We start from the raw sequence: 69,757 nt of genomic DNA on the forward strand, positions 1-69,757 counted from the left end.
TAGACATAGCATTCTTACCTCCCAAAGTAGGAGCAGTAATCGGAATAGTTGGTGTCAAACCTGCTGCAACCTGTCCTCCACTGCTTTCATTGGTTTGAGACCAACGATTTTGAAATTTCCTAACACCAGAATTCAAAGAAACGCGTAATTCCGAAAAGTGAGAATCATATACTGTCGCCAATTGCATGGCCTGTTGTAGTGATTTGGGTTCGTGGATCTCGATTGCTCTCCTTACTTCAGCTGTCAATCCAGACACAAAGAAACATAATAACAATCCATCACTCAACCCTGAAGTCTGATTCATCAATTTCTCAAACTCATACAAATAATCCTTCATGGACCCATGCTGAGTTAATTTGGACAAAGCGCCTGTCAGATTGTTCTGTGGAGCTACCCCAAACCGTTGTCGCAGTTCGACGGTAAATTCAGACCATAACCTAATGGAACCACCTTTGTATTTCCATTGAAACCAAGAAGATGCAGAGCCCTCCATCCTCAAACCTGCCAATTGAACCTGCAACTCTGGTGGTACTCGTTGCAATTCAAAGAAAATCTCTGTCTTAAAGATCCAATTGTCTGGGTTCGTGCCATCGAACAAAGGAATTTCCATGCGCACAAACTTTAACAACGAACGTGGATCCATAACTCCTACTCCTTCGGAGGAACCGGATGCATGAGCCTTCCCTGCCACAGAGTGTATAGTCTCTGAATGAGACGTGTTCGATGATGTCTTCTCCTTCGCATGTAATGCTCCAATCCATTCATTCAATTGTTGCATCTGCGCGATCACCAATGCGATTTGACTTTGAGATTCATCAAATCGATGTTGTAAGGATGATACTTCCTAAGCCAGTTCTTGAATCTTCATGATTAAGAGCTCAAAGAATGAAAGCACCAGTGTTAGATCTCCCTAACTCAGAGAGAGCGAACTTTGGGAATGAATAAGAACAAAGAAACTATATTTTCATTGAATGCATGAATCAGTTTACAATTCTGGTATTTATTCAACACCTGTACCCTTCACTATCCTTGTATGCCACGTGTAATACAAATGTCATATTCTCCTATGCCTACTTACAACACATCCTCTCCTATATCTATTAATACCATATCTTCTAACAATAGAAGTCTCTCAGTTTAGAAGAAGGGACTCTTGTTCTACAGGTTCTGCTTGATGTGGACTCCCTTTCTCTAACAGAGAGTTTGCATAAAAGTATTTGGTCAGAACTGGAGATCATTTATGCTCAAGAAGAACTAAATTGGTACCAAAGATCTAGATGTGATTGGCTGGCTGTCACGTGTCAGCGATAGAAATATTAAATTCTATCATACTGATTCTATTCGTAAGTTTAGACCAATAAGCTTGTGCAATGTTATCTATAAAGCGATGACCAAGATTCTTGAGAATAGAATCAGACCTCATATGAATTCTTTGGTGATGCCAAATCAGTGTAGTTTCATAAGAGGAAGGCATGGCTCTGAGAACATTGTGATAGCTCAAGAAATCATGCATTCTAAGAAAACAGATGTTTCATGTAGGAGGATGAATAAAGCGTGCGTACCACAAAGGTATAATCTAAAACTTTTCTTTCTCCAATTCTCCTTCCGTCATTTTGAAACTTTGCACATTCGAGTTTCCTGCCATCAGTACGTGTTGTGTTGAATGCTTTGGCTCCCTCCTCTTGCTTGAGTGGTCTCTTTCTCTTTTTCTTTTTTCTTAAGCTCCTTCCATGTTTTTCTTTCCAAACCAACCGTCCCCTTACCCTTCTAACAGTTACACTATAAAAGCAGTTGTGGAACTGAGACCATATAAGCAGATGGACTAATCAGCTTAAATTTATTTGTTTGAAAATAATCTACTTAACAAGACAAAATCACCACATGGACAATGACCAATCTGCCACAATTTTTAAAATTATTTACTCCGGTTTCAAAAATGACCAATTCTTAAAACGCGTCATTTTAATATTCTATTGATATTCGAGTAATTAAAATGCCAAAATGTGGCATTTTAATTGTTGTCGCAATCACCACAGCTGCATTAAGTGTATATTTTGATGAAACTTTATATCCAAATGTGTGTGTCTCGGGAAAAATACACCTTAGCAAACCTAAAACGCCATTAATATATAGTGAACTGGGAATGACATGGAAGTCTTTTTTATTTTAAGCATAGAAGGAGTGACTCATCTTATAATTGCGGCATACGCAAAACCCAATTGTGGAAATTGACGTCAACTTCTTTACCTAACCATCTTTATTGCTTTCTTTCTCTTATTACCCCATTTAACGATTGAACTTGGACGAACCATGGGAAATGACTAGTCTGAATTGATTTGCTCTCTTCTACGAGCATATCTTAACTAACACGGTAGTTGATATTTTTTTAATAAAAGTAAACAAAAATTAGGAATTCTAGTAGCATTAATTATAAAAGAGTGAGTAAAATAAATATAATTAATGAATTACTTTCTTTCTTTTTTTCAATTTTAGTACGAGATTTACTACTATGGGAGATATTTTTTCTCATGTACGTTTCAGTACTGTCCTTGTTTATCAAAATATTTTTTCAATTAAAGTTATAAAAAATTAAAAACTATTTGATAATTATATAAAATTATTCTCAATTTTGAAGAGAGAAAGATGAAATGATTTGTTCATTATAAAAAAAAGCTCTTTTGTGATAAGATTTTTTATAAAATTATATTTGGCTAAACTTCTACAGTTTTGCTTATAAGGAGAATAGATGTTAAAAATAAGAGCACTTAAACATACACTTAATAAGAGGTTTCTTGTATCCCAAAATAAAAATAAAAATAAGAGGTTTCTAATTTTAGTTCGAGAAATAAAGAAAACAATTTTGGAAATTTATCAGAGGTTGAAATGAAATTGGTAAAAAAAAAAAGAATAAATAAAGTTATTTTTATGAATTTCATAAATAAAATTTATAAGCAATATAATTTTTTTAATTAAAATTATCAATGAAGTATCATAATGACAGGGGTTAAAAAATAAAATAATAATATTTAATATATCACAAATAAATATTTTATTTGTTAAAATATATGATTTAATAAATTATTCTTTCCATATCACATTTTATGTCGCAATGCAATTTGAAATGATTTTTATTTAAATGTTGTAAAAATAAATATAATTTAATTCTCTGTTTCTGTTACTGAACTTAGTATTGCATGCACAAGAGCACAAATGATTCTAGGAGATTAGTCTAGTGCGTTCTTGAAGCACATTCAATATATAATCCACTAGTCAAAATTGAGTTTCTACGTAGAAACGGATTAGGGTGCTAGAAACATAAATCGTAGAAACGAAACAAAATATAAAGTTTTTACTACTTAAGTTCAAGATACAAAATTATATATATATATATATATATATATATATATATATATATATATATATATATGCATGTGATCAGTTTAATACAATATAGGCAGGCCAACAAGTATCGGGCCTGATCACACACAATTGAAGAGAGAAGACTTTCGACTGGGTTATCTGCTTCTTTGGCTGATGATGGCTGTTTGGTAAGATATTGATATGGTTCTCCTTTGGCACGATGACTCTGACTGGGGGTACCTGCAATGACACTCCGACGCTCAAGTCAGTATCAAAGCTAGACTTATGTTGTATTCTTACTGAATTAGATGCTGGGTGTGTACCCTTTGTTTATATAGTAAATCAGATGCCGCCTTTGGTAGGCGATATGTCCTCTGATTGGCTATTTATGGGCTGCAAGTTTATCTGTTCTCAGCTGGTGCCTTTCTGGCTTTGCCTCTATGTGTCAAGCTACTTTTGTAGAGTGGTCGCATGCTGGAGCTGTCTTTTGGGTATTGGCTTAGGGCGTGGTGGTTTCTTCAAGGACTTCTTCCTTAACTCTGAAGTCATATCTTGGGCGGTTTAGGTGCAATGAGGCTAACGCAGCTTGTCCATATTCTTTATGCGCGATGGATATATCGCGCATTGTATGTGACCTATGTGTTCGGGCCTTGATTTTTGGGTTTTATCCTTCTGTGGGCTTATTGTATTTTATCCAGATCAGTTTCCCCCTAGCTCACAGCTTTGGTATTAAAAAGTTGTGAGATATATACATACTCTTCGCGCGGTGTGCCTTTGCCATGTTTTAGCGCGTTCAATTTGTATTGCGTATAACATGATGAAAGACCAACATTACCTCGCCGTTTTAAAATAGTTGATTAGATGTTAATTGTCAGGAGCATTAAATGCCACTGTAATTACGTGGGTGTCTTAATAACAAACGTGGGATGTTTTAAGTTTTAATCTGTTTACCTTCCCCCCCACGTGCCCCCTTTTTATCCGCTTCAATCAACACGTTTTAACCTTTTAGATTCTTTGCGGTGACTTTTCATATTTGTACTGAGCTACTTAGTTGGAGGGAAAATCACTTTAAGCACCAACCCCTGTCGCAAAGACCTTCTTCTCCAGTATTCCTATTCGGTTAGCTCTTGGTGTTGACACATCCTGCTTTTCTACTCCTCTTCCGAAGTATAAAGCTCAAGTATGCTTCTGCCTTTGTTTTTATTTTACTGTTCTGTTTCACTGTTGTTTGCTCCCTTCCTCAAGTTAGGGTATACCTGAAAATCACAAAATTGTAAATTTTATCAGAATGACTGAAAGGTCTGGCTCCACCAGTCCTCCACCAAGGTCATTCCCTAGGTCCAGATCTTTAGGGACTGGGGAATGGTGGCTAACAGGCAAGGGTGCTACAATCTGGGAGAAAGTTAAACTTGATAAAAGTTTTTCTTCCGCTCTACGATGTTACGAGATTGGATCCTTGTCTCGAAAACCTAATCGCGGGGCATCCAGAACTTTGTCACAACAAAATTCATCCCCTCTTCCAAACTTTGAAGAGAGAAGATGAAATGATTTGTTCATTTAAAAAAAAGCTCTTTTGTGATAATTTTTTTTATAAAATTATATTTAGCTAAACTTTTATAATTTTGCTTATAAGAAAAAAAAAGCTAAAAATAAGAGCACTTGCATTTAATAAGGGGTTTCTAATTTGCGTTCGAGAAATAAAGAAGATAATTTTGGAGAATTATCATCTCATGAGTTCACAGAGGTCGAAATGAAATTGGTTAAAAAATAAAAATAAATAAAGTTAATTTTAGGAATTTCATAAATAAAATTTATAAGCAATATAAAAATTTTGATTTAAAGTTATCAATGAAGTATCATAATGACCGGGGTTAAAAAATAAAAATAAAAATTATTAAATAAAAATATTTAATATATCACAAATAAATATTTTATTTGTTAAAATAGATGATTTAATGAATTATTCTTTCCATGTCAAATTTTTTATTTGCATTATTTTTTATTTAAATTTTGATAAAAATAAATATAATTTAATTCTCCGTTTTTGTTATTGAACTGAGTATTGCATGCACAATTCAATATATAATGGGTTGTATTTTACGGTGAAGTCCAAATTGACTTAAATCAACAATCATGTTCGTGAGGGTTCAAACATAGCAGCACTCTCAAATTGAGAAATATTTATCTAATGTTACTTGGATTTGGGAACCACTTTTTCCTCTCAATGTTCTTCTTCTTTATTTAGTTCAAGGATTTTCACATTTAAAATAGTGATAAACTTTTTAAGGAAATTATTTGTCTTAATTAAATTTAAATTCTTTTAGATTAACAGAAATAAAAAAATAGTCTAAAAATTTAAAAAGGAAAATAAAGAAAGGGTGCCTAAAATAATTTAACTGCGGCACTTCTTATTTTTTTATGATTTAAATGATGGGATAGGATATTGTGACACACAAATAATGTTACGCACAATGTTACGACCACATCTTAACCGTTGATTTTCGCCAATCAACGATTATCATTTTTCAAATCAAACTCATTAATTAATTATTAATTCGCAATAAATGATAACCGTTGATTGGCGGAAATCAACGGTTAAGATGTGGTCGTAACATTGTGCGTAACATTATTTGTGTGTCACAATATCGTATCCCATAAATGATTGAGTTAAATGATTAGTGTGAAGGATGACAGAAATCAATTATATAAACTTGACCAGCAATACCGAAATATTGGCTTCTTTCTTGCCATGTGATCTCTATAATGAAAGCAATCAACCAGCAAATAGTCCACTGATTAAGACTGAATTGAATATTAGTATGTGTGTGTATATATTTTCTATAAACTTATGCAAATGGAAACAAAGGGGGAAGAATAAGCCAAGATAGGCACAGCCAAAACGATGTCATGTGGCCCTTCTGTTACTTTTATCCAAACCCACTTGTTATTGAGTGGATTAACAGATTCCTTATCATTTTTTTGGGGGTCCTTCATCCATCGGACACTGCAGAGAGCATGTCTTAAAAAATTATTTTAATTTGAAAATTTTGATTAAGTAAATGTTATATTAATAATTTTATATTATTTTTTAAATATTTTTGGTCACATAAAAGTGTTGGAATTTGTATAGACAATCTATTGGTTATGAATAAGAAGTGGGTTAAGGAAAAAAAAAAGAGGAAAGTTGAATGGGTGCGTAGGTTTTAAGAAGTCCCACATTAGACAACTAGTAGGAGATAAGAGAGTTTATAAGCTCTCACCTCACACTCTTAAATTGTCCCTTGGGGGCACTACACTTTTGTGGAGGGGAGAGGAGCTAGGTGGCCTTTGGTCCATCACACGCGCGCTATCGACGGCCGGTTCGGTTGGGTTCATGTGTGAAATAAAAATAATTTTTTATTAATCACCATTCGCGGCTATTCTGCTGGAATTTTTCCTTCATCCAATTTGCATATTTATTTCCATTCTCCGTGTAATTCCTCTGGTATATTGTTGTGTTTCGTTCTGACTGTTGACTGGTAGTGCCACCATTCTTCAGACGCAATTCGTTCTATCCTGGGAGACAAGTGTCCATCAACATTCGGCATCAGTGAGGGGGCAAATTATCTTAAGGAGACACGTTCTGTGGGCTGGGATTTTCTACACTTTTTTGCATACATTGATCATTTTGTTCCATTATCTGACATCCTGTAAGTCTGTTCTAATTTTCTTATTGCATTGTGTTTAATATTTCTGATCATTAATCTCTTTTGTTCTTTACATAGGTTCAAACCTCTTAGTGATTTAATGTCACCCACTGTCTTCTAAATAACAATCTAAAGACAATTTGATGTTTTGAACCTGTGATCAGTATATTTTGTTTTCTGTTTTATATATTATTTTTTATTTACTGTGTGATTACTGTATTAATCTGTGTGATTAATTTTTGTTTCTGTTTGTGTAACAGAAATGGCAAGTGCAAGTACAAACTCTGCCAATCTTACTGCCTCTATTCCAATGTATGCTGACAAGCCTGAAAAACTCAATGGGAAAAATTTCAATCGTTGGCAACAGAAGATGCTGTTCTATTTGACAACACTGAGTTTGGAACATTTCCTCAAAGAAGATGCTCCTACGTTGGATAAGGGAGAACAACCTGACAAGGAAAAGGTTTCTGCCATTGATGCATGGAAGCATCCTGACTTCCTTTGCCGAAACTACATTCTCAATGGTCTAGACAACGCACTGTATAATATGTATAGTACCCTGAAGACCAGTAAGGAACTATGGGATAGTCTGGAAGAGAAGTATAAAACTGAGGATGCTACCTTAAAGAAATTCATAGTTAGCAGATTCTTGGACTTCAAGATGCAAGACTCCAAATCTACTGTGAGTCAAGTCGAAGAACTTTAAGTGATTGTGCATGAAATTCATGTAGAAGGAATGTCTCTTAGTGAGTCTTTCCAAGTTGCTGCTTTCATAGAAAAATTACCAAATTCCTAGAAACATTTCAAGAATTATCTCAAGCATAAGTGCAAGGAATTGTCACTTGAAGATCTGATTATGAGATTGAGGATAGAGGAAGATAATAAGATTTCTGATAAGAGGAATGGCAACAATCCTATGGTCTCTAAGGCTACTATTGTTGAAGAGGGATCAAAGTCAAAGAAGAGGAAATATTCTGAAGATGGAAATGCTAAGCAAGGAAAGGGCAAAAAGTTCAAAGGCAATTGTTACAACTGTGGGAATCCTGGCCACCGTGCAAGGGACTGTAAGAAGGAACAAAAGAAAGATCAGAGGAAGCCACAAAAATTCAATAAGAAGAAGAAGACCACCCAAGCCAACATGGTTAATATTGCTGATAAGGTTGAAGAACTGAATCTGGCAGCGGTGGTGATGGAGTGCAATCTGGTGGGAGACACTAAGGAATGGTGGGCGGACACTGGTGCCACTAGACATGTCTGTTCAAACAAGTGGATGTTCTCCTCCTATACTCCTACTAATAATGATAAGAAGCTTTATATGGGTAATTCATCTACTTCAAAAGTTGAAGGTGTGGGGAAAGTGGCTTTGAAGATGACATTTGGCAAGATAGTGACACTCAATGATGTGCTCCATGTGCCTGTTGTTCGCAATAACCTAGTTTCTGGATCTTTGTTGAGCAAGAATGGTTTTAAACTTGTATTTGTTTCTGATAAGTTTGTACTTACTAAGAATGATGTGTATGTAGGAAAGAGTTACCTTAGTGAGGGCCTTTTCAAACTAAATATGATGACTGTAAACAATTCCAATAATATTAATAATACTACTACTTCTGTTTACTTGCTTGATTCTTCTAATTTATGGCATAATAGATTAGGACACATTAATTTAAAATCAATTAAGAATTTAATTCATTTAGAATTACTACCTAAATTTGAATGTATAAATAAAAAGTGTCAAGTATGTGTTGAATCAAAATTTTTGAAATTACCTTTTAAATCGATGGAAAGATCAATCGAGTTGTTAGATTTAATACATACTGATATATGTGACATGAAATATGTACCATCTAGGGGTAATAAGAAATACTTTATTACTTTTATTGATGATTGCAGTAGATATTGTTATGTGTATTTACTTAATAGTAAAGATGAAGCTATTGTTGCTTTTAAGCAATATAATAGTGAAGTTGAAAATCAACTTAACAAGAAAATTAAAATAGTAAGGAGCGATCGTGGGGGAGAATACGATGGCCCCTTTGAGGAATTCTGCATAAAGTCTGGTATCATTCACCAGACATTCATCTTTAGGAATGACAATTGAACGATGCTTTGGAGTCTTGAAGAACAGATTTCCTATTTTGAAGCTAATGCCTCCATATAAACCTTCTAGGCAGCGACTCATAGTGATAGCATGTTGTGCTATTCATAATTATATATGCAGGTGGAATTTACACGATGATTTGTTTAGAATGTGGGAAGACATGAATCCTACTAAAACAGAGGCTATGAATGAGACTTCTAACCTTGAGGGAACGAGCTTGAATGATGATAACTTGTCAAGGTTATCTGATGAAGGTGCAGCGAAAACGACAGCATATCGTGATCATATTGCAAAATGGATGTGGTCACAATGTAACAATTCTGCAATGTAGTTTATCTTATTTGATTTGTTAAATAATAGATTTTACTTTTGGATAATCAATTTTCAAGTGACTCAATGTTTTTATGGACTTGTTATTAGTGCACTAAACCCTAACTCATTTTTGTAAGTGTTGCTTATTAAATATATTGGTCTTTGACTAGATTAACTTTGGTTTGTTACAATTATAATACATTGACTGATAGTAATTTATATAGTAATCTTGTGGAATATATCAAACTTAAAATGTTTGTTATGGTTTGCATTGATCTTAGAAAAGATTTGTAATATGATTTTTTTATCTTAAAAATACATATAAGTTTTTACATATAATAATAGAAATTATTTTAAAAAAATAGCAATCAAATGAGTTTTTTATTTTTTTTGTTCTAAACACATGTTCTTGGAACAAATTTACCAAGCGGGTTTTTTTATTCTTTAACTTTTAAAATTGTTTCCAAAACAAATTTATCAAAAGAATTTTTTCCTGTTTTTATTCTGAAAATCAATTCTTAAAAACTATTCTACTAAACAATTTTAAGAACAAAAAGACTAAAACACAATCAAACCTAGATATTTGCCTTCAAAAATAGAAACTTTTTATGTTAAAATAAAGAAACATCATGAAAATTAATACCAGACAAAGAAAAGTGCGAAATCCGTATAATATAGATTGACCTTGGCTAGGTCAGCGATAGCATTCAGATAATATATTCGAGTTAATAGAGACAATAAAACAAACCTATATTGGTTTGAAGATAAAACTCGAAAATATATCCGAGTTCATAAATAGAATAAGTCTATCTTGGTTCATAGATAGAACTTGAAAATATATCTGAGTTCATAAATAAAATAAACCTATTTTGGTTTGAAAAACTCGAAAATATATCCGAGTTAATAAAGTAAATAAGCCTAAAAATTTAGGCAAACAAAATGATATGATAAAAAGTCACCGCGAAATATTAAAATAAGATAAAAAAAGCAGGGGCTTAAATAATAAAGTCATCGCGAAAGAAGCAGAGCTCAAATATTAAAACATCACAACAATGTGAGTCGGATTCAAAAAAGTGAATTTCGTCAAAATGACTTTGATCAAGTCGAAATCTGTGAAAGCCACGGTATGCGCAGCCGGGTTAAAACAGAAGGCGATATCGCTAGGAGATTCTGGCAAACCAAGTGTGAAATAAATAAGGTTGCCGCATACAAAACCAGGCTAATATAATCACGGAGTTAGGCTAGTGAGCCAAGTCAAAGAGAATCAAAGGCAATGGCGAATGAAGTCAAAAATAATCAAAGGTCATAGCGAATGAAGTCAAAAATAATCAAAGGCCATGGCGAATGAAGCCGAGTTTAGATAAAAAGTTACGGCAAGAGAAGCTGGGCTAATTATAGTAAGGAGGAATTCAACTCTGCAAATGAAATATGCACAGAACCGGGAGCAAAACCCATCAATATCAGTGAAAAGGGGATCAAAAATCCTCAAATCAGCAAAAAAGACAAATTACAAAAGCAAGTCGGTATTCCGACATACAGATACTCAGATTAAAATAAAAAATATAATATGCGCTCTGGCAGCCTGGACACCCAGACTGCCGGACTGGGGGGTAAGTGCAGGAATGCAATCAAAATTGAAGGAGGAGAGTAGCAATTCTCATAAGTCAAGATCTCGGTAAGACAGTTAAAAAGACTGGTCAACTAGTCCGAGCTAGTACCTCGGCCAGAAAGGTTGAAGGAAGAATATTGAAATAGCATACTCGGTACTCGGCTAATGAAGCTCAGCACGAAAGAAAGAGCGAAATAAGAAAAAAAAATCAGGAACACGGATCGACAAGAATCCATGGATTCAAAACATGGATCAATGAATCAATAAGACCCCGACAAAGAGGTCAAAGGAAAAAAATTTCCATTTCTAATAAAGGCCTCAGTCACGAAAGTTTGACCAACAAGTTTGTAATTCAACATGCTTCGCTTCGAATACTCAAGCTATGGGATAGGGAAGCAAAGGAAAATGTCTGGGGTAAGAATTCAACATAACAAGATGGCTGAAGCCATACGTCACAGATCAAAGGCTAACAAGGCTCGGTCTAAGAACATGGCTGAATTCCAAACACGGAATAATAAAATATTCCCAAATGCGATCAAAAGCAATGCACAACGACCCAACTATACCTATCAGATAAAATAAAAGTTTAACATAATATACAGCCCGGACACCTAGACTATTGGGCTGGGGGCAACTATTATGAACCTGATAAAGGCCCAAGTAGGGCTAACGGCTAAGAGGAAATTAATGAAATATCCTTTAATTATACTAATCCTACTACAACAACAATGGATCAACAATTGGACCCCCAATACTCCTAAAAGGCCCAGAAGTCTACTCCTGCCAGGTAACTCATCTATAAATAAAGAGTTAAGCCAATAAGGTACACACTCTTGAAACCCTCTCTCTTTTAGCTGTCACTGTGCACATACCTCATGCCTTGACTATGTCGGTATATTATAGTACACAGTGATCCGCTGATTTCTAGGCTCATAAGTACCTGAGAGAAGGTAAACAAATGCAATATTAAAATACCAATCTCTGGTTGAACATCTCTGTCATGCAGACAAAACAGATTGTAAAGTGATGAGTTGTTATAGTTAACAAAAAACAACAGCATGATCATAGGATAGGAAGAGATAATGGGCTGATAGGATAAGGTTAAATTTGTATTTTAAAAATTTATATTATCTTTTAATTTCTGCTTTTTTCAAAAGCAACTAACTATTGGCTAAAAAAAAAGCATCATTTTAACTTTTATTTTAACTTTTGCTTTTTTAAAAAGTTGTTATCCACATATTTAAAATTTCTCAAAATGACTTTTTTTTTTTTAAAAAAAAAAAGCAATTTTTTTAAAAATAAAAGTTCATCCAAACGGACTCTTAATCTTTGTCGATTTATTCAAGACAAAGAATTGTTTTTTGGTAAAAACCAAAAAAATAAATAAATTATGGTTTCTTTTAACGTACGTGTATTCTGATATCCATATCTTCAATAGTATATTTACTTATTCTGATACCAAATTGGAACAAAATCAGATTAAATTGTATTAAATTTTCAATGTGATTATCCTTATCTTTGGACTTCTCCAATATTTCCATTGCAGCAAAAAGCTGAAAGTGAGTGGTTTCTTTGTCATCTCATTAGTGTTGACATTGGGAAAAAAAGGGGCAATGAAAAAACACCTCAAAACATCATTTGGCAATCACTGTAAATTATAATTCATGTGCCACTACCAATAATGCTATGGTCCACAGTCCATATCTGTGCAAAATTTGATCACTCCTTTTCAACCATATAAGAAAAGAGCACAAAAAGTCCAATACTAGTAGCACTAATTATAAAAGATTGAGTAAAATAAATATAATTAATGAATTACTTTTTTTTTTTTCAATTTTAGGACGAGATTTACTAATATGGGAGATATTTTTCCTCATGTACGTTTCAGTGTCCTTGTTTATAAAAATATTTTTTCCTCGCTTCTGGTTCATTCCAAATTTCCAATGGGTAATAAATGAGAGTTGTGTCTTTTTCTGGAGTAACGGAAATCCTTTCTTGATGATAACTTTTTAGTTATCGTGCAGTACACTTTGTTAAATTATAACACATTACTCATCTAAATGCATTTACATCTATTCTCTTCTAGCAATATTACTCTTATGCAATAAGAAATTTTTTTTATCTTACGTACATACATTGATACTTGTGCCAATTATTTTTATTTATTTTTTATTGGACCCCACTTTAAATTGAGTGTGTAGGAGATAACAAAATTTTATGTGACACGAGACTACAATTACCCATTCTCTTAATAACTTTTTCATTTGTAATGCTTAATTACTTTTCCATTCCTAATGCCACCTTTTTTCTCAGCCTATGCGTGACTCTTTGGCTAATCTGTTCTCATATTGTATGAGTGGAGAATTTGATTTGATTGGTTTTTATCTACTTTCATGCCAATTTGTGCATTTATAGTGGCTACACTAATAGCATTGATTACCCAGTTATTGATTAGGATAAATTTGGTATTTAAAAAGATTCGATTTGAAAATAGAGTAATATTTATTGTAAGAAAAATGAAATTTGAGTAAAAGTTAAGGAATTAGAATATTTTTTAATTAATTTATCCAATCATAGTAAATAATATAAGTATATAACTAACGATTTACTTAACGAGATTAAATATTATTGTGTCATCTCACTTAAATTGTCATTAGTTACGTCCACATCAATCACATAAATTAAATTATGTCATTGTATTTTACAATAATGTCATTGATAATGTATCAAAATATTTTTTTTTCAAAAAATAAAATGATTATATCATAAATTCATGACATAAAGTTTCGATAAATAAATTTTATGATAAAAAAACATTTAAATAGAGACAAAAGCAATTGAAGCGCGTGGGCCAGAAAAGGAACGCTAGAAAATATTGTGAAAACGCAGATAATAAAAGTCAAGGAATGGATTTTCCATTACGATCTTTCTTCGTCAGTTTTTTTCACATTGTTTGGTCACACAGAGACGAGTAGTTTAGTTAGAGAGAGAGAGAGAGAGAGAGAGAGGAAAGAGCGTGAAAAGACCAATTTGACCTTGGATCTTCATCTTCCTCTCTCTCGCTTCGCTTCGCTTCTGCTAACTCCTTCTCCGATTCGTTTTTCTGGTGAAGCTGTAACCATGAACGAGAAGGCCAACGTTACGAAGGAGCTTAACGCCAAGCACAAGAAGGTTTCTCCTCTTTTATTTTTGTTGATTTGAACATTCATGTACTCGCAATTTACCTCGGATCAATAATCGTTGATTGTCAGATTTTAATCCATCACTGTCCGCTATTTGTACATCAATGTTAGGATTAATCAATCAGGATATTGTGTGTTTTGGTAGTTTGGATCCTTTATCTGATGATGTACACACTTAGTTTCGCATATTTCTTTTTGTAGATGAGTAGGTGCTATTTGCATGCTTAGTGAAACACTGTGGAGCTATTGGAAGCTTTGCTAATTGGATTTTTGGAAATCTCTGTCGTTATTTTCCAGAATAGTCTAAACTTTTTGTGTGTGTGTGTGTGTGTGTGTTTTTAGTTGTTTGTTTCGGTAATTGTGAATTTATAATCTTAAGGAGGATATAATCCATGATGAAGAGAAAGGAAAAGACATTGTGCGGATCTTATTCGGTTTTTATAAAATTATGGTTTAGTATTCATTTATATTTTGAGCAAAATAAATAAATAAATAATTGAAGACTTAATTTGTATCTCATATGTGAACAAGGATCAAGTTCAGTTGATTGGGGAGGAGTTTTCCTTGCAGTCACAAGTGTCTGAATTCTTGATGTATGTTTATGAGTAATGTATATTTGAGATCCTTCATTTTTTCAAGATATGAACTTTAATTTGGGTTCTGGCCTTCGATGAATGTGTTTGTGTTCCAAACTTGTCACATTTTCTGTTTTCCTTTTCTTTTTTGATTACATCTTTTCTTTCTTTACTCTAACTATGCAGATACTGGAAGGACTTCTTAAATTACCAGAGAATAGGGAATGTGCTGACTGCAAAGCTAAGTATGTATCTGACTGGATCTGAATGATCCGATCTGGATGTCATGTCAGTAGTAAATCAAGCAAAGAGATACTAATTGGTTCATGAAATGTGGATTGTCTATGTACATCCATACATACATACAAATACATATATATACTACATATATACACACACATATAGTATATATATAGAGGTAGGTTATTCTTACACAAGTGTAAGAATAAGAAGTCTTACACTCACTTTTGGCCATTGATTCACTTGTATCCAATAACCCGCATAACTAAAAATGAGCTGTTACATAGATGTGTGTGTATATATATATATATATATATATATATATATATGATTTAGTGTTTCTCCTGTCATAGGATATAAAGTTATTTCCTGCAATCCCAAAATGATGTCATTTTGGGGGAAAAATGCATGATATTTTGGGAAAATCCATATTCCAAGAGAGAAGCAAAATTTCCAAAATGCCCTATATTTTTTTCTCCCAAACCCCAAAACAATGTTGTTTGGAGTTGCAAGAGATAACTTTATCTCCTAGGTAGGAGAAACATTTTTCCTATATACATATAAAAAAAAAAAAAAAACCACTCCCCGTCATGGTTGTTAGTATCGCACGATACGCGATACGTATCGTGCGATACGATACGATACGATACAGTGGCAAATCGATACGGATCGCAATAGCAAATCGTTTTTGGCATGAATCGTGATTTGGAATCGTGGAATTGAACGATTCAGTTGTGAATCGTGAATCGGAATTTTTTTGCGATTCAAAATATAAAAAAAAAATTAAAAAAAAACACTCAACAGTCGCAGGATTTGGAACGGTATGTTGTTATCTGAAAGGTTGTTTACTTCAGAAAGATCAGGGATTCAAAATTCCATTTAAAAAACAAAAGGAAACAAGAAGTCAAGAACAGAAAGATGCGAAGGTGCAAACAGAAGGAGAGACGACTTGCAGAGAGGTGCGAAAGCAACAAAACAGAAGCCTACTTGCAGAGAGGTGCGAACAGCGACGACTTGCAGTGACTTATAAGAAGGCAAAGGCAAAGGTATCTTAATACAAGAGGATGTCAACAGGAATGATAACAGAAAAGGATCTCAAATTATTGAACAAGATATGGGAGATGAGTCAGATGACTCTACTAATGGAGAGGTTGAAGGACTAGATATGCCAATACTAGATCCTGATAGTGATAGTAGTGATAATATTAGTCTTGAAATTTAATGAATATGAGAAATAACAGGTTTTAGATTTGGTTACTTATGGATTTTGGTATTTAGATTTTTTTTTAATTTGGATTTATAAGATATTATATATTTTTAAGTTATTTTTAATTTGTTTCTGAATCTTACGATTCGATACGATTCACGATTCACGATACATAAAAGCAGCCGAACGATTCACGATACGTATTGCGATTCAACAACCATGCTCCCCGTTAAACCCGACTAGCAAGTGTGGGGTGGAGGTAATCCTTGTACGCAGCCTTACCCTTGCATAATTGCAAAGAGGCTGTTTCCTGGATTCGAACCCATGATCTTTCAGTCATGAAAGAACAGCTATATATATATCTGTCTCTCGCTCTCTATGTGTGTGTGTGTGTGTGTGTGGTTCACAATGTCCACTCAACTTTCTCTGATAATTTACTTTGCAGAGGTCCAAGATGGGCTAGTGTAAATCTTGGCATCTTTATTTGCATGCAGTGTTCAGGAATACATCGAAGTTTGGGTGTGCATATATCAAAGGTTGGTATGGCGAGTCTGTTTAACTGTGAAATATCAGAAGAGAGAAATTGTATATTATGGTGACTTGTAGAAATAGAGTCTGGGAATTCGTTAATATAGAGTATGTTTCTGTGCTCTGCATGTGTTATAGCAATTGTAATGTGACTAACTGATTCTCTATATGATTCATTTTGACAGAGACTGCAATTTTTTTATGCTTATTTATCACACTTGCTAGCAATAACAAACAAAAGGTTTCTACATGAGTATCATCAATATATTCCTTCTTCATTTTTTATTTGTATATTAAGAGCCAACCCTACCTAATGGGAAAAGACTTTTGTTGTTGTTGTTGTTGTATATTTATAGGTCAGTCGTGGCTGCTGTAGGGCCTTTATTTGTTAATTTCAAGAAGGACTGTTACTTTGAAGAGTGCTAGGCTGATCAATAAATTTTTTGGTTGACTAAGTTTTTCAATATGGTTTTGTTAGTTTTCCATTTACAATCAAGTATTGGTACTGACTCAACTTGATGAGGGAATAACTAAAATATGGCTCCTAAGTCCTAAACGTTGACTTTTTATAGTAACTAAAGACTATTTCTTAATATCTAATCACATGTGCCAATAGTGTATTTTATATTTACTTGATGCCTTACCTTTCAGGTTCGTTCTGCAACTCTTGACACTTGGCTTCCAGAGCAAGTTGCATTCATTCATTGTAAGAGAATCTGAATGGTCATGAGCTTGTAGTTATTTTGAATTTTCTTTATGTGCATTAGTCATACAGTCAACTCATTATATATTTGAATTTCTTGTTTCGGTCCTATACAGCAATGGGAAACGAGAAAGCAAATAGTTACTGGGAAGCAGAATTACCTCCAAATTATGATAGAGTTGGAATTGAGAATTTCATTCGGGCAAAGTATGTATGATGATAAACACCTTGAATTTGGCTAAATTTTCATCTTTGTACTGTTTGAAGTGTATGAATCTTGTTTTGTGCGCCTGGTTTCACTTATTGCATATATTTAAAGGTATGAAGAGAAGAGATGGGTTCCAAGGGATGGGAATCCAAAAACACCTTCTGGACTGCGGGAAGAGAAAATTCCTTCACATAGGCAGAGACCTGCGGAAAGAAGTGGGCATGGTTATGCTACTATTTCTGAGAATACTTTTGAGGAAAGGAAGAAAATCCAACCATCAAATGCAATTTCTGCTACAAGAATTAGTATTCCTGCACCTACCAGAGCACCTGAGCAGGTAATCTTTATTTTTCCCCCCTCTTTATTTTATTGCTGTTTTACATGTGAACATTTTTTTTCTCTTGTTACTTGATGTTATGTTGCATTAAATGGGGAATTGCAGTTGTAAGGTCTGTTCTGCAATCAATGTCACGAGATTCTACTATTTTTTAGCAATAGAAGTAATTTAAGAGGGCCAATTGCATAGAGTCTTCTATTAAAGAATTTTTCTTATTATATATTTGCAGTAACATGTTAAATTATGCTGTTATGAGCAATTAACATAGATGATTCCTGCTGCTTCTTTTTTTAATAATGAAATTTCTTCCCTTATTCTTCTTTAAATTTGGGAATTGTTATTGTTTATAGTGTTTTGAAATTTATGAATAGGTTACTCCTGTTACCAAATCTCAGCTTGTTGAGAAAGCGGAACCAGTAGCACCACAACCACAAGCTGAAACATCAAAGCAGGTCACAGAAACAGCTCACAATACCCCTTCAAAAGTTGACTATGCTACGGACCTTTTCAACATGTTGTCTATGGATGGCCCAAGTGAAAATGGCTCAGAGGCAGCTGGTTCTACTGCTGATGATAATAACTGGGCAGGTTTTCAGTGTAAGTTTCTGTCCTTTTTTTTTGTAAAGTACACTATGGAACCACAATAGAAAGTGTTGCTAGACATTTTGTTTGGAAGATTTGAAGGTTCTATTGATTATGTTGTGTAGAACTTAGGTTGTAATTTCGTTGCTATAACTGTTTCAGCTGCTGCAGAGGGGTTGACAGCTGAGAAGACCAGTCCGCCGAAAGCTGTTGGGAGTACTCCCCAATCTGCATCTGGAATTGAGGATCTATTTAAAGATTCACCTTCTATGACACCAAGCTTAGCTCCAGAAAAACCACAGAAAGATGTGAAAAATGATATTATGAGCCTCTTTGAGAAGGTATGAGCCAATGCTTCAATTGGTTTATGTAAGATTATGGGGCAAAAAAATTAAAATATTATTATTTTAATAAATAATTACGAATACATAGCTGTTTTGAAACTATCTACGGATTTATTGCATTCATTCACGCCTAAATTAGGCGTGACTATTCACGCCCAAATTAGGCGTGACACCCAAGGCATTCACGCCTAATTTAGGCGTGAATCATCTAGTGTTCGTGGCAAAAAAAATCAACTTACGAACTGTAGAATTTTGGAAAACCATAACTTTTGACTCGGGTATCCGAATGAGGTAATTCTTTTTTTGATTCCACATAACTTTTCGAGATCTACGCAATGACATCTCATTTGATATATTTTATCTCTCACAAACACAATTCAAATTTCCAATAATTGTATTATATAGTGTATTATCAAAAAAATTTAAAAAATTATTATTAATAAGAAAAACAAAATAAAGATTTAATTTGTGATTTAAACTCAAAAATCAATTTGAAATATCTGTATTAATAAAGAAAATAATTAAATAAATATTCTAAACACACTTGGTAAAATATTATATAAATTTGTATATATTTTAATAATTAAATAAATAACCTTGTAAACTATTTTTTTTCAAACACTTGGTGGAAGTATATATTTTAATATGACATTAAGTATCCTTATTTATAGATGAGTTAATCCACTTTGGTGCCATCTTTATAGTATCATTGTTGCAAATTTGAATTGTGTTTGTGAGAGATAAAATATATCAAATGAGATGTCATTGCGTAGATCTCAAAAAGTTATGTGGAATCAAATAAATAATTACCTCATTCGGATACCCGAGTCAAAAGTTATGGTCTTATAAAGTTTTACAGTTAAACTATTAATTTTTTGTATCACGTGTTAACACCAGACGAGTCACGCCTAATTTAGGCGTGAATGCCTTGGCACGCCTAACTTAGGCGTGAATAGTCACGCCTAATTTGGGCGTGAATGAGTGCAATAGATTCGTATATAGGTTCGAAACAGCAACTTATTCGTAATTATTTATTAAAATAGTAATATTTTAATTTTTTTGCCAAGATTATGGAGTTACTTCTTTGACTTGATATGCTTAGTCTTATTTATTGAATATATATATTCTTATGAGAGCATTTGTTCCCATCTTGTCCTATGTGAGTTATTATCCAAGACAAGCAACAAGAATTTATTCATTGCTCTCTATCATCAAACGATTCCTTTTTTTCTTTTGGGTATTTGAACACGCTTTTACCTGACCAGTGAATTGGATATCTGCAGAGCAATATGGTATCTCCATTTTCTATGCATCAACAGCAGCTTGCAATGCTAGCACAGCAACAGTCTCTTCTTATGGCTGCTGCAGCTAAATCTACTGGTGGGGATCCCAAGTACCCTGCGGGTATACAACCACCTAGGCCCAATGTTCCTGTCCAAAATTGGCCAGCTACTGGCTACCCGATTTCTGGAGTAATACCCATGGGTGGTCAGGGAGAGCTTCAGAAATTTATGCAGGTAATTACTAAAGTAAGCCAAATGTTATTTGATGAATGATTCATTTTTATGTGTCCAGCAACTAATTTATTTCTTTTCTTCTTTGTGGGTCAGAATCAGACTACGAACATGACTCCAACACATCCAGCAGGGAGTTCTGTTCAATATCCACCCTCTAGGTATGTCATTAGTTAGTGTACTTAAAGCCAAGTTAATTTCAGTTTGGATAACTATTAGGGATTTAACTTGAATATTACCTGATGCTGCTTTATAGAATCTGAGTAATCGTTGGTTGATATTGGTGCCAATCAACTTCGTTTCCATTAGCCAAAATGAATGAGAGTTAGTTGTTGACTGTTGTACCAAAAGGCTATTTTGGGGGTTCTGTTTCCATTCCAACCATACTGTTGAAAATAGATCCTCTTTTTATATAGAGGCCTGTTTGGTTCAAGAAAATATTTTCTTTTTTCACTAGTAGTTACAAAAATGTTGCCTTGTTTTACTTTATTATGTGTTTTGAGAGATTTTGTACAAAAAATGGTGGAAACAAGCAAATTAATCCACGTTGTTTTTGCCATTTACTGTACAGATCTTTGAAAACAGTAAATAAAGTGAATTAGCTTAGAAGTAGGGAATTAGCTTAAATAGCATGAGAGGGTAGAAGAGGGAGATGGAGAATTGTTAGCATTTGGGAACTAAGTATTGGCTTGGTTGTGAAGGGAAAATCCTTAGAAGGAGAATTCTCTCCTTAGGTCTCTATTGTAATTCTTTCTCTTTTTCCTTTTTTTCGTTTTTCTCATATCTCAATGAAAACTCAGAATCTGTTTCTGGGTTCCTAATAGGGAGTAGTAATCAGTTAGAATATTTTTGTTTGGGTGGTTAAAGTTGTTGAAGTTAGGGAATCAACTTAAATTGGAGATAGGTAGAAGAGGGGGAATGGAGATTTGTTAGCATTTGGTAACTGGGCATTAGCTGTATTATGAAAATTTGCGAAGGGGAAACCTTTGGAAGGAGAATTCTCTCCTTAGTTGTCGATTGTAATTCAATAAAACATTACAGAAGAATTCTTTCTATTTTTCCTTCTTTTTCTCATATCTCTCTCGAAAAACTCAGAATCTATGTCTAGATTCCTAACGGCATTTTTGTAATTATTAACAAAAACAAAAATTAGAAATAGAAAAGATTTCCTTGAACCAAATAGGCCCTAGAATTTTCATTTTGTAATTGAGGGTGGTGCCATTAGCATTAGAAAATTAATCAGGTAAGTCAAATGGAAGTATTGCTGCCCTTTGTGCTGCTCTGAATTTAATCTTGAATGCAAAGGCTATCCCCCCCCCCCCCCCTGCAATGGCATGCCAATGGGGCGTTATTTTGTTCCAAGAACTTCCCATGAATTTACCTGTATTATGGCATCTTTTGCTGAAGATTATCTTACAAACCGGGCATTAATCTACAAACCATGCAACAAACGTCTTATACTATTTCATTAATCTTAGTCATCGATTATTTTATACATTATCTACAGTGTCCTTGTTCATTAAAAGAAACATGTAAGCATGTTTTTTCACTGGTGATTACTACTGTTCTTTTCTTTATCTGTCCTTCTATCCTGTTACCTCTCTACTGCATCAAATCTACTGCATGTACTGTCAATATCCTTCCTTTTTTATTTGTGTTAATCAGGTTACCATTTGTTGCAGTTTCTATGCTATGGGGCAAGTTGCTCCAGTCAATGGTATGATGACAATGGGAGTGAGTAAACCTCATTCAGCAGCTCCGGTGTCATCATCCACTTCAAAGTCTACTAAAGAATATGATTTTTCCTCCCTAACGCAAGGGATGTTTGCGAAACCCTGATTCGTCTTTTGTTGGACATTGCCAGCTATGTCATATACCATACAAGATTAGTTGAAATTAGAGGAAGTGCACTTTCTTTTTCAATCTTTCCCTTGACCTTTCCGTGGGTTGTAAACTATTTGTAGAGCTAGTTCAGTTTTTACCTCGTTTATTTCAGGTGATTGTGTCATTTGTATCGGTAGGTGTATTCAGTATTCACAATAAAAATTAGTGATATTAATTATATATTCCTTCCTTTGCCTCTATATCTTCCATAATTGTAAACATAATTTTCATGTTTGCTCTCTTGTCTTACCATATAAATTTTATCCTAAAAATGTGGAGGATATTCTAAATTTTAATATTTCATTTATTTATTTATTTATGCGTTCTTAAGTTTGTGCTTATTAAGAAGCTTTTGAATTATAAATCTTGCTAATTGCTCATAAATGTAGCCTGTGCGTGCAATTGTGATTGCAGTCGTGTCAGGATACTTTTTCAATAGGTTTGGATATTTCTAGCTTATTTTACTGATTTTGTGTTAATAATTAGACAATATTTTATTATGTCTGTAATTGATGATTTTATTTGAATTTACGATATATGTATATTTGTTAATATTATATTAATTTTATATATCTGATCTTAATTGTGTATTGTTTTATGATTTTAACATATATCATATTTGCATTTTTTATTTTTTTTGGTAACTCATATTTACATATTTATGTATGTGTATTATTGTATTATATATTTATTTAATTTTGTTTATTCATGCTTTTTCCTAGTCATTACTATGCCAATTCTTTAGTTTGCAAAGATAAAGAAAAATGTTTATTACACGTTATCCTTTCTCTTACATTTACGGAACTGGATCTTTGGAATTTCTTTTACAACTGTAGAAGACGCCGATAATAATTTGAAAGTTGAGATTGCATGAATTATTTTAATCTTTTAATATTTTATTATAAAAAAATACTGTTTTTAAGGTCAGGATCTCACTTTGAAATCTGCAGAAACCCTCATCCAACATTTATATAGGTGATAAAGTAGTATAAGTAAATCAAATGATAAAAGTTATACAAATATAAAATGATGCGTACATAAATATTAGTATTAGTTGGTAGATTAATATAGGTGAATCAAACGATGAATATTTGTATAAATAATGTCATGCACGCTGGTTTTTGGTGAGACGATTTCGATCGATTGACGCGAATCAGAATGCTAGAATGTGCAAATATATAAAGAGCAAGAAAAGTCCCTTTTAGACCCGATGGGTGCAGCTCAGTTGGTAACTTGGCGCTAAGTTAGTGGGGTTAGATATGTGTTTGATTCCCGCTGAATGCATTCTTGGGGAGGGGGCTGAACCTTTAGCCATCACTGTTCCCCCGCACTCCGGATTAGTCTCATAGCCGGCTCAAAGAGTCGAAGCTCGTGGAAATACCGGAGGGAGCCAACTCGTCTCAAAGAGATAATTAGGGTTGGGTAACTCAAAAAAAAAAAAAAAAGTCCCTTTTAGAGCAAAAAGTACTTATTACAGTTCTGCAAATTGATACAGCTATCACTAGAGAACACTATCTTAGGCTGAGATTAATGTTGAGGTAGATAGCAGCTAACGCTGGGAGTGCTTTGAGTTTCTATAAAGTTGTTGGAAAGCTTGTGTTAAATAATAATAAAAAAATTAAGGATTTTATAATTTTCATTTTAAAAGAAAATTGAAATCTCATGTTCTAGAGATAAAAAGCATGTGAGACCTATGTGTTAAAAAAAATTATATGTAGAACCCATGTCAGCACAGAAATCGAAGGGTGTGTAAGAAAATTTTAATTCTCATGTTAAATGAGAATTATAAAACCCAAAAATTAAAATGAGTTTGTGGGTAAAATATATAAGTAAAGGGAAGATCAGTTTATTTTGCATGTTGATCTCACTTTTTCCTATTTATTCTATTTTTTTTTTTAATTATACGAGTTATTATATACAAAATTGATAGAGTAAGACTTCATATTTTTATATCAATGTAAGAATTATCTGCCCTTTAATAGAAATATATTTTATCTATCAATTCAATAAATTAACATTGTGGGAAATATTATGTCATTACTACTAGTCTTATAGAAGATAAATATAATTTTTTAAAGTAATTTTCTCCGCTAAAACATTACTTGATGCCATATCTCAGGACTATGTAGATACTAATGTGTACCCATTATAACTTGCATCATGATTTGTTATGAATTATTCATAATTTTAATTTTAATTTTTTTTAGATAAGGTTAATTATAATAAAATAATAAAAATTTTAAAAAATGTAAAATAATATTGGTATAAAAAAATATTTAGCATTATCTTTTAATTTACACCGCATTTTATTCTCTTCAATATTAGAGAGATATATGCCACAAGAAATTAAAGTTCTCTTTAGCTTAGTCATGATATTATATTATGATTGTATTAATTCAAACCAATCCATTTCAATTAACATAGTTTTGTTAATTTTTATGAATTTTTTCAATCAATCCAAACTAAATTAATCTGACCAAAATCAAATTACTTTTAAATCAAGTTTTTTTATTTCATTCATCCTAATAAATATCTTCGATCATAATTAGGGGGAATTTAGTTCGATGGATATTTTTTTATCTATTCATCCTAACAAGTGTGAATATTCTCAATAAACACAATTATTTTATTATGCAGGTTAATACGATAAAAATAATTTATCAATTTTATTTTTGGATGAATATCATATAAATAAATTAAAAATACTAAATAAAATAATGTAAGTGAAGTAAATATATGATTATGTATTTTTTAATTTAAACAAATTAATTGTAACAGGATTATAACACTAACGTAACATGGGTGTAAATGAGCTAGGTCAGCCTACAGGGATCTTCGGCCTAGCCTATATTAGATCAGATTTGGCCTATTACAAATAGTAAAATAGAACAGGCCTAGGTTTTTAAAAATATATATTTAGAAAACAAGTCATATGCTTTTTTGTACATGTCGGGTCTATAAGTCTACAGGCCGGCATATAAGCTTACAAGTCGACCTATATCATATTATTTATTTTAAATAAAATAAATAAAATTAGTATTTTAATAATGTTGAATAATAAAATAATATTATTTTAATTATTCTTTTAATTGCTGAATGTTTAATAGGCTTAAACAGGCTAATAGACTTAGGTTAAAGCTTTTATTTTTAAATATAGGTCAGGTCAAATTTATAATTTGAGACCTACACAGACTAATAGGTCAGATCAGATTCAAAAAAATCTACACAATCTAAACTTATTTAAGGCAAAGCTTAACTTAACTTATTTACACCCCTAGTAACGTGAATGTCTTTATCATGACAAATTTTTTCATGTCATATTTAAATCAACATTAACACAATATCAATATAAATAGAAATAAATCACGTTTGTATCAACAACAACAAAATGACGACAACAAAAATAAATTCGTATCGTGTTATATGACTAGCAAATAAGATCAACAACTACATGGAACTTATAAACTGAATTAGTGATTTTTTTCAAGCGGAGAGAAAAATAAATAAATAAATAATAATGAGAAGAAAAACCTTTCCAAGCCAAATTTAGGCAAGCTGGGACGAAGACGCAGAGCTTTATACAGTAGAGGACACCAGTCCTAAACGTGTCACAAATCTAACTACTTGACGGTGGGATCTAATTGACCAATTGCATGGTACTCCACGATCCATCTTTAAATCACGACTCTTTTTGCCAAACCAGTAGTCAAGTTTTCATCATTGACCAACAAAATAAGACCTCGTAATCTGCTGTTCCTCTTGGACCTGAAGGATGTGGTAATGTGGTAATGTGGAATAATACTAGCCATACATACTTTATATAAATTAATTCATGTTTAATTTGATTTTATTATTTAATTATAATTAATTTATATATTTTTTATACGTTCACATTTTAATTTGGTTACCTAACAAAAATGTAATGGAATATACTTAATACTGAAATGCACAAGCGTTAAGCGGAAAATTTTTGCAACCTCCATAGCGTCGTCACGTTGCCATAAAATATTGTTCATGGCTAAACATTCATCATATATTTCGATTTATGATTAGGTTATACGTGAAGTGACACGTCACACGAGACACATCACACGTGCCACATATTATTAACAACACATAATCGTTGCATGTGATTATATATATCATAGTTGATTTAATAATAAAAGGATCTTCTTCCAAATGAAATTACAATTACAAAATATAAGTGTCGTGTAAATGGCTATCGCTCATTCCAAATACCGTCACTGCTCAAGCATAGTTATACAATTACAAAAATGTGTCAACGATGAAATGATGGTAGCTCAGTTGACGCATTAGAGCTAAGCAGATGAAGGTGAGAGCAGTAGCGGAGTTGGCCCAAAAATTTAGGCGGTGCTAAAAAATTTAACATATCAAAATATTTATTATAATTACACAAATTTATTAAAAAAAAAATTTACTATGAATTCTAACATAGTTATCTAAATTATGTACTAAATAATATCACATAATATTGAAAATTCAAATGAACAATTGTCGTTGATTATATATCAAAGCAAACATATAAAAATGCATTAACATTTTCGGTAAACATTTCAAACATAAGAATTTCACTTTCTTCCCACAACATAATAAGTAATGAACCAAATATTATCTTAAGGATATGAAAACATACAAATATAATAATTATATGTATAATAAGCATTGTCCGTCGTCTCCTCTTTCATTATCTCTATTCCTTAAATTTTCAATATCTCACGTTAGAGAACATCACACTTGTTTGCAACAATCATAAGCACGATGGAAAGTTCTCACATTTGGGAATTAGGTTTTTGACTATTCTTTATGTGTGCAATAACCCAAAACACAATAGTTCAATGGACCTTCATATTTCATAATTATAGTGTTGTTATTCATTTGGTTTCATGATTGTTACTTTCAAGAATTAAGTGTTTGTCCTTTTAAAGGACACAAATTGTGTCCTTTTAGTTTTTAACACTATGTCTTACCGGTAAGACATAGTTATAACATAAAAAATTATTTTTTCTCTCTCCACGTCAGTTGAAGTGACGGAGGAAATAGAAAAAAAAAGTAATTGTTTATATTATAACTATGTGTTTTACCTGTAAGATATAGTGTCAAAAATTAAAAGGATACAACATTGTGTCCTTTAAAAGGATAAACCTTTTTTCCTACTTTTAAATGGATTTGGTTTAGTTGGATTCAAATTTTGAAATAGGTCGATTAATCATTTTTGTGATTAAGTTTAGAAGTCTTTCTTTTTTAAAATAATAGGAGTAAGAATAAATAACATAACTAATTAGAATAAAGCAGAAAAAAAAAACAAATATACAGGATAAAATATAAAAAAAAGAAGATAAAACACAAAAATAACCATACTATACATGTTCCTTATTATTTGTTTGCATTTAGATAGTTTGTTGTTACTTTGTATTGAGTATTTGATTTTTTACTTAGGTGGTGTCAAATTATAATTTTTACCTTAGTTAATTATAATTAATTATATAATAAGTAAAATAAAATAAAAAACAAGCAGGTGCCAACTGCCAAGGCACGCTTAGACGTGGCTACGCCAATGGGTGAGAGTATGTATTTGATTTTTTTCAGTACCATCTTTGAGAAGGGTTTAAAGTATTAATCGCCCTGAACAGGATTAAGGAGGATACACGTGATTTATCCAAAAAAAAATAATAATAAAATGATTTTATGTGTCTATATGCCTATTCCGTCTTGAATTTGTTGATATCTTCTTCTTTCACATTTTTCAATTTGCCAAACCAATACGATAACATCATCTGACTTTGGTGCATTGGAAATTAAATTCACAATCATGAAGTCGCACGGTCGTGGTAATTAGAACTCGGAGACTTGGCTTAGGGTTCTTTCATTTTATTGCATAAGGCAAAAACCAAATTTCCAAGAATTTGGTTGAGGTTGGTGCTGCATGAGATCACACAACCCAAATCAATTGCAGCCACATATATAAAGTGAGCCTATGTGTCGCATTCGATCAAGTTGATTACTGTTTTGTTTTGGGTAGTGAAGTCTCCTGAGTCACCAACTTTGCATAATTTTTTATATCCAAGAAAAAATAGCTTTGCATAATTTTTCTTTGGTAGGCGATTCCGGAGAAGATTTTTATCGACCATTCAAGAAAAACACTGCGTACGTATCTATCTTTTTTTATCGTGGTAGTATATCATGCATGTCAGTCACTCACCGTGCATATTTTTTCAATGTAATGGATTAGATTAGGAATGGCTTTCGTCGTCAAAAACATTGCGTGTTCAAAATCTTGGTTGATCTTTAATCCGTTGCAAAGAGGAAAAGAAGCTGTTCACCTATTACATATATAATTAACAATATAAATGCAAAACAAACATAACTTTGAAGATATATATATATATATATATATATAGGTAAGATACTTTGACACCGGTTCAAATTTCAATTTTGACACTTCATCTGAGAGCCGTTAAATAAAAAAAAATCAATGATGTCACATGCTTGCAAATCAGAGTCGTTGATCTTTTTTGATCTAACGGCTCTCAAATGAGGTGTCAAAATTGAAATTTGACACCGGTGTTAAAGGATCCTACCTCATATATATATATATATATATATATATATATATATATATATATATATATATGGGGCAGGATATTCTTACACCGATGTAAGAGTTAGAAGTCTTACCCTCAATCTTGACCATTGATCCACTTGTATCCAATGACTCACATTACTAAAAAATTAGAGCCCTTAGATATAAGTGGGATCAAAGGACAAGAATAAAAGTGTAAAATGATCCTCACCCTATATATATATATATATATATATATATATATATATATATATATATATATATAACTGTTGATTTTCGTCCATCTAACGATTATCTATAACAATTAGTTATTTATTTATTTCAAATAAATGATAACAGTTAGATGGACGGAAATCAACGGTTGAGATGGAGAGTAAGAGTTGTAAGTCTTACTCTAGAGTCAAAAGATCCCTCCTCATATATATATTGATGAGGAAGGATCTTCTTACACCGACGTAAGAGTTATTACTTTTACACTTAATCTTAACCGTTAATTTTTGTATATCTAACGGTTATAATTAATAATTAATTAATAAAAATAATCTATTTTTTTGTTACAGTCGTTTGACGAACAAAAATTAATGATTAAAACTGAACGTAAGAGTTATTACTCTTACACCGGTGTAAGTTGATCTGTTTCTATTTTGATATATTCATCAAAATAATCTCTAGGTAAATATTTATGTGATTTGTGACTATCCGTTTAGTGATATTCATAGAAAATTGCTGAATGATGTGTCATATATATATGGGATTCATATTATACTAATTGATTATCTAATTTATTTTATTTTATTTTTTTGGGAGAAAATTTCTTTTATTTAAAACTATTTATAGTCATTTGGAAGAAAAAAAGGTTGTATATATTGAGTTGTGAATAATTTTTTAATATGAATAAAATAACTCATTTATAACTCTCAAACTTTAAATAATTTAGCAATATATAATCAATGACGATTCAAAATTAAACTCATACAAAAGTGAATGTATTAATGGCATTGCAATATTTATAGGGTCAAGTTAAGGATTTAATATATTAAGAATATTAGTTGAGGAGAGTATTGAATAATTCTTATTAATTTTATTTTTTTTGTTGGAACTGGAAGATGAGGTTAATTTGTCGGCTTGTGTCCATATCAGTGGAGTTGCATTAGTTTTCATACTGGTCAAAATGCTTCCCATTTGATGGTCGGTATATGGCGGTGGACTTGTGTGTAGGGCATAGCATGTGGGAAGACCCGGAATAGCTGGGAATCCAGGATATCCAATCCATATCCCGAATTGCTAACGCTCCAGGTTTAACGGTCATATTTTTTTAGCCGTTGAGGTCTCAATATTTAAATACCCCATTCAAATGCTCCTCACTGTCACTGACACAAATATCCTTCAAAAGGAAAAGAATTTGATTATCCCTACTTAATTAATAGAATAGAAACAGGAATTATGATTATCAAAACTTAAACAAACATTAAAGAACACTAACCACTTTTCACTATAATAATTAAATGTAATACATTTTTACTATTAAATATTTCTACTATTAATCTACTATCAATCTTCTCATAATAATTAAAGAATTAATATTTATAGAAAATAATTTTATCTCGTATACATATAAAAGTATATGAAATTCATATAATAAAATGAAAAAAAAATATAAACCTATATAATTTTAAGATTTTATTAATCTCATGTCATAGGAAAAAAATTCTCTCATGCTATAGAGATAATTATATATAAGATCCACTTACTTATAAAAAAAATACAAAAAATTATATATATATATATAGGAGAAAAAAATATTCTCTTATAATATAAGTATATATTTTCCATACTTTTACGCATAAAAATACCTCCTAACATATAAATATAAATCCCAACAATTAAATTGAAGCGAAAATATAACAAAGTCTTGAAACATCTCGAGATGTTTACACAATGGAAATTGCTGCGTTCGATGCCGCTGCAGGGTCTCTGATTGTTACGTCTCATGAGATTATGCAAGAGGCTCACATAGTCCTAAGCAAGTTGCAGAGTACAGTGACACCGCTCAATTTTGTTGCCGACTTTAGCTAGTAACGTGCATTTTAGTACACTTTAGTTTGCTTAAAGGGGGATATTGTATACGAAAATTATTGTAAACCATTTTATTTTGGTTAACAATGATTACATTTTTAGTTAATAATGTGTATAACTTAATTAACAAATTAATGGAAAAGTTATATCTACTATCTCTTTTTCTTATTTTTTTTACTATCAAATTTTAACAGTTAATTTCCGTCAATCTAACAATTATAATTTATTAAAATTTAATAATTAATTAATAAATATGACTTAATAAATTATAATCATTAAATTAACAAAAAATTAATAATTAAAATTTAATAATTAGAGAAAATAAAAAAGAGATTAGTAAGTATAACCTCAGATTAATATATGAATAACAAAAGTATGAGAGTAACAGCTTTAGAGGATTAAAAAGAGCTTTAGTGTTGTACTTACCAACCCAAAGGCCACAGTGGCCACTCGCATTTCAACGCTTTCCCAGAGTGTCCTCAGTCTTAATCGAACGGTCAACATTTCACCACGCAGAGACGCACCTCAAGCCTGCAATTATAGTTATAAATACCCTCTCTTCTCTCTGAAAATTGGTAGCATTCGAATATCACTGTAAAGGTAAGTTCAGGTTATACAAACACAAACCCATTTCCAGAAAAAAAATTAAAAAACTGAAGAAAGAAAAAGAAGGGAAAATGAGTTTCGTGTCTGTGAAAATGATTCTAATCTCTACTGGGATTTTATCCGTGGCAATGGGGTTGAAGCTAACGGTACCTGTGGTCTCGCATTTCATCATCTCCGAAGCTCCTTCAATGTGGAGCTTCTTCCTCACATGCTTCACCCCTCCTTATCTCTACATACTCCTCAACTTCATCATCCTCACCATCCTCGCTTCCTTCAAGTTCCACCACTCCACACATGACACCACCGAACCGCTTATTTACTCCGCCGCCTACGACGGAACACTCGCAGCGGTTCACATCCATGCTCCTGAACCGGTCAAGATCTCCGGCGCTGCGCAATCGGACTACCACAGCGTCGATTCTGATGTATACGTTTACGAAGCGAAAACGACTGGTATCAGCGACGATACAGCCGCGAACGGTGACGGTTTTGTTGGTTACGTTTACGACGAGAATTCGCCGGTGAAAACGATTGTTATCGCTGACGATACAGTCGAGAACGGTAACGGATCTGTTGGTTACGTTTACGACGAGAATGCACAGGTGAAAACGACGGTTATCGGCGACGAGGCCGTTCTCGCCCCGAGCTTGCAGAGGAAAGATTCGTTGCAGCTCGCGTTTCACGATGAGAACGAGAAACCGCCAGTTTCCGCAAGGTTCAGCCACCGGAAAACCGGTAGAACCAGCCCCGAAGGTACCGTTAGCGTAACCGTTTACTCTCTCTCTCTCTCTCTTTCTCTGGTTTTTGAAATTTGAAATTGAAAAAAATAAAATAAAATAAAATAATGAAACTGAATTTGATTGTAACTGAATTTAGTTGTGTTGTTTTGTGTGGTGCAGGGGGGAAGGTGGTTGCGTTGGGAGTGGCGAAGTCGAAGAAGCAGGACACGCTGGAGAGCACGTGGAGGACGATAACGGAGGGGAGAGCCATGCCGTTAACGAGGCACCATAAGAGGGCCGACACGTGGGACTCCCAGCCGCGTCGGAACGCAGTGCCGTTAACGGATCTGAACGGCGGTAATGCCGCCCCTGTCATGAAGAAGTCGGAGACGTTCGCCGGCAGGGAGAAGAGCGTGTCGCCCGGTTCCGGTGGGAAGCTGAGGAAAGAGCCGTCGCTGAGTCAGGACGAGTTGAACCGGCGAGTGGAAGCTTTCATCAACAAGTTCAACGCGGAGATGAGGTTGCAGAGGCAGGAATCGCTGAGACAGTACCGTGAGATGATCAATCGCGGGGCTCGGTGACTGATCCACAGCGCAACGTTCATTGTTGTTCTGATTGTTCTTTGTTACCCTCCAATTTGGGGGAAAAAATTAAATTAAGAGTCAAGTTCAATCACGGCGGTGATTAACTAAGGTTTTGGGTAAATTAATGGAGGAATAGATTTTGTTATGAAACAGTGTTTGGGATAGAATCACAAATTTAGTTTAGTATGGTTTATTATGGAGAAAATGTTTGGGGATATTTTCAATTTCCAGCAATTGGAATTTTTTTTGTTCCTTGTTTTAATTTTACAATGTTAATAGTTTAATTGCGTATTGTTTTTTATTCAATCTTCTGATTCCGAATGCTGCAGGAGAACTTGAACATCTTAATGGACTTGGATGGAAATTACTATGACTGAGTGTAATAGTAATTGATGATGTCTTCTTTTACATATATTTAGTTTGAATGAATTTTTTAACAAGTAATTAAAAGAAGCACAAATTTTTTCAACTAAAAGTTTAAAGTTCTTAAAATAAAGAAAATTTTAAAGGAAAAAACTTGATCCAAACCAGTATGTAATTTTTTTGTGGGTAGGGGGCGGCGTTTCACAAGATGGACTTTTTAGTATAATGTGGTGTATGAGGCAAGTTCTGTTTAACGCAAGCCATCTCGATCTCGCCATAATACCAATGGTCTAATAAATGAGGTGATGGCGTTGGCACATGAGATATGATGACTTGGGGAATATTATTAGATAATGGTCAAAAGTAGTGATAACCTCAAAGTGTTTGCCTCCTCTCATTCATTCATCTCTTCTGAGAAACAAAGGAGGAAATCTGTATATGCACAAAACTACAAGGTTTACCTCTTAAACAAGATGGATTATAAAGCAGTACACTAGCACAAGAAGTCACGTTTCTTGCTTTGTGGTGGGAGATTAAAGAAGGTTCCACATTTTTCTTTAGTGTGAGGGTAATTCTCAGAGTCAAAATTGTCATCATAATAATACCCCACATTATGGCTATACCTTAAAACAAAAACATTATTGATATTGAGTAATGATGTCATGTCACATCACTGTGCAAATTGAAAGCCATGCTTAGCAAAGTAATCTTATCTACTACTACGGCTTTCCTAGTGAAACGTTAAAACATTCTGAGATCAGACATTAATGAATTGAATTCTTGCATTTATTTCAGAAGTTGGGGACCAGGCTTATGGATGGACATGGGAATCAATTTTCAACGCCTGAGTGAATCAGGTATATGGAGTTTAAGGAAGGATAGAAAACTGGACTGTTTTAAAAAAGGCCCTTTCTTTCACTACTTTTTATCATGCTCTTCTAGTTTGAAAAATGACTGCATTAAAGTTGAATTTTTTTTTTTTTTTTTATAAAAAAGAAAAGCAGCAAGAAAGACGTGTGTTATAATTTTCACCGTATGCAGAGTTATTGCTAATTTATAGCAGCTTGAAACGTTTGTCAGCACAATAAATCCCAGCTCAAGCCCTCTGCAGTTCCATCAAACATCAGAAGAAGTTGACATCATGGCAGCGGAAAGGGAAACCATGTTAGATGATTTATGGTGTAATTTGTTGCAAGCTCAAGATATAATGCGTCTTCACAGAGAAAAGTATAAAAGGTATGTGTAGTTTCAAGTTGGGGACTCGTTTTACTTCAAAATCCAGCCTTACATACTAAGATCACTAGCTAAGAAGGTGAATAAGTTATTACAAAAAAAAAAAAAAAGGTGAATAAGAAGCTGAGTCCTTGTTTTATAGTCCTTGACAGTTGAGAATATCTCAACTAATTTGTAACTGAATTGGGTGGGCTGTTATCAGTTGGGAATATTCCAACTGAATGATATACCACCAATTATATATTTTGGCAATACAGTTAGGGGAAGGAGGGAAGATATATATAGAGGAGAGGATAGACAAGCTGAGCAGGTTAATTCTCTAGAGCATCGATGTTAGCACGCTTGTAACTCTTCTTTCTCTTCTGCAAACTAGACTATTGGGGCTTGTTTGGGAGTAGGTTTTAGGAGGGAAAAGAATGGAAGAGAAGGGTTTTATTAATCTCTTCCCTTATTTGTGAGTTTAAAAAAATGAGGGAAAAAATTTGTGGATTTTCACAAAGCCCTCCAAAACCCTTCTTGTTCTCAAAATTAAAGTTTTCCCAATGTGGGATATTAACTTTCATACAAGGGAAGAGAATACCCTCCACTTTTCTTCCCTTTCTCTCCCTTGAATTCCTTTCCTTCCCTTCCTCTCCAAACTCCCAAACAATGCCTTACTGTACCGAGAAAGGGTGTTCAATACAGATCCAATCTTTTTCTTCATTTTCTATATGTTCTTGTAACATCACTGGGCTGACGAGGGTGGGGAGTAATCGCTGGTGCAAAAGAGATGAGACACGGACAAGGAGTGGTTCCTGATAGGCTTCTAGTTAGAGGAGTACATGAATGAATCGAATCAAAAACACCTGAACGAGAGAGATACAGAGATTGTATAGTTGAAGATAACTTAAAGGAATTAATAAGTACTACCTATACTAACAAGATGCATATACTTTTCGGTAACCCATAACTTAAGAACTCTATAGTTAAGCGTGCTTGACTTGGAGCAATTTTAAGATGGGTGACCTCCTAGGAAATTTCTTGAAAAGTGTGTGAGTGAAGACACAGCATGCTGAAAAGTTTCGTGTTAGTTTGTGGGAATAGTCATTGATCTTACAAGCGGCCGGGTGTTACAATTCTCTACCAGTATCTCTCGTAGTACCCGTAGACACCATATTTTGTCCGAAAAAGAACAAAAGAATAAAAATAAAACAATCCCATCACTGATGTATCTTCTGCAATGGAGGTTGGGCACTGTTACAAGCAAATCATGTTCACGTCTGAGATTGGGGAAAACAGAAACCAAAAATAGGAGGGTGAAGAGATGTTCATATATGGTTTGAATATGGTACTCTTCCAATACATCAAAGAATACACTTTTTCCTATTACCCACCATATAATATCAGGAAATCTCTTCCTTTTTCTTCATCTATAAAAACCAGAAACGCATAACACAAAAGGACCTTTTTTTTTTTTTTTAGCTTCTTATTACTCTTTAAGAAAGGAAAATATCAAGTTATTAACTCTAAGAAATAATTCACAAGTTATAAATATGATGCATTAGATTCAGAACATCAATGTACTAAACAATATAATTCAGAGAACTAGAATTGTCAATAATCACAAATTCTTACTTTGTGGAGTATATGGACTCACCTCCGTGTACTTCTTTGGTAATGCAAGACGTCCATTCTTGGGTTCAGCATCAGTGAAAGTCAATACTTTGTTGAATGAACAAATGAATAATTGTAGAAATTGAATGTAAAATAATATGTTGTGTATTGATCTGTGTCAGAGAGTTACAATATATAGAGACCCTAATGGGCTTAAGTGAAAGGCCCAAACCTAATGCAATCCTAATACAATCAGAATATTTACGGATAAGACTGAATCCAATCATATCTAATCATATCATATCTAATATTCTAACTAATCATATCATATCTAATATTCTAACACTCCCCCTCAAGCTGGTGCGTATATATTATGAGCACCAAGCTTGTTACAAATGTATTCAACCCGAGGACCTCTAAGAGCTTTAGTGAAAACATCTGCTAGTTGATTAGACGAGTTGACAAAAGTTGTCTTGATTTCTCCTGACTGGATCTTTTCCCGAATGAAGTGACAATCAATCTCTATATGTTTGGTCCTCTCATGAAAAACAGGATTAGAGGATATATGTAGCGCAGCTTGATTATCACAGATGAGTGTCATGGGTTGTTTCTGTTCACAAAGATGAAGCTCCTGAATCAACTGCTTTAACCAGATCAACTCACAGGTAGTATTTGTCATTGCACGATACTCAGCTTCTGCACTAGATCGGGAAACAACAGGTTGTTTCTTGCTTTTCCATGAGATTAAGTTTCCTCCGAAGAAGACACAATAACCAGAAATAGAGCGTCTGTCCGAGGGTGATCCTGCCCAATCGGCATCTGAGTAACCACAAATTTCTGTATTTCCCTGATCCGAATACAACAAACCTTTTCCTGGTGCTCCTTTGATGTATCGGAGGATCCTCATAGCAGCATCCCAATGTGAATCACAAGGGGAATTAAGGAACTGACTAGCCGTACTGACAGCGAAAGAAATATCTGGCCTAGTCACAGTAAGATAATTGAGCTTCCCAATCAGCCTTCGATAACGGCTCCCCTTGTCTGGGCAATAACTTAACATTAGGATCCATGGGTGTATCAACTGGTTTACACCCCAACATACCAGTCTCTTCTAGGATATCCAAGGCATACTTCCTTTGACAGATAGAAATGCCATGTCTAGATTGCGCCACCTCAATTCCCAAGAAGTAACGCAGCTTCCCAAGGTCCTTTGTTTGAAATGCACTGAATAAATGTTGTTTTAACTGACGGATTCCGTCTTGATCACTTCCGGTGAGGATGATGTCTTCAACATAGACTAACAAATAGATGCACTTGTTAGGAGATGTAATTCTATAGAATACAGAATGGTCAACTTTACTGCGAATTAGGCCAAACGCCTGTACAGCAGAACTGAAGCGACTGAACCATGCTCGAGGAGACTGCTTGAGACCATATAAGGATTTTCGAAGACGACATACCTTCCCAGACTCCCCCTGAGCAACAAAACCAGGTGGTTGCTCCATGTAAACTTCTTCTTATAAATCACCATGAAGAAAAGCATTTTTTATGTCAAGTTGAAGGAGTGGCCAGTGACGAACAGCAGCAAGGGCAATAAATAGGCGAACGGACGCCATCTTAGCGACTGGAGAGAATGTATCGCTATAATCAAGACCAAAGATTTGAGTAAAACCCTTGGCAACTAGGCGTGCCTTGAGACGATCAACATGGCCATCAGGTCCAACTTTCACAGTAAACACCCAGCGACAACCAACTATAGACTTTTCTGGAGGAGCAGAAACAAGGTCCCAAGTGCCATTGGTATGAAGTGCGGTCATCTCATCAAGCATCGCTTGGCGCCATCCTGGATGGGAAAGTGCTTCACCTATGGTCTTAGGAATAGAAACAGAAGAAAGACTAGAAACAAAGGTGAAATGAGGAGGAGAAAGGCGATCATAGCTCAAGAAGGTATAAAGATGATAAGGGTTACGAGTAGTACGTGTACCTTTTCTTTGAGCAATGGGAAGAGCTTCTGGTGAAGGATCCGGAGGGGAAGAATCAACTGCAGGGGGCAATAAGTCAGCAGGGGTCGAGTCGACTGGAGGTACTGTCTTACGACGCTGATAAGTGAGAAGTGGACGGTCCTCAGGTACTGGAGCAATAGGTGATTGCTTATCTGGAGTAGAAGCACCTGCATCTGGCAAAGACAAATCAAGAAAAGGAACAGGAAGAACATGATTAACATGTGACAATGGAGATGGGATAGAATTAAAGGGTTGTTGATCAAGAAAGGTGACATCAGCGGAAACTAAGTAACGCTTGAGATCAGAAGAGTAACAGCGATAACCCTTTTGAAGACGAGAATAACCAAGAAAAATGTATTTAAATGCTTTGGATGTTAACTTATCTTTACCAGGATTGAGATCATGAACAAAACAGGTACAACCAAAAACATGTGGGGATAGAGGAAAGAGAGGAACATCTGAAAACAATAAGTTATGAGGAATATCATTATTAAGCACAGATGAAGGCATGCAGTTGATGAGAAAGCAAGAAGCAAGGACTGCATCAGCCCAGAAGTGAAGAGGAACATGCATGTGAATAAGAAGAGCCCTGGCAATCTCAATGAGATGTCTATTCTTACGTTCAGCTACTCCATTTTGTTGTGGAGTGTGAGGACAAGTGGTTTGGTGTAAAGTACGCTGTGTGACTAAGAAATGAGAAAAGTCAACAGAAACATATTCCTTAGCATTATCACTACGTAAAATACGAATATAAGCACCAAATTGAGTATGAATTTCAGCAGAAAACTTTTGATAAATAGAAAACAACTCAGAACGGTTTTTCATTAAATAAATCCAAGTACAACGGGAGAAATCATCAATAAAGGTAACAAAATACCGAAAACCTAAAACAGACACACTTCGACTAGGACCCCAAACATCTGAATGAATAATTGAAAAAGGAGCATCAGCTCGCTTATTGACTCTATTAGCAAAGGAGGAGCGTATGTGCTTTCTTTGCTGACATGACTGACAATCTAAAGTTTGAAGACCGGATAAAAGAGGAACCATCTTCTGCAATTTCGCAAGACTAGGATGCCCGAGACGACTGTGGATGAGTTGTGGAGATTCTGTGAGAGAACAAGCAACTGAAGGACTCGGCACATCAAGGTAGAACAGACCCCGTGACTCACGGCCCACTCCAATCATCTTCCCCGTACCCGGGTCCTGCACAGAAACAGAATGGTTTGAGAATGTGACAGTACAATTAAGAAAATTGATCAATTTACTAACAGATATTAAATTATAAGGGATGTGAGGAATGTAATAGACACATGTCAAGGTCAATGAGGAGGTTGGACAGATTTGTCCAATCCCATGAACGGGGGCCTTAGTTCCATCAGCAAGAGTAAAAGAGGGTAAATTTTTAGAATATGTAAGGAAAGAAAAGAGTTCCTTATTACCACAGAGGTCATCAGTAGCACCTGAGTCAAATATCCAAGGACCAGGTGATGCAGAATGAGAAACACAAGCAACAGGATTACCAGTTTCTGAAGCAGAGGCCTGAGATTGAGGAGAGGACTTCCTGAGAAGGGCCTGGAATGCTACATATTCTTAAGAGGAGAGAGAGACTGTACCAATTTGAAGCAGTATCCAATTGAGCTATATTAGCAGCAAAAGAAGGTCGCATGTGAGGATACTTTGTGTAGCAGCGTTCCTCATAATGACCAAGTTGCTGACAGTAATGACAACGAGGTCGCTGACCACGTCCGACTGGACCTCCTGGGCCTCCTGGGCCACGTCCTCCTGGGCCACGGCCTTCTGGGCCTCTACCACGACCACGTCCACCTCCAATATTCCCGCGAAAATCAGTACGGGAAACTAGAGCAGTAGAATCAACAGCAGAAGACGATGCAGGAGCAGATTTCTTATTCAAATTCAGAAGACGCTGATACGTCATGGATAGATCAGGCTCCCCACTAGTCAAGATAGTATCACGGACATTATCATATTCTTCGGGAAGGCCAGAAAGTGTGGCAACCATAAAGAGACGTTCCACCTGTTTCCGATATGCAGTACCATCAGTAGGGTAAGGCAGCATATCCAAATATGCCTGCATCAAAGAGCGACTTTTGCCAATATATGTCTCCATCTGAATGTCGGATGATTTGCTCAATTCCATAAACTGAGAGATGATGAAATAGAGCTGTTGAACATCATTAGTGTAGAGGTTTTTTGCTTCCTCCCACACTTTAGTGCAAGTTTGAAATGAATAAAAGATATCCAAGACGATCAGATCAATGGATTGCCAGAGGATACTCAGAAGCTGGTTGACAATCTTTTCCCAATCAGGCTTGTCCTCCTTAGGGACATCAGTAGACTTAGTCGTGAGATGGATCTCATATCCTTGTCCAAAGAACCAAACTCGAACAGAGGTGGCCCAGGTCTTGTAATTAACAGATCCCTTCAATTTTGAAGTGGTAATGGACCCAATATTGGTAGAGATGATATTGGGAGAATTTCTCACAGGAGGAGATGGAGAATTGACCTCCGAATGAATTGGAGAGTTTGCTGCCATAGTATTAAATCACAAAGATATAAACCGAATAAAGAGAAACGAACCTGATCACCAATCAAGAAGAGGTGCGCACAAAAAGTCAGACCCACAAAGAACCAACCACAGATCCAGAAAGAGGAGGAGAAGACGAGCTTCTTTGTCCAAGACCGGCCGGAAAAAGCCGCCGGAATAGTGCTCACGCGCCGGCAGAAGGTGGCGCGTGAGAGCGCGTGACAACTCCGATGGTGGCCGGACTTCCACAGAGCAGGTCGCCGGGAGGAGAGGAAGCTGTTCGCATTCGTTCCGGGCTGAAATCTCGCTGGAAAAGTGCTCCGGCAGCCTGAACAGTGGCTGATGGTGGCTCCGGTGACTGTTTGGGGACGTGGACACGTGCAGAAGATGCCTGGAGAGGACTTACAGTCCTTGATGGCTTGCCGGAAGGACGCACGACAAAGAAAAGATGACTCCTAAGCAGTGGGCTTAGGTTTTAAAGCGAAGAACAAGATTTCTAAGCGGAAGCGAGGGTTCCCAGAACGAAATAGCTCTGGTACCAAATTGAATGTAAAATAATATGTTGGGTATTGATCTGTGTCAGAGAATTACAATATATAGAGACCCTAATGGGCTTAAGTGAAAGGCCCAAACCTAATGCAATCCTAATACAATCAGAATATTTACGGATAAGACTGAATCCAATCATATCTAATCATATCATATCTAATATTCTAACTAATCATATCATATCTAATATTCTAACAGTAGAATTAGAGCTTAATGTTGATAAGGATTCCATGTGTCAGAATGGACTCAGTTATGTTAATTTCAGAACAAAAATGAACTCAGATAACAGATATCAGAATAAGTTAACTACAAAAACTCAAAAGTTATCATCAATATTATATAACAACTTTCTTCATTGAAAACATTTAAAAGTAGAACAAGTGAAACTATGCAGGTACTCTCCCAGTACTTTCAAATACTCCTCATTCCTCTTAAGGATCAGCCAAGATGAAACCCCATGAGGCCTTGCACCATCTATATAATACTCAAAAGATGTATCTATTTCACTTGATGAATTGGCAGCTGAATTGTCTCCTAATACAGAGTTTTGTTCTTTGCACGGTGATCCAGATGTAACCAGTAGAACAATTTCCATTATTTTCAACCCAATTAAAGTATTATGGATGATAGCCTTATAAGAAAATCACACCGGTAATTAATCATTTTTCAACAACATCAGAGGATGAGATTATAGTCCAACATCCTAACAAAAGATACAAGGATTTATAATTTTTGTCTAATCTCTCTCTCTCACACACACACACACGTAAAGAACTATTTCAACCCAAAACCTTAAGGCATTAAGTTTATAGGTCATGTGCTATGCTTAGCCCATTCCTTTCCAATGTGAGACTTTTATCATCACATTTGAATTCCCAACAATCTCCCCCTCAAGTGTGAATCTTACAATTGTCAATTCTCCCCCAAGCGGAAGCTTCTTCAAGTATTGATGGGGTTACCAATCAAGAGTGGATGAGTCTCTTAGTCCACAACATGGGTTTGCGCAGGCCTACAAACCTGAAAACCAACCACTATCTCCAAATACTCGGTAACCCTGGCCAATCAACCATTAGCTTTGATAATACTATTTGGCAGCGGCCAAGGGGAGCCTAATTAGAGTAGACTACCATCCACGCATCAAATGGGCCTAGGCAAAGCAACAAACATATAATAAAGGGTCCGACACCACACTCAACCCAAAACCTTAAGGCATTGGATGGGGTTACATTAATGATTTTATATCTCTTTAACACACACCCCCTCATGCAAAAATCCTTTGGACTTGAAGCGTAGATATTGCACAGGCCCATTTTTTTGTCAACCTTGTGCAGCATAGGTCCATTTTTTGTTTACCTTGTGCTTACTCAATTCCACCACAAAGTGGGGGTGGTAAGAATCAAACTCGTGACCACTTGGTTACTTTAACTCTGATACCATGTAAATAACTATTTCAATCCAAAAGCTTAAGCATGTAAGTGAAGGTTAATCAATGATTTAATATTATAACTCTCTAATACACCCCCTCACGCAAGAACCATTTGGGCTTGAAGTCTGGATATTGCACAGACCCATTTTTTTGTTCTATCTTGTACTTATTTAATTCCATTAGAAAGTAGAGAGTGGTGAGGATCGAACTCGTGACCCCGTGATTATCGACCTGTGGAGCAATCATCTCACCTAAAAACTTAAGCTTTAATATATCCTCACTCGTTAGCTTAACCTTTTGGATTGAATTGGCGCTTTACATGGTATCAGAGTTGACATGACTAAGTGGTCATGAGTTTGATTCTCACTACCCCCATTCTATTAATGAAAATAATTAAATATTGTGGAGTTTCTTAGCAAAGGTAGAGTGGGTCCGATACATTATTCACCCTTCAATGGGCTCTTATGTGAGAGGACATGTTAGATAAATATAAAAACCATTAAAAATGTCTTCACTTAACAGCTTAAGCTTTTGGGTTAAATTGATTCTTTACATGGTATCAGAGCCTCGACGTCACAGGTCCGATCATCACCGGGTCTCATTTAATTAATAATTAATTAAGTCTTGTGAAATTTCTTAGCACAGATAAGTGGACTTGTGCATTGTCCACCCTTCAAGCTTAGTAGACTCTTGTGTGAGGGGGCGCGTTAGAAAAATATAAAAATCATTAATGTAGCCTCACTCATTAACTTAAACTTTTGGGTTGAATTGATTCTTTATACTTGCGATTTTTAAATTTAATTAAAGAAGTTTTATTAAAGGAAAGAGAAGAAGAAAGTATGGAAAGAAAGGACAAGACATCCTCTAAGGGAAAGAGTAAAGGATTTAAAACAGCAAGAAAAACAAATCAATCTGAGCAAAAGGCATTCAACCCCCGAAAAACCATTCTTGCAAAGATATATAGTTCTGTTCAATAAGTTTTGATTTCCACTCCAATCAACACACCAATCCTGCATACCTTATTGCAAAACTTACTGTCCTTCCTTCCAAAACTTTCAACATTAATCATCAATAGTGATAATTGCAACCTTCCAAATGGACTTAGTTGACGCACAACATCTATATTCCCATTTGTATATAAATTCATATATAATGGTCAAAGTTACTAAATATTGACCAACAAATTTGATTTCAATGGCAAGGGTAATGATGAGTAACCTGTCACTGGTTCTTCAGAGCCAACAGATGATTCATCCTTGGGACGACAACCATTCACGGACATGTACACAATTTCCACCTAAAATAAAAAATTGCAGAGCTAAAAGAAATAATTTTACAATTTGAGTTAGCACAGTATGATCAGTAGGAAAGCTGATAAGTAGCCAACACCCAGAAAATCCGGAACAAAACTCTAGTTGGAACTAAACATATATGTGTTTATCTACATTTCCAGAAGGAATAAAGTTGAAAAGAAGGAATAAGAGAATAAAATGGTAATGTTACTGCGAAACAGAAACAGTTATACAAAATTCGAGATTTGTAAATACTATGCACATGCTTTGTAACATCCCGAGCGCTGACCAGGGCGGGAAGTGATCGCCGGTGCAAAGAGGCACGGACAAAGAGCGGCTCCTGACAGGCTTCTAGCTTGGGGTTACATGCATGAATGAATCGAATCGACACCCGAAAGAGAGGGATTCCAAAGACTGTGCAGGTGTGAGACTGCACAGTTTGGGATAGCTTATAAGAATTAATTGGTGCTACCTATACTAACAAGATGCATTTACTTTTCGGTAGCCCGGAACGGAAGAACTCCATAGTTTAGCGTGCTTGACTTGAGGCAATTCTGGGATGGGTGACCTCCTGGGAAGTTTTCCCGGGAAATGTGCGAGTGAGGAAAAAGCACACTGAAAAGTCTCGTGTTAGTATGTGGGGATAGTCATTGATTCTTGAAGCGGCCGGGCGTTACAAGTGGTATCAGAGCAGGCCTCTCTTCCAGTACGGTGTGGTTCGAGGACGAACCAGGCGGAAGCTGGTGGGCATGTAACATCCCGAGCGCTGACGAGGGCGGGGAGTGATCGCCGGTGCAAAGAGGCATGGACAAGGAGCGGCTCCTGACAGGCTTCCAGCGTGGGATTACATGGTTGAATGAATCGAATCGACACCCGAAAGAGAGGGATTCCAAAGACTGTGCAGGTGTGAGACTGCACAGTTTGTGATAGCTTATAAGAATTAATTGGTACTACCTATACTAACAAGATGCATTTACTTTTCGGTAGCCTGGAACGGAAGAACTCCATAGTTAAGCGTGCTTGACTTGGGGCAATTCTGGAATGGGTGACCTCCTGGGAAGTGTTCCCGGGAAGTGTGCGAGTGAGGAAAAAGCACACTGAAAAGTCTCGTGTTAGTATGTAGGGATAGTCATTGATTCTTGAAGCGGCTGGGCGTTACATGCTTCTTTTCACTCCTCAGTTTAATTTCATTGAGATTTGAGAGAATCCATGTTTGTATTGGTCACGCACACCCAATTTGATGTTCTTATTTCTAATGTTAAAAAACAATCATTGAAGTTAATAATGAATACTCACAAATTTATTTGATTCTTAACATAATTTCCTTATTTAAATTATGGGCTATGGGCTTCTCTTTTTTCATGTTACGTGAGGTAATATCTCTCATACCATAGACACAACAAGTAGTGGAGCTCACCACTTGTTAAAAAAAAGGATAACACGAATTTTGATGCCTCACAACATGAGAAAACAATTTCCTATTGAGAAAATGATTGATTGAATTCCCTTAAATCATTTATGATTTAATTCAGCTACATATTTCTTTATTAGAATGGAGTATTTTGTGAGATATTTCACATCTAATGGATGGAGAGATTGTGCTGCACGCAAAAAGGTAAGATTGAAATTTTTCGTTTGTTCTTTTTTCTTTCTTGGCGAGATAGGTAATTCCCATCTTTTCTGTAAAATACACAAGTGCCTGTCTTGATTTTCAATCTCTATACTAAAATAAGTACTATTGAATTGGGTTTTAGATATTGCATTGTTGCACCATGTCAGACAAGAATATTACCATAATGGATTATGGAGGTGTTTGTTGTAAAGATTGTGCAAAAAAAATTCTTATGCAGGTATGAATAAACAATGATATACTAATGTATGATAGAATTGGATTCTAGAATATAATGTCTTAAATCTCAATTGGTATTTGCTTGAGATATTTTTATTCTTTCCTTCATCACTATATTTACTTTCTTAAGTTATAAGAAAAATCCAAACACAAAAATTTGGTAGTATATCAAAAGGAAAATACTTGAATGTTTTTAACACTTGCTATGTAAAAGGAAAACAATTCTTTAGAAACTTCCATCATATGTTCTTAATGTATTCCTGAAGTAGTATGCAACATCATCATCAACAATCCCTGAGTTGGAATCCCATTTAGACTAATAATTTTTCTGGTTCCGAAGGATCCAAATATATGAAAACATGAAATTAAGAGTTTTTCCCCCTCCTTTTTACCCGATCTTTTGGTCTTAAGAATGAGCTATGACCTTTCTCCAACCTTTACTTTCCAAACTATTAGAGTAGATAGCTAATGCATTATGCTTTTTCGTTAGGGTTCTTTTCTTTCTTACATGGTGGAGATAATGGGTTGGTCCATGAATATTCTTTCCTTTTTCTTTGTCGCATTTTGTTCAAAGGATTGAAGGTAGATGGTGCATAAAGTTGTTCACTCGGGCTGTCTTGGCCCCATTAACCAAGATCCCATATGAGAAAACTCTAGGAGAGTCACGTACTCCAGTTAATGTTCATGTATGATCCAAATTAGATCTAACCAACTGCCAATCCCACCTCTTTTATGTTCTTGACAGCCTATCTTTGTCCCAGTATAACCTTTTTAATGGCATGCTTTAGTCGTTTTTCCCATTACTTAGAAAAAGTGAACAACCATTTCAGGTATAGGATACTATCATGTTCACTTGAAGTGGCAGAGCCACGTTACCTCTAGCTAGGGCCTTGGCCTTGGCTTGTTTTCTAAATCAGATGTTTTTTAAATGGTTGGCTGTGTAAAATGGTTGGCTTCCTCCATAGCTGCTAACTTTGGCCCTGGCTTCCTCCATAGTTGATTTTTGGCCCGGACTTTCTGATTTTCATGGCTCCTCCACTGAATTTCGCTTGGATTAGACATCCATCCCGTAATTGCAATGACCCAATTGCAAAAACGAGCTCTACTAATTGAGTAGGGGTGTTAACGGGTCGAGTTTTGGTCTTGAAAGGTTAAGCTTGTGTTTAAATATGTCAAACTGACCTAGCCTGTAACCTGTTATGAATAATCAAATTATCACTATATTTATTCCTTTTTCTACTTCTTCTTCCAAGTGTAGGATAACCCCAAGGAGCTCTTTATACACCAGAGCCCCTTCCTTTATTTAATCTTGATTTAATCAATCTTATTGTTAATCTGTACAGTTCACACTCTTTAGCTCTACCCTTGATATATTTAGTAATAGGCCTTTCAGAAATAAATCTAACTATACAGCAATAGTATATAAGTATGAAGATTAGCTGGATTGTTGACCCTCTTAGTCCATTCTTGCAAAAGAAAGGGTATAATTTTTCCACTTTTTAAGTGAAGTAGGATTTTCCCCACTTAATGGATAACTGTTTGCTAAAAATAGGGATATAATTATCGGTCTCTGGCTTATTTACAAAAAATAAAAGTCTGTCTTAACCGGTTAAAAAAATAAGACTACAAAAATTTATCCAAACAGAAAGACCTTAAACAAGAGAGAAAGGTTAAATGCTCGGAGATGGAATACTTGTAGATGGCTTCGACGAAGAGAATGACGGAGAACGATTGTTTGATGGCTTGAGTGAGCTGGACGCGAAGATGGGAGTGAAAATTAGGTTAGTATAAAAAAAAAAAGTTAATAGGCCAGCCTGACCGGTCGGCTTTAAGGCCGAACTTTTGAATTAGAACTTAAGACCTTTTTATTAAATAAGTTTTTATACAAATCTAAGTCTAGATCCAACAACCAAAACATACAGACCATGCCAGGCCTACACGAGCCTAGCCAAAGGCCCCTCGCTCTTTTAACATCCCTATAATTAAGTTATATCCCACGAGCCAAGTAAGAGCACATGTGAAAGAATCAAGTCAGTCTTCTATAATTTTCCTTGTCATAGCTTGAACCAAAGACATCACCCATAATTAAATCATCGCATCTACTGTCCAACCAATAGGAAGAAAATCAATAGATTCATTTTCGAGAAAAATTCATCCTTCCCAAACGGAAATGCATTGTTTTCATTGATATCAAATCCAATCGTAATGTAACTTTATTTTTTCTAAATGGGCTTCCCTAATTCTTTTAGGTTTCTTTACTACTCTGAGTAAAGATCTGCCCAATTTTTATTTGCAGATATAGAACAAATACTGTAATACCACATCTTTTTGCCACGACTTCAATTTCTTTTACTAAGTTTTTCTTTTATGTTTTCTTTCCTGTTTTCCCCTAAATTGTATATATATTACCAATTTTTTCCTCCCCTAATCAAAGCATGTGTGCTTCATTTTATTGTTCCAACCAAGTCAAGCATAAATTATCCTAAATTTATAATTGAAATACGAATACTCCCATAACCAAAAAAATCGATCAGATTGTACTTAGTTACACTTCACGCAACAAATCTTTGATGATTCAATCAAATATTTTTTGGGGTGACTGAGAGAATACCTCGAGCGAGGGAGAGAACGAGGGAACCCCGTAGGACCAAATATATCTAATAAGTTAGCTTACATGTCAACCCAATATTATCTTCTTGTCCTGGACTTCGAAAGGGTGCTTTTGAAACACCAATGAGTATTAAAAAAAATGAATCCATATATCTCACTTTGTTATGGAAACCATAGATGTCAATAGCAGTTAGCGACCGGTGGCGGTCGACCCCGAAAATGATATAACGGTGTAGCGGGTAACGGTATTGTCGCTACGGTGAAATATTAATTCCACATATATTATACTAACAGTCAAGAAACGAGGCAATACAGCTTTTAGTATTAATGCTCAAACATAAGAAGTCACACAAAATCAAACACAATTCCACAATCAATGTCAAATACGAGGAACGTAAAGAAGGATCCAAAACTAAACACAAATGAACAATAAAATTGCCAAATAGTCAAGTACAAGAAGTGAATTAATGAAGAAAATCATCATCATCTCCGGATTCTCCGTCAAATTCCAACATGGGAGTGGTGTGGCGGTGTAGCGGGTAGCGGTATTGCCGCTACACTACGCCGCTACCTTCCGCTACAGTCAATGTCGAGTAGCGTCGCGGTTTGTAGCGGCCAACCGCCGCTACCCGCTATGATGGCGGTTTAGCGGCACTACGGGCCGCTACTGACAACCTAGATGGAAACATAAGAATTAGTTTATTGTATTAAATAAGATTGGTGTTTTCCGTATTTTATTTAGAAATAAATGAATAAAAATGGAAGACCAAATCATTAAAGGAAAGTTCTTACTAAGAAGTCCCTTGAGCGATAAACGAAAATGATAATGGGGGCAAAAGTGTTGATCAAGAAAGACTTATTGTTCTTATTATAAGATTGTGATTAGAGCCATATGTTTGGTAAAAAGAATAATATTCTTCATTGAGAATAATAAAAAAGAAAAGTGTTCAGGTGGAAATGAAAATTGATTGAATTGGTCTTAGTTGCTCTTCAAGAAAGATTGAAAGAAGGGAATAGATTTTCGAAAGAAGAAAAGGATCCAATGACTTTGAAAAAAATTGAATGAGGATAATACCAATCAAATTATTTTTTTACATTTTAATGTAAATCAAAATGTTAGGGGAAATAAAAACATTACCAAAAAAAAAATAATAATAGATATTTTTAGATCATTGAAGAAATCTCTTGTTTTGAGTTAGATACTCGAAATCGAGCAAAAGCATAATACATGAGTCCAGTAGATATTGAACCAACCCCCATCAAACTACGAAAAGATATTGAATATGATTTGTAACGGTACTTAGTTAATATTCATAAAAAGTATCTAATGAATTATGAGTTCACTACGTCTTACTAAGAAGAAAGGATACCTCACAGGAAATCCTTTTTGCTCTTCTTAGCCCTATACCCCTTATAGGAACAGGACAATTCTATTTCGTCAAATAGCGACAAACTCTTGTGTTCCTCTCTCTACATTATTTTTGAACAAGTTCCTGGATAAAAAACTTAAGGATTTTCTTATAGATGATAGTGACAATGTCGATGTGACCTTCATACTGAGCTGGAGATTCTAAATATGATGAATATACTAACAATGGACATGATGCCAAAAATAGACAAATTTTATATACCCTTCAATTCGAATAGCCAAAAGCATTGTCTTCTTGCAAAATATGGATTCCAATCATTCACGGTCTAGCTGTGAATGAGTCGAATTATTTATCTTAGTCTATTAGTGAATTATCTCTTCAAGAATAGTGAAAGATGTTCCACTATAAATATTCTTGTTATTGCTTCGATTCATATTCCCCAAAATACAAGGTATTATCGAGTTGACTCAGTTTAAAGAAAAATGTAGGGGTATTTTTGAGAAATAACGTCTTCTCCCAAATTAAAACAAAAAATCCCTACTTGGCCGCTCATTCAAGGTCGCGTTGCTGACTTGCTGCTGGCCAACTGCTTCTTCTCATCGTCCAAAAACAAAAAAATCATCGTTGCTTCTTCTTCTTCTTCTTCTTCTTCTTGCTTCTTCTTCATAGCTCATTCTTCTTCATCCTTCCTTGCTTCTTGCTTTTTCTTTGCTCATTCATGTGAGGCTATTCTTTTGATGTTTCAAGCTGTGCCTCTTTTTTTTTTTTGCTTCTTCGTCGTTGCTTCAAGATGTGCCTCTCTTTTTTAAGCTAAATATATACAACTTCTCACGCCAATTTTTTTTTCTCACGGGCCTTTTTACAGCAAGTATTGTGGGGACCGTGGGGTATGCGTATGCTTGAATTTGTTAGTGTCAAATTTTGGATTTAAAATTAGTTAACTACTGTAATTAATTTTTTTATTCCATTCTTTTACTGGAACAAATTTTAATCAAATATCTCTATTTTAATTTTAAAATATATAACCAGATAATGTTTGGGCTTTTTTTTATACAACTTCTTTGGAAGGATATTTGTTATCTCTTTCAACTTAGGTGTTTTGATTTTAATATGTATTATGATGACTAAGTTTGAACTTAATTTTTTTTTTTTTTTTTTTTGATAACATGAACTTAATTTTTATTTCCTTTAATGTTTGCACTTAAATTTGTGATGACTTATGTATTGGTGTGTTTTGGTTATATATATGTTGGATATTTTTTTTTTGGTATGTAGTAAACTCTTACGTTTCGTTTACGTTTCTCGATTTTACGTTTTTGCTTCCTCCTACCGTTTCAGCGTAGACTCTACGTTTAACAACATTGGTGTCATGCTTAATTATTATAAATTTAGAATAATTTAATATTGCTTTGATTAGACCAACAAAATGAAGCACCGTTTTGAAAAAACCAATAAATTAATTGGAAACATATCTACAATTACTACTTCTATTATCATATATTTGGGGGAAAACACTAAATAAAAATTCAGAAAAAAGGAAGTTGTAGCAAAAAAAATGTGATATTATAGTATTTGTCTTATGTGTGCGATTAAAAATAATGTATTTAAGTTTGGGGAGGGTGAATTGCTCTTGCAAAGGAATATTGATTCCTTCCCAATTGGTTGGATCGTAGGTGTGCTGATTTATTTCACACGCAAGGTGTGTGATTCAAATCCAATGCCCAACTTTGCTAGGGAAAATAATAGAAGACTTACTTAACTCCTTCATGCATTTTCCACTTGGCTAAGGGGATATAGCTCGATTGGTAAAAGCTTACTCTTCCAACTGAGTTGTTTCAATAACGGGTTGGATTTCTAATTTTCCAAGTAATGATAGTATTTTGTGCATGAACTAGTGGCTAACTTTTTCGGGAAGGAAGACCGAAACATGCCATTAAAATACTCCACTGAGACAAGGATGGGCTATCACAAACATAAAGGAGGTACGATGGACGGTACGAGGGACGATAATTGGAGTTGGTGGCTCTCTTAGGTTTCCTCATCTAGGATCGAAGTTGGCCTTTGTGAACAACTTGATGCACTATCTCTTTTCAACTCTTTGAAGAGGTGGCAAAATGGGGATTGGCCCGTTTAATCCACAACAAATGGGGACCGTTGGGTTGAGGTTTCCAACCCGCCAACCTACCCCACTTAAGGGCGCGTCAAAACGAGTTCAACCCATAGCGGGGGCTGACAATTTTAAAAAATTAATTTCTTATATCTCAAGAAAGTTAATATAGTGATAATAGAGAGAACAAAAATGTCTCAAGAAAATATCAATTAAGATTTAGACATTATTTCCTAAAATCCAATTCTATCACATATTTGTGACAATACAATAGCATATCCGAGATACAAAAAACCAAATTGTTTAGTCATTCTCGAAAAAGATATTTCTTTGCACAATCTTTACAACAAACACCTCCGTGATCCATTATCACAATATCCTTGTTTGACATAATGCATCCACAATGCAACATCTGTACACCAATTTAATAGTACTTACTTAAATATAAATATTAAAAGGGTTCGTTTTTTCTGCAGTTACTGCAGATAAATTATCTGCAGTAAGCCCAATACAACGTCGTTTTGGGGCGGAAATTATGGTGTTTTTGAAATTTTAATTTATTTCAGGGTTATAATAGTCTTTATATTTATAATTTTTTAAGATTTCAATACCAAAACGACGTCGTTTTGGAAATAAATGCAGATAACTTACCTGCATTAACTGCAGAAATATTTTTCCCATATTAAAAATAAAAAAACTATCAATTGTAGGCACTTGGGCATTTTAGGAAAGAGATAATACTAAATCACCAATTAGTCAAGGAAAAAAACAAAGAAAGTTTCAATCTTACCTTATTGCATGCCGCACAGTTTCTCCAACCATCAGATTTCACGTGATATATCTCACAAAATACTCCATTTGCATAAAGAGCGCTGCATTTTCAAGAATAAAACTAGTTATATAAAGAAATTATGGAGATGATCAAATCATAAATGATGTATAAAGAAATTATGTGTAAGAATCAAACAAAATAAATAATTTGGATTAAGCCAAAATCATACCCGTTAACAACTTGTTTAATTGTTTATAGATCCAGCTCAAATTTTCTTGTTATAAAATATTTTGAAAAATTATTTCATAATATCTTTACTATAACTTAGAGAAATTTTAAATGATTTTCATATTTCATTCTTTTTTTTTTGTTATTTAATAAAGATTTGAGTCTATTAGTATAAAATCAAACCGGTTTTAAATAGTGGTTTGGTTTTTGAACCGATTTAAAGAAAGCAGTTCAATTCTTAAACCGATTCGGAAAAATATGGTGTGATTCAATTTAATTCGCGGTTCAGTTTGGTTCATTTGATTTTTTTCACACTCTTAAAGAATGGATATGGTTTTGTTTGATTCGGTTTTTAACCTAGATTAAATGGATTTGGTAAAATGGTTTGATTCTTGAACCGAACTGATTTTAAAAAAACCATTCAGTTCATGAGTGAACTGCTTCGGTTCAGTTTAGAAAATGTGGTTTCTTTGGTAAGGTATGCATCAGCTCATCAATTTAGTTCATTTGATTTTTTCCCACAATCATTTTCCCTCATCTGCCACGTCACTTTCAGATAGATACCAGTATACCACTCCCTCTATCGCCGTATGGCACCGTCAGTCACTTCTCTAACTACTTCCACCATATGACCCCATCACATAACTTGTTGGAATTTATGTATAAAATCTCATGGGTTATGAATAAAAAGTGGGTTGAAAAGAAAAGAAAGAGGGAAGGTGTGGGTAGAAGTCTCACATTGGAGAAAGAGTGAGAAGTGGAAGGCTTTATTAGCCTCCATCTCACCTCTCTAGATTTCCCCTTGTGGCACTCCACTTTTGTGGAGGAGGGAGGAGTCAGGTGGACCTTGGTCCACGACGCGCGTGCCACCGCCGCCCGTCTGGTCAGTTCAGTTCGCATCGATCGCAGGTGTGTGTGAAATAAAAATAACTTTTAAACCGAAATGTTGCTTCCCACCGATTTTGAACCGAACCAGTGCGTACGGTTAATTTTGAACCGAACCGATCACCGGTAGTATCAGTTCGCAACTGTCAGTCACGGTTGTTCGCCAGCAGAGATTTAGCATGTCTTTTCGGTGTCTATCTATATACGTTGACACCTACATAAAATCATTCTGAATTTTTACGCCGTTATTCTGCCAAAATTTTACATCATTGTGCATGCATTCATTATGCACCATACATACAATAGTACTTAGGCAGTGTGATTCCTCAAGCATTTAATTGTGTTCGTTGGGGCTCCAAATTGTTAGTGTTGTCACACTCTGGAAACATACATTTGTTCTATCCTGGGAGGCAATTGTTCATCAAACCTTCGGCATTAATAAGGGGGAACAAATTGTCTTAAGGAAACAACACTGTTGGGATCAGATTTTATCTGCAGACTGACATCTCATCCTTTCCAATAATCTGTGAGTTTGTTCTTTAATTTTATTGCACTTTTCTTGTATCATTAATTAATATATCTGGTATCATACACAGATTTGAATCTATAGGTGACTTTCACCCACTATCATCGTTAACAATCTTAAGATAACTTGGTGTTTTGAATCTGTGTTTAGTATATTTTATTTCTCTTTATATATTGTTTCTGTGCAATAAAAGTTTGATCTCTGTAATTGATCGGACATTCTGTTTGTGTAACAGAAATGGCAAGTACAAGTACAAACTTGGTTAATCCTAGTGGTTTTATTCCAATGCATGTTGAGAAACTCAAAAAATTTAATGGGAATGATTTCAAGGGTTGGCAACACAAGATGTTGTTTTATTGGACAACCCTGAGTCTGCCACATTTTCTCAAGGAAGAAGCTCCTAAGTTGGAAGAAGGAGAACAACTTGATAAGGAGAAGGCTGTTGCGGTTGATGCTTGGAAGCATTCTGATTTCCTATGTCGAAATTATATTCTCAATGGTGTAGACAACACGTTGTATGATGTGTATAGTGCCTTGAAGACAAGTAAGGAACTACTAGTTAGTTTAGACAAGAACAAAACTGAGAATGTTGCCTTAAAGAAATTTATAGTTGGCAGATTTTTGGACTACAAAATGGAAGACTCTAAATTTGTGGTGAGTCAAGTTGAAGAACTTCAAGTGATTGTGCATGAAATTCATGCCGAAGAGATATCCCTTAGTGAGTATTTCCAAGTTGCTGCATCTATAGAAAATTACCATCATCTTGGAAAAATTTCAAGAATTATCTCAAGCATAAGCGCAAAGAATTGTCACTTGAAGATATGATCATGAGATTGAGGATAGAGGAAGATAATAAAATTTCTGAAAAGAAACTTGGCAGTAATCTTATGGTCTCTAGGGCCAATGTTGTTGAAGAAGGATCAAGGTCAAAGAAGCGGAAATATTCCGAAGAGGGATCTTCTAAACAAGAAAAAGGAAAGGGCAAAAAGTTCAAGCGCAATTATTACAATTGCAGTAATCTTGGCCACCGTGCAAGGGACTGTAAGAAAAATCAAAAGAAGCCACATAATTCCAAAAAGAAGAAGACCACTCAAGCCAACATGGTTGATATTGCTGATAAAGTTGAAGATCTGAACTTGGGAACGGTGGTGTTGGAGTGTAACCTTGTGGGAGACACTAAAGAATGGTGGGTGGACACTGGTGCCACCAAACATGTCTGTTCAAACAAGTGGATGCTCTCCTCCTACACTCCTGCAAAGAATGATGAGAAACTTTATGAGTAATTCATCTACTTTAAAGGTTGAAGGTGTTGGGAAAGTGGCTTTGAAGATGACTTATGGCAAGATAATGATATTCAATGATGTGCTCCATGTTCCTGATATTCGCAAGAACTTAGTGTCTGGATCTCTGTTGAGCAAGAATAGTTTTAAACTTGTATTTGTTTCTGATAAGTTTGTACTTTCTAAGAATGATATGTATATAGGAAAGGGCTACCTTAGTGAGGGCCTTTTCAAATTGAATGTGATGATTGTAACCAATAATAATAATGTTACTTCTATTTATTTGTTTGAGTCTTCTAATTTATGGCATAATATATTAGGAGACGTTAATTTTAAGTCAATTAAAAGTTTAATTCATTTAGATTTATTGCCTAAATTTGAGTGTATAAATAATAGAATAAAGCCCTTTTTGGGTCCATAACAAAAAACACGGTCCCCTTCGTCCCTTACAAAAAAAATACCCATGTTAGTCCTTTTTTAAAGACTAAATTGGGTCTTCATTGAATTTCTGAGGGATCACATTTTCAAAGAACTGGAATTGTAGAGGGACCAAAAGTTGACTTCTTTGTAACGGATGAAAGTGGGGACCATGTTTTTTGTTAGGGACGCAAAAGGGGCTTTACTCTAAATAATAGATGTCAAGTGTGTGCTAAATCAAAATTTTCGAGATTACCTTTTACTTCTATTGAAAGATCAACCGAGTTGTTAGATTTAATACATACAGATATATGTGATATGAAATATGTATCATCTAGGGGTAATAAGAAATACTTTATTACTTTTATAGATGACTACATTAGATACTATTATGTTTATTTACTTAATAGTAAAGATGAAGCAATTTCAGCTTTTAGACAATAAAAAAGTGAAGATGAAAATCAACTTAACAAAAAAATTAAAGTAGTAAGGAGCGATCGTGGGGGAGAATATGATGGTCCATTCGAGGAATTCTATATACAGTCTAGTATTGTATATCAGACAACTGCTCCTTATGCACCGCAATCAAATGGGATTGTAGAAATAAAAAATTGGACGTTGAAAGAAATGATGAATACTATGTTAATCACGTCCGGTTTACCACAGAACTTGTGGGGGGAAGCCATTTTGACGGCTAACTACATTATTAATAAAGTACCCCAAGAAGACAAAGAGCATACCATACAAAGTATGGAAATGAAAGAAATCATCCTTGAAATACTTGAGAGTGTGGGGGTGCTTGGCTAAGGTCGCAATTCCTAAACCTAAATGGTTGAAGATCAAACCTAAAACCGTGGATTTTGTATTCATTGGATATGCACTTAATAGTAGTGCGTATCAATTTTTGGTTTATAAATCCAATGTCTCAGATATACATGTTAATACGGTTATTGAGTCAAGGGACGCTATGTTCGTTGAAGACGTATTTTCGTATAACTAGGTATATGAATCAAGTGGTAATAATGATAATAACGTTGTGAGACCTCAGGATGTTACGACTAGTGTTGATCTTATCGAGGATGAACCTAGACGTAGAAAGAGGCAAAGGACCACCACATTCTTTAGACACGATTTTCTGATATATTTGTTAGAAAATGAGCCTCAAACGTATAAAGAGGCTATAACGTCCCCAGAACCACCATTCTGGGAAGAGGCTATCAATAGTAAAATTGAATCTATTCTGTTGAACCACACTTGGGAATTGGTAGACCTTCCTCCTGGCAATAAGCCTCTAGGAAGTATGTGGGTCATCAAAAAGAAGATGAATGAAGATGGCACTATTGATAAATATAAAGCTAGGCTTGTGGTAAAAGGCTACAGGCAACGTGAAGGTCTGGATTATTTTGATACTTATTCACCTGTTACAAGGATTACATCCATTAGGATATTGATCGCGGTAAGAGCATTAAATGGGTTAGAAATATATCAAATGGATGTTAAGACCGCCTTCTTGAATGGCGACTTAGAAGAAGAAATCCACTTAGAACAACCTGAAGGTTTCGCTGTCCCAGGACAAGAACGAAAAGTTTGTCGCTTGATAAAATTCCTTTACGTGTTAAAACAAGCTCAAAAACAATGGCATGCGAAATTTGATAAAGTTATGTTATCAAATGGTTTCCGTATAAATGAACGTGACAAGTGTGTCTATGTTCGAAATACTGAGAAAGAGTTTGTCACAGTTTGTTTTTATGTGAACGACATATGTTGATAATGGGTAGCAATAATCAAATAATTAAAGCTACTAAGCAACTGTTTACGAGTAAATTTGACATGAAAGATATGGGAATAGCGGACGTTATCTTGGGTATTAAAATCCATAGAACATCTAGAGGGTTGGCTTTGTCACAAGCTCATTAAATTCTTGAGAAATTCAAGAGTTTGAACATAGCTCCTGTGAAGAACCTCGTAGATTCTAATCTTAAACTATCGAAGAACACTGGTAAAGCTGAAGCACAAAAGGAATATGTTCAAGTGTTAGGAAGTCTCATGTACGTTATGAATTGCACCAAACCTGATATTGCCTATGCAGTGAGGCTGTTAAGTCGCTTTACTAGTAATCCAAACGAGTATCATTGGAAAGCTATGGTAAGAGTTTTGGGATACTTGAAGCACACTCAAAACTTTGTCTTGCATTACGAGAAGTACCCTGCAATAATAGAAGGGTATTGTGATCCAAACTGGATCATTGGCTCTAATGACACTAAATCCACAAGTGGTTTTGTGTTCACCCTTGGTGGGGGTGCCGTGTCTTGGAAATCGTCCAAGCAGACTTGCATTACAAGATTAACTATGGAAGCAGAATTTATTGCTAGATAAGGACGGTGAGGAAGCCGAATGACTTCGTAATTTTATTGAGGATATTCCTAATTGGCCAAAGCCGCTACGAGCCATATGCATGCATTGTGATAGCCAAGCCGCTATTGGAAGGACCAAGAACGTCATGTATAACAGTAAGTCTAGACATATACATTGTAGACATAATATCGTAAGACTATGTGAAGTCTAAAGAAAATATAGCGGATTCATTGACCAAAGGGATTCCTAGAGAGTTGGTTGAGAATTTATCGAAAGGAATGGGTTTAAGGTCTATCAATTGTTGATCATTACGGTAACTTTACCTTGATGAGTGGAGATCCCACGAATTACGTTCAAAGAGACAACTAAGTGATGATCGACTGTTAACACTGTGGAGTTTCTAAACTTATGCCCATTCCTATGACAAGACAGTGTATATATAAGGGTAAGCATTTAGGCTTTTAATGGTTTCTTAATCTAATGTGTTCAGATGATGTATGTTGAGTTACATCACAAGGAATCACCTATGTGAGTGTGAAGTGCAGGTTGCTTCGTGTCGTGATATGTTGTGTCAACTCGTATAATAAGCGACACAATGTAAGGTTACGAGTTATTTGTGGTGTGTTGTGTAAACCCACCAAATCATAGGATCATGTTTGTATCGAAGGTTTTGACTCATTTTCAAATTTGTGTCGTGTTCACATGAAATTCGTGTCATGTCAACGCAAATTGTCACTTATCTAAGTGAGAGAGTTTTAGGCTAAATGCCACTAATCAGGTGCAAATCGACCAAAAATGGGGAAACAAAAAAACACATTTTGTATAGATTTTTGTTGATATCAGTATCATTGTCGATCGTAACAGGCTGTAAAGGAAAAGAAAATGAAAGAAAACGTAGGAAATTGAGAAAAATCGATATTCTAGAGCTTTCGAATTTGGTCTCTCCCCACTCAACCCAATACATTCAACATACACCTCTGTCCTCTCTCACTTCTCTTATTACACTCACCCCACGAAGCCATTACAACAACTACTTCTCCCACCAAGTGTGTGATTCGGGAATAGATCCTTTCGTGTTAAAATTTTACATAATTTATTTATGTAAAATTTTTGTATTTATCTCTTTCTTCGTTAATGATAATTTCACATAATTGAACTTCACTTTTTTGATACATTGCTATGAGAAAGATAAATACAAAATTTAATGAAAGGATCCATTCATGTGTGAATCACATTTTGTTGAGGGTCTGATCCTCTACGGCCCTTCCTCACGTTTCCTCGCGATGCCGGGTCACTTCCTATCAAATCCCTTTAAAAATTAGAGTAAATACCTTTTTTTACTCCTCAGCAAATTTCACTACGCCCGTTTTAGTCCCTAGCAAATAAAAAGGTCTATCGTGGTCCCTAAGAAATTCAAAATGGATCCATTTAGTTGAAATTTTGATCCCTCACAAATTAAAAAAAAAACCCATATTAGTCCCTAAAAGGACTAAAATGGATCTATTTTAAATTTTTCAGAGACCACGGACCCTTTTATTTGCTAGGGACTAAAACGAGCGTCGTGAAATTGCTGAGGACCAAAAAGAGTATTCACTCTAAAAAAAACTCTAAAAATTAAGTAGATTGATTCGTTTCAAAAAAAAAATAATAATAATAATAATTTTTGCCAATTCTCTTATGTATGCATGTACTGGAAAAAAAAAAGGAATTTGTGGAAAAACACAACATGAATCAATGAAGAAAATGTTATTTTATTTGTAATGGCGAGAAACAAAGAGAATAGAAGAAAAGCACGAGAAACAAAGCAACGGTTTAAAATATTTAAAAAAGAACAGACCCGCATCGGTGACAGAGCTGAGCGAAACTGCCACTGCGAAGCTGCCATCCGTTCGTGAAGGTTGTCGTCAACGACTTGCAATGATAGCAGAAGAGCATGGAAGAAGAAGAAGCACCAGCAGAAGCCATTGCAGCTCTCTCTCTCTCTCTCTCAGAGGGACACACAAGTGTGAGAGTCAGCAAAAGCGAGAGTGACGCTTAATAAACACACGTTTTTTGCTTAATGCTCACGAGATTTGTGACTCAAGTACTCAACTATTGGGTCCACTTCCTGAGAAAAATAATAAAATATAACCTTCCGTAACCGTTTTTTTACCTTGGTGATGTAAATGAAAAAATAATTAAAATTGATAAATTTTAAAAAGTATTTTCTTAAATCCAAGAGGTAACAAAGTAAAGTAAATATGGTCGAAATCTTCCTTCTTATACAGCCTAATTTATTTTCTGTAATTAATTAATTCTCAATTCTTAATTCTTAGATTTATCATTAATTGCACCTAAGTGCGAATCTTTTCAAAAAAAGTCTTGTAATTAAAATTTGTAATCTGCAACTAAGGAAAAATGGACAAATAAGAAGTGGTTTTACATCATTCCTTATTAATTATTTAAAAATCACGCCCCCATGTATAAATGGTATTAAAATTAAAAGATTCCATTATCTTTAAATAAACTAGTGAGTTTTTCAGATGCTGAAAACTTCAAACGTAAAAAAAAAAAAAAAAAAAAAGTGTTTAAATACTGTTTAAATTTTAATTTAACCAACATTTTGCCAAAAAAAATATTAATAACATCTCTTTTTTGTTTTTGTTTTATTTAGAGGAGAAATAAACCGAGAAGAAAATATTAAATTGCAAATTGTGATGGTTTTACTCGAGTTGAAAGACGAGAAATCATGTATCAAAAAAAAAAAAAAAAGACGAGAAATCAAGAAAAAAAATAATAACAAAAACCCGATAGAGATAAATTTCTTGGTTTCTCATGTTTTTAATGTGATAAAGTTATAAAGACTGCAATTACCATTTAGTATTTTTTTTGTCGGCTCATTTCTATTTCAAAAAAAAAAACCAAAAAATAATGTTACACTTATTTACGAAAGATGTTAAATAAATTAAAATTTTGACAGTATTCAAACCCCTTTTTTAAATAACAAGACTTTTTGAAAAGTTTTTCCCATAAATTCTAATTAATTGTGGAATATAAGAATTAAGTAATGGAACTTAATTAATATTTTTACCCAAAAAATATTAGCGACATGTTATACTTATTATTGTATCTTATCACTGCTTACATCATTTTATTACGTCGGATTGAAATCAAATCAATGGTTCTAACTTAATATCATTTTATAATTGTTGGTAGGGGTGTTTGCTATCTTGATTGGATCAGTTTTCAACAAAAATCATCTGATCAAATCGCTTCAGATTGATAATTTAATCATCCATTTGGTTTAAAAAAATTTTAAAATATGATCCAATCAAATTCAATCCAATCCAATTTTATTTGGTTTGGATTGGATCAATTTTTCGATTTTTTGTAAAGCCTAAAATTTCAGTCATACAAATTACTAGCTATATTAAAATAAAGTCATCCTTGTACCAAAAATAAATAAATAAAGTCATCCAAAGTTATAAACAACCGAAAAATTCAAGTCTTCAAACTAAAACAATTCCTAAAACTCATGAAGAGTGAAAATAGATTAATAGATAATAAAAAACTAAAACAAGATAGTTTGTTATCAATAACATCCAAGATTTCAAATTTACAAAACAATAAGATTCTAAGTCACCATCTTTCAAACATAATAAATAAATAATATATTGGATCAATTCGGATTTGATTTGTTTTCACCAACCAAATCGAAAATCGATCCAATTCAATTAAAATATGCGGGTTTTTTCGATTTTTGAATAATTTGATTATCGATTTTTCAGTTCGGTCACCGTAGTTTGAATCGGTATGGATCAATTAATGAACACCCCTAATTATTTGCTTGATTTTTTTCTAAAGATAACAAGATTAGTGGTAGGTATAACCTCTCCGAAAATTAATATTGAAATAATTATAGGAAATGGATTAGAATTACAAGAATGAATTAAGTAACAGAATCTACCAAAAAATAATAATGAGAATCAATTAATGGTGAATTAAATAGGCAAAAAGTTAAGGTGGGAATTGGGTGACTCCAACAAAGATGGAAATTATTTTTTAGGAAAAAGTTAAAAAAATGTGATATGATTTTGTTTTGAATCACTTATCTTTTATGTTTTTTTTTTCTTTTAATCACTTATTCCCTATGATTTTTTCTATCCTAACTCATTCTTAACACCATTAAAATTTTAACTAATATGTTTATTTTACCCTTCTTAAAAAGAGAAAGTAGACTGATGACAAGAAAAGAGAAGTAAGACCAAAGATGTCTAAATCAAAAAGAAAAAAATAGATTGAGAACAAAAAAAAGGTTAAATATTTTGAAAACGTACAACAATAATAAAAAAGATTAAAAGTAAAAAATGAAAATAGTCTTAATTAAATAGAAGAAAATAGATTGAAAAAAAAAAATAGAAGACAAAATAAGACAAAAAGAAATAGAAGAATAATAAATCAGTGTTGTATGTTTCTGACATATTTGGCCTTATTTTTCCTTTTTTATCCTTAGTATATTTTTTTTCTTTTGATTTACATTTTTTTTCATTCTATTTTCATTTTCTTTTACTTTTAGTCTTTTCTATCACTCTTAAAAGACATAAGAAAAAAGAAAGACAAAAAATAAATAGGAGCAAAAGAAATCAGTTTTGTAAGTTTCCAACTGTAATTCGCCTTTATTTTTCTTTTATTTTTTTCGCCTTCAATCTATTTTCTTCTTCTTTTATTTAGATTATTTTCATTTTTTTACCTGAGTGTTTGGTAGGAGGATTATTTTCATATGCCTGGGAAAGTGAGGATTGTGGAATCAATGCACTCTACGAAAAGAACATAAAGGTTCAACGATTTTGATGATAACAAACAAGCATGGAAATAAAGCTTCAAGGTGAAACCATCAAAAAGAAGTCTAAACAAGATCAAGAATCAAGCTTCAAGAGAAGTCTCTAAGTCCAAACTCAAAATAATATATAGGACTTAGGATTATTTGTAAATCGATTCCTTACATAAACGAAGCTCAAAGTACTTTTTGAAATACATGCATTAAATCATCGTTTGACACTCAAATACATTCCTAGCATGAAAACATAGTTTTCAATGTTCATAAAATGTTTAAACAATATTTGAAACTGATGTGAATCAAGAGAAAACCATTTTAGGGCGAAATCCAACCTTTCAACAGGTTGGTAATCGATTGCCCAACAATGGTAATCGATTACTCACTCAATGGTAATCGATTACCTACTGTACAGAAGACAAAAATAACGGCTATAAAACGGCTAATTTGTGAAAATGAGTAGGAAAAAGGTCATGGGGGCCCTCTATAAATAGAGACTATTGTTCCCATTGATGGGACACACTTCTTGTTCATTATTACTCATTAATTCTCATCCTATTTTCATTATTCTTGTCTTCTTGATCATAAATTCTTTTTGAGCTTTATTCTAGTAAGAGTGTCAACAACTATTATTCTTCAACTTGTGTTATTTGTACTTTGAGAGTACTTAGCCATTATTAAACACATTCCTTTGATTTATTGAGTAGTTAGGGGAGTGAACCCTATACACTTGAAAGGTCACCAAATTCCTAAGAAAATTTGGAGTGAAAAATTATAAGGCATCAAGAGCCCGACGTCTTGAAAGGTTGTAGTGGTTTATCAAGCACCCTCAAGCTTGATAGTTAGTGAAAAGAATTGATCGAGCGGCTTCAGTCTGGACGTAGGTCACGGTGGTGATGACCGAACCAGGATACATCTAGTTTGCAGTTTCTCTAACCTTAATCTCTTTATTTAAGTATTAAAATTTCATTTTAGATTGTCTTTATATATTCGCTTGCTTACTTTGTTGATCACTACACTTGCCCTTACACTTAGATTTTTCCTTATTAAATCACTCTATTGAAGAAATAGTCTTTAAAATATCAAAGGAGGTACTTTGCGAAAAGATTTTGTAAAACTCAATTAACCCCCCTCTTGAGTATTGAAGCCACTTGTCCAATAAGTGGTATCAGAGCTTGAACTTTTGTGTAAAGAGCTTAACCGCTTCAAGAGAAGGGATGGCTTCTTTGAACCATGATATGCCCCTTGAGGGATCGTCTAGTACTAGATCTCCATTTTTCAATGGCGTCGATTATTCTTATTGGAAGAGTCGGATGAAAATATTTCTTCAATCTAATGATTTAAGAGTTTGGAATGTAGTTGAAAAAGGGTACACACCACCTACTATAAAAAATGCGCAAGATGAAGATATTCCTAAAGATATAGATAACACTTAAGATGAAATTAAGAAAGGAAATTGGAATGCTAGAGCTCAAAACTTGATCACAAATGCCTTAGGTCGTGATGAATACTTTCGTGTTTCAAGTTGTAAGAATGCTAAGGAAATGTGGGATATTCTTCAAATAACCCATGAAGGAACTAGTGATGTTAAATTTACAAAATTAAATGCACTCACTAGAGAATTTGAAATGTTTGAGATTCATGAGAATGAAAGTATTCAAAGTATGCAAAAGAGATTCACACACCTTATCACTCATCTAAATGCTTTAGATAAATCTTTTACTAACCTTGAGTTAATTTCTAAGGTGATGAGAAGTGTGCACAATAAGGAATGGCAACCCAAGTTGACGGCTATTACGGAATCAAAAGATTTGAAAACCATGGATCTCGCAACCTTGTTCGGCAAACTTCAAGAGTATGAAATGGAGCTAACTAGAATATCCTTGAAGGAACAAGCCATCAAGAAAAGTAAGGGAATTGCCTTGAAAGCCTCAACACCAAGCAAAGAGAAGGATGAGGAAAAAGAAGATGGAGATTCTGAAAATGGTCTTGATGAAGATGAGATGAGTCTCTTCGTAAAGAACTATGGAAAATTCTTTAAGAAGAATTTTTCAAAGAAATCCGCACTTCCTCCTAGAAGAAGATCTAAAGATGAAGGATCCTCACAACTCACCATCACGTGCTATGAATGTGGAAAAACTGGTCACTACAAATCAGATTGTCCAAATATTCAAAAGAAAGACAAATATGAAAAGAAGCAAACAAGGATAGAAGGAACTTCAAGAAGGCTTATCTCGCTTGGGATGACGAATCTAGTTCTTCCGATGATGACTCCAAGGAAGAAGCAAACCTATGCTTCATGCAAGATGGGAGAACACTGGAGAAATCGAGCAAAGGAACTCAACATATATGTCTAATGGAAAATGAGGACAAAAATGAATCCGAAACCGAGGTTTGTTTGAAGGCTAAAAGCTCCAAGTGGTACTTGGATAGTGGTTGCTCAAGTCACATGACGGGAGATGTTACTAAATTCCAATCATTCACAAAGAAAGAGCATGGACATGTTTCCTATGGAGACAACAACAAAGGAAAGATACTCGGTATTGAAAAAGTTGGTAATTCCTCCTCCCTCTCTATAGAAAATGTTTTACTTGTTGAAGGCCTTAAACATAACTTGCTTAGTATTAGTCAATTATGTGATAAAAATTAGAGTTATTTTTGACTCAACCTTTTGTAAAATCGAAAGTCTAATTGATGGGCAAGTTAAGTTTCTTGGTCATAGAGTGGATAACATTTATATGATAGACTTAGATGGTATGCCTTCAAATGACGATAAATGTTTGATTAGTAAGGAAGATGACTCTTGGATATGGCATGGAAGAATAGCACACATTGGCATGGGTCAATTAAGCAAATTGATTTCCTTAGACCTAGTGATTGGGTTACCAAAGCTCAAATTTGAAAAAGATGAAGTTTGTGATGCTTGTCAAATGGGAAAACAAGTAAAGGCTTCTTTTAAATCAAAAATTATTGTTTCTACCACAAAGTCTTTACAACTTTTGCATATGGATCTTTTTGGACCAACTAGAACTATGAGCTTTGGTGGCAATTATTATGCTTTGGTCATTGTGGATGATTATTCTCGCTATACTTGGACGTTATTTCTTACTTATAAAAGCGATGCTTTTAAATCATTCAAGAGACTAGCCAAGTTTATTCAAAATGAACAATCTTCAAATATTATTTCAATTAGAATCGATCATGGTGGAGAATTTGAAAATCAAGATTTTGAAATCTTTTATGAAGAAAATGGTATTGAACATAATTTTTCCGCTCCTAGGACTCCACAACAAAATGGAGTTGTAGAAAGAAAAAATCGTGTATTAGAAGAACTTGCTAGAACCATGTTAAATGAAAATGATCTTCCAAAATATTTTTGGGCGGAAGCCGTTGGCACCGCGTGTTATGTTATGAACCGTGCTTTAATTAGACCTATTTTGAAGAAAACTCCCTATGAACTTTACAAAGGAGGAAAACCCAATATTTCATATTTTCATGTCTTTGGTTGCAAATGTTTTGTTTTAAATAATGGAAAAGAAAACTTTGACAAATTTGACTTTAAAGTCGATGAAGGCATATTTCTAGGATATTCACTTACAAGTAGAGCTTATAGAATCTATAATAAAAGAACAATGGTTATTGAAGAGTCTATTCATGTTGTATTTAATGAGACTAACAATACCTTGCCTAGAAAGGAACCTTGTGATGATGATCTTATAGAAAGCATGCAAAACATAAACTTGGATGGCAAAGAGAACGATGAAAGACAAAAAGAAGATGAAGCAAACAATAAAGAAACACCAAATCAACAAATCAATGACGGGAACAATCTACCACAAGATCGGAGAGTAGCTAGAGGACACCCCATTGATGTGGTAATTGTTGATATATCCAAAGGGGTAACTACTAGAAACTTAACTAGAAATATTTGTAATCACTTAGCATTTGTTTCTCAAATTGAGCCTAAGACAATAAATGAAGCAATTATTGATGAACATTGGTTCTTGGCAATGCAAGAAGAACTAAATCAATTTGAAAGAAATCAAGTTTGGGAACTTGTGCCAAAACCAAATGATTATCCAATAATTGGAACCAAATGGTTTTTTAGAAATAAGCTTGATGAAAATGGCATAATTACTAGAAATAAAGCTAGACTTGTTGCTAAAGGTTATAATCAAGAAGAAGGTATTGATTATGATGAAACTTATGCTCATGTTGCTAGATTAGAAGCTATTAGATTATTACTTGCATTTGCATGTATAATGGATTTTAAACTCTTTCAAATGGATGTTAAAAGTGCTTTTTTAAATGGATATATTCAAGAAGAAGTATATGTTGATCAACCTCCCGGTTTTGAAGATCATGATTTACCTAACCATGCTTTTAAACTCAAAAAGGTTTTTTATGGTTTAAAACAAGCTCCAAGAGCTTGGTATGAAAGATTAAGCAAATTTCTTTTGGAAAAAGGTTTTCAAGAGGAAAAGTGGACACAACTCTCTTTATAAAGAAGAAAAATGATTATCTATTATTTGCACAAATCTATGTTGATGACATTGTATTTGGTGCCACTAATGTTAACCTTTGTGAAGAATTTTCCAACCTTATGCAAAGTGAATTTGAGATGTCTATGAAGGGAGAGCTAAACTTCTTCCTTGGTCTCCAAATAAAGCAACAAAAGGATGAAATTTTCTTCAATCAAGCTAAATATTGCAATGAGTTACTCAAAGAATTTGGAATGCGTAACTCCAAGGCCATTGACACTTCCATGGGTACATCTTTCTCTTTGGAGAAGGATGAAGGAGGTAAATCCATAGAAATTACTAAATATCGAGGTATGATCGGATCACTCCTTTACTTAACCGCAAGTAGGCCCGATATTATGTTTAGTGTGTGCATGTGTGCTAGATTTCAAGCTAATCCTAAAGAATCACACTTAAGTGCCGTAAAAAGAATTATGAAATATCTTGTAGGCACTTCACAAATAAGATTATGGTATCCTAAGGGTGCATCATGTGAGTTAATAGGCTATTCTGATTCCGACTTTGCGGGATGCAAATTGGATAGGAAGAGCACTAGTGGCACTTGCCACTTTCTTGGTTTCTCCTTAGTGTCTTGGCATAGCAAGAAACAAAATAGTGTGGCTTTGTCCATGGCCAAAGCCGAATACGTGGCGGCCAGTAGTTGTTGTGCTCAAATCATTTGGATGAAACAACAACTCAAGGACTTTGGGGTTGAACTCGATCACATCCCCATAAGGTGTGATAACACTAGTTCCATAAACCTCACAAAGAATCCCATAATGAACTCTAGAACTAAACATATTGATATTCGACATCATTTCATAAGAGATCATGTGCAAAATGGTGATTGCATCTTGAAATTTGTGGAATCTTCAAAGCAATTGGCTGACATCTTTACCAAACCACACCCAAGGGAAGTATTCTATAACTTAAGAAGAGAAATTGGTCTCATTGATCCATCCTACATATGACTGTATCATTTCATCTCATGCTTAATTCAACTAATTTTGCTTTCGAGAATTATTGCATAGTTTGTTTTGAATCATTTTCCATGTATAAAATTAAAAATTATATATGTTATATGTCACATGGAACCCCCTCTCTCTCTATTTTCCTTTCTGTTTCGAGCCTTGAATCTGCCCAGCACCCTTTGGTAATCGATTACCATTACATTGGTAACCGATTACCAAGAAGGGTAATCGATTACCAACTGTGTTCAGCATTTTTTTTTTAAAGGCAGAAAATAGAACTGTTACTTCTCACATCTGGTTCCCCTTCATCTCTTTTCTTCGAACCAGCGTATATCTCCCTCAACCGTGCATCATTATAAACCCTTGTGGTGTCCCTTCGCATGCGTCTCTTTCCCGGTTGAGCATTTCTGATCTTGTTGTGTGTAGGGTTTCTGACTTTGCTTATCTTTTCACCGATTCTTCAAGGTATGTGCAAGAACCTGTGTCTAATTTCTTTTACCCTATACTGTCTGTGCTGACCGATTATAGGTCCATTAACGAAGGACCCATTATCCTTTGCAAATATAACTACTGCCATGCTCTCCTTCCCTATTTTATGTTCTCCTCTTCTTCGATTTCTCTCGTTGGATTGAATGCATCTGATGCCTGCATTTCATAAATTTTTCTTTGGTTTATTTTGCTAAGTGGATGTCCCCCCATTCCCATATTTTTGCGCTTAGGGTTTGCTTCTACAATTTTTGCCCTCTTTTGGTACTATCGGTTTGCTGGTTTGCTGTGACCAAAAAATTTTTTAAGTTGAATGCTTAATTTATGGCTCAATACACATATCTTTCAATTTTTCTTTCTGCAAAATACTCCTCATACCTGCTGAATGCTTATATGTGGTATTTGTGTTCTCTTCTCTTAATCTGTCTCTTGTCCACCGAATGCAATTTGTGGCTGTTTCAATTGATATATTTTCAAGGCTGCCATGTCAAGCTCAATTTTTTTTTTGCCATCTATTTGTGAATGACATTATGCAAAATTGGCTGAACCCATTCTTCATATATGTTGATCCCAGATTCTTTTTCATGCTGTATGCTAAATTCTTCA

At 34.4% G+C, this 69,757-nt stretch overlaps 4 protein-coding genes across 6 annotated transcripts; 3 read left to right on the forward strand and 1 right to left on the reverse strand.

Annotated features, from left to right (window-relative positions):
• Positions 1–14,004: 14,004 nt before the first annotated feature.
• Positions 14,005–22,597, forward strand: LOC133289625 (ADP-ribosylation factor GTPase-activating protein AGD5-like). Of its 2 annotated transcripts, none has more exons than XM_061487605.1 (11): positions 14,005–14,236; positions 15,009–15,067; positions 16,715–16,805; positions 17,449–17,503; positions 17,617–17,707; positions 17,820–18,045; positions 18,417–18,642; positions 18,790–18,968; positions 20,255–20,488; positions 20,582–20,646; positions 22,168–22,597. In XM_061487605.1, exons 1-11 carry the CDS (start codon positions 14,186–14,188, stop codon positions 22,322–22,324), a joined length of 1,434 nt encoding a protein of 477 aa, XP_061343589.1. In that variant the 5' UTR covers positions 14,005–14,185; the 3' UTR covers positions 22,325–22,597. The 2 variants fall into 2 exon arrangements, with proteins under 2 accessions (XP_061343589.1, XP_061343590.1); XM_061487606.1 differs by having other exon boundaries at positions 18,441–18,642.
• An 8,917-nt stretch (positions 22,598–31,514) lies between these two features.
• On the reverse strand, positions 31,515–60,326 carry LOC133289627 (B3 domain-containing transcription factor VAL3-like). Its single transcript, XM_061487609.1, has 4 exons — positions 60,199–60,326; positions 52,689–52,770; positions 43,889–43,967; positions 31,515–31,577 (listed from the first exon to the last, which is right to left on the reverse strand). Exons 1-4 carry the CDS (start codon positions 60,324–60,326, stop codon positions 31,552–31,554), a joined length of 315 nt encoding a protein of 104 aa, XP_061343593.1. The 3' UTR covers positions 31,515–31,551.
• Positions 31,642–33,157, forward strand: LOC133289626 (uncharacterized). Of its 2 annotated transcripts, XM_061487608.1 has the most exons (3): positions 31,642–32,132; positions 32,205–32,405; positions 32,552–33,157. In XM_061487608.1, exons 1-3 carry the CDS (start codon positions 31,724–31,726, stop codon positions 32,950–32,952), a joined length of 1,011 nt encoding a protein of 336 aa, XP_061343592.1. In that variant the 5' UTR covers positions 31,642–31,723; the 3' UTR covers positions 32,953–33,157. The 2 variants fall into 2 exon arrangements, with proteins under 2 accessions (XP_061343592.1, XP_061343591.1); XM_061487607.1 differs by having other exon boundaries at positions 31,642–32,405.
• Positions 60,327–64,994: 4,668 nt separating the features above from the next.
• On the forward strand, positions 64,995–65,531 carry LOC133289628 (uncharacterized). The gene has a single exon (XM_061487610.1). The coding sequence runs from the start codon at positions 64,995–64,997 to the stop codon at positions 65,529–65,531; it is 537 nt and encodes a 178-aa protein (XP_061343594.1).
• The last annotated feature ends 4,226 nt before the right edge of the window (positions 65,532–69,757 follow it).

This window comes from Gastrolobium bilobum, unplaced genomic scaffold (assembly GCF_033153095.1).
Source record: "Gastrolobium bilobum isolate Gb01-03AN ecotype WA unplaced genomic scaffold, APGP_CSIRO_Gbil_v1 utg12401, whole genome shotgun sequence".
Classification (NCBI taxonomy): Eukaryota; Viridiplantae; Streptophyta; class Magnoliopsida; order Fabales; family Fabaceae; genus Gastrolobium; species Gastrolobium bilobum.

What these genes read in the sequence shown, in the direction of transcription:
- LOC133289625 (XM_061487605.1), top strand. Translation starts at nt 14,186, where the DNA reads ATGAACGAGAAGGCCAACGTTACGAAGGAGCTTAACGCCAAGCACAAG. An exon ending in TTAACGCCAAGCACAAGAAG is followed by an intron (nt 14,237 to 15,008) that starts GTTTCTCCTCTT and finishes CTAACTATGCAG; the next exon opens with ATACTGGAAGGACTTCTTAA. An exon ending in GAGAATTTCATTCGGGCAAA is followed by an intron (nt 17,708 to 17,819) that starts GTATGTATGATG and finishes ATATATTTAAAG; the next exon opens with GTATGAAGAGAAGAGATGGG.
- LOC133289626 (XM_061487607.1), top strand. Translation starts at nt 31,724, where the DNA reads ATGAGTTTCGTGTCTGTGAAAATGATTCTAATCTCTACTGGGATTTTA. An exon ending in CGGTAGAACCAGCCCCGAAG is followed by an intron (nt 32,406 to 32,551) that starts GTACCGTTAGCG and finishes TGTGTGGTGCAG; the next exon opens with GGGGGAAGGTGGTTGCGTTG.
- LOC133289627 (XM_061487609.1), bottom strand. Translation starts at nt 60,326, where the DNA reads ATGGCTTCTGCTGGTGCTTCTTCTTCTTCCATGCTCTTCTGCTATCAT. An exon ending in CAGCTCTGTCACCGATGCGG is followed by an intron (nt 52,771 to 60,198) that starts GTCTGTTCTTTT and finishes TTGAAAATGCAG; the next exon opens with CGCTCTTTATGCAAATGGAG. An exon ending in ACTGTGCGGCATGCAATAAG is followed by an intron (nt 43,968 to 52,688) that starts GTAAGATTGAAA and finishes TTTTTATTTTAG; the next exon opens with GTGGAAATTGTGTACATGTC.
- LOC133289628 (XM_061487610.1), top strand. Translation starts at nt 64,995, where the DNA reads ATGGATCTCGCAACCTTGTTCGGCAAACTTCAAGAGTATGAAATGGAG.